This window comes from Coregonus lavaretus (genome assembly GCF_964263955.1).
Source record: "Coregonus lavaretus genome assembly, chromosome: 3".
In the NCBI taxonomy this organism is placed as follows: domain Eukaryota; kingdom Metazoa; phylum Chordata; class Actinopteri; order Salmoniformes; family Salmonidae; genus Coregonus; species Coregonus lavaretus.
In genome coordinates, this window is record NC_139990.1 from 50,816,377 (window position 1) to 50,883,236 (window position 66,860).

General features: G+C 43.2%; 5 protein-coding genes across 9 annotated transcripts in view; all 5 read left to right on the top strand.

Annotated features, from left to right (window-relative positions):
* Nucleotides 1–2,937: 2,937 nt before the first annotated feature.
* Nucleotides 2,938–9,130, top strand: LOC311108968 (ubiquitin-conjugating enzyme E2 S-like). The gene is made up of 4 exons (XM_084151749.1): nucleotides 2,938–3,385; nucleotides 4,794–4,941; nucleotides 6,979–7,169; nucleotides 7,351–9,130. The coding sequence occupies exons 1-4, from the start codon at nucleotides 3,383–3,385 to the stop codon at nucleotides 7,693–7,695; spliced, it is 687 nt and encodes a 228-aa protein (XP_084007875.1). The 5' UTR covers nucleotides 2,938–3,382; the 3' UTR covers nucleotides 7,696–9,130.
* Nucleotides 9,131–18,108: 8,978 nt separating this feature from the next.
* Nucleotides 18,109–24,644, top strand: LOC311119574 (uncharacterized protein). Its single transcript, XM_084157759.1, has 5 exons — nucleotides 18,109–20,743; nucleotides 21,057–21,214; nucleotides 22,202–22,264; nucleotides 22,475–22,660; nucleotides 22,761–24,644. The coding sequence occupies exons 1-5, from the start codon at nucleotides 19,974–19,976 to the stop codon at nucleotides 23,858–23,860; spliced, it is 2,277 nt and encodes a 758-aa protein (XP_084013885.1). The 5' UTR covers nucleotides 18,109–19,973; the 3' UTR covers nucleotides 23,861–24,644.
* Nucleotides 24,645–27,953: 3,309 nt separating this feature from the next.
* LOC311112021 (uncharacterized protein) lies at nucleotides 27,954–41,340 on the top strand. Of its 4 annotated transcripts, XM_084154982.1 has the most exons (4): nucleotides 28,238–28,526; nucleotides 28,848–28,969; nucleotides 34,717–37,400; nucleotides 37,695–41,340. In XM_084154982.1, the coding sequence occupies exons 3-4, from the start codon at nucleotides 35,114–35,116 to the stop codon at nucleotides 40,076–40,078; spliced, it is 4,671 nt and encodes a 1,556-aa protein (XP_084011108.1). In that variant the 5' UTR covers nucleotides 28,238–28,526; nucleotides 28,848–28,969; nucleotides 34,717–35,113; the 3' UTR covers nucleotides 40,079–41,340. The 4 variants fall into 4 exon arrangements, with proteins under 4 accessions (XP_084011106.1, XP_084011108.1, XP_084011105.1 ...); XM_084154980.1 differs by having other exon boundaries at nucleotides 27,954–28,522; nucleotides 34,717–41,340; XM_084154979.1 differs by having other exon boundaries at nucleotides 34,717–41,340.
* A 5,685-nt stretch (nucleotides 41,341–47,025) lies between these two features.
* LOC311120725 (hepatic leukemia factor-like) lies at nucleotides 47,026–56,088 on the top strand. 2 transcript variants are annotated; one of them, XM_084157884.1, is made up of 5 exons: nucleotides 47,026–47,588; nucleotides 47,862–48,129; nucleotides 50,248–50,718; nucleotides 52,985–53,250; nucleotides 53,383–56,088. In XM_084157884.1, the coding sequence occupies exons 2-5, from the start codon at nucleotides 47,937–47,939 to the stop codon at nucleotides 53,596–53,598; spliced, it is 1,146 nt and encodes a 381-aa protein (XP_084014010.1). In that variant the 5' UTR covers nucleotides 47,026–47,588; nucleotides 47,862–47,936; the 3' UTR covers nucleotides 53,599–56,088. The 2 variants fall into 2 exon arrangements, with proteins under 2 accessions (XP_084014010.1, XP_084014009.1); XM_084157883.1 differs by having other exon boundaries at nucleotides 47,499–47,588; nucleotides 52,985–53,265.
* Nucleotides 56,089–61,747: 5,659 nt separating this feature from the next.
* LOC311115223 (beta-2-glycoprotein 1-like) overlaps nucleotides 61,748–66,860 on the top strand; it is a 13,024-nt gene continuing 7,911 nt past the window's right edge. The window contains exons 1-3 of the mRNA XM_084157282.1: nucleotides 61,748–61,852; nucleotides 65,725–65,871; nucleotides 66,145–66,336. Of these exons, the coding sequence (XP_084013408.1) occupies nucleotides 61,786–61,852; nucleotides 65,725–65,871; nucleotides 66,145–66,336 (406 nt within the window). The 5' untranslated portion in view covers nucleotides 61,748–61,785. The remainder of the gene's footprint in view (nucleotides 61,853–65,724; nucleotides 65,872–66,144; nucleotides 66,337–66,860) is intronic.

The window sequence follows — 66,860 nt, forward strand, 5'->3', positions numbered from 1 at the left end:
GTCTTCTCTATGTGGCAATGTATGGAAATTGTCTTTCTGGTCCTGGCTTCAGTTAAACTGCAGTACCGAAGCAAAACTGTAGGAGCAGTCGAAACCATGCTTCTAGTCCGGAACCATGGCCTCTTGGTTCATACTGCCACCTGGAGTGCGTTGTTTGAACAGGTATAAAGCTTGGCGATTTACTGCCACCTGCAGTTATGGAATGTTTGCTCACAAGTATAATGAATTGGCTGATCCCTCCTGGTGACCTGGTTGGAATTATGTGATCCTTCCTTAACCCATAGGAAGTCCCACCCAGTACCTACTTAAAAATGGTGAAAGTGCTCAATGGCGCTGCCCATTCTTAAAATATACTTTTAGGCACTAGAGTCCTCTATCTATCTCTATGGGAAAAAACACAAACATCTTGTCCAGATGAGCATTACAAGTTAGTGCCTTAGTATAAACTGTTGAACTGTTTGTGAATAAAAATTATTTAATTACTTTATTGTATTTCATTGTATTTGTACAACATCGTAATTAGCAGCCATAAAAATCACATTTGACAAAAATTATTAATCGAAAATCATTTTTTGATTGCTCCCTGTATCAGGGAAAATCTCTGTACAGTTTTCCTACAAATAATTCGAAGAGAACATCCAGAACCAGAATCTGAAAATAAGAACATGCAGACAATGTAGTGATGAGGCGCACTCTAGTGGTCAATAGAAATGCTGCAGGAAAAAGTATCAGTGGGGGTTGGGGGCCAAAACTTTCCCTTCCAAAATGATGGATACAAGGAATAATTTTAATGTAATCTTATTTGGAATGTACCTTTTCAAATCTCAGGGTGTATCAAGGTATCTTGAGGATGGCATTAATAATCACTCATCAACATTAATTTACTTTTAAACAACAGGCAGTTTTCTGTCTCTGGCACATGGTAGGAACTTTCCCGCTCTGGCCTTTTTGGCCATAGTTCTCCGGATGGTTGGTCAGGGCCAGGGGCTTTCAAATTCAGTCTGAGCTCATGTCCCCACAGTCACACACGGATGTCAGTAGACTGGGGTTGGCAGGCTGTGTTGTTTGCTGTTGTTTGTTTGTACGGGAGCAACAGTTACATTAGTTTTGCTGTGAGCTGTAAAAGTTTCCTCCCTGCAAGTAATACATGTGATAAGAGTCTTACAGGTACAGATATTTAACCCCTTATTATAATGCTGGATGCCAGTGCTTGATGGTTTGGTACCTAAACCATGAGCAAATAAATGTTTTACCTCATGCAAAAAGGGGTTACGCACCCAGATTTTAGTGTGCTGCTCACCAAAGTCATGAAGAGTGAAATGGTGATTTGTGGAAGAACATAAAAAAATAATGTGGACAGGTTTGAGAAATAGCTACATTTGTTGTAAATGCTTTGGAATGGATGGTGTTATGTGTGAACATTAGAATTAAGACCATATTGTTACACAAAGTTTATATTCTGGCAATTCCCAAGCATATCTAACATTTTGACTAATAGTTAATGCTTCTGATAGCACTGAAGGCTCTAAATTCTCTCTGATTTGTTGCATTCTAGCCTGGTTTCCATCTCTGTGTCTCTGTTCAGCTATTACATTCCAATCCTTGCCAAAGCAAATGACAGGAGTGGCAAGGAGTTGAATGTTAGCTAAAAAGACTGGTACCCAGACTAGTTGTATTCTATTAAAATCAAATCAAATTTGATTCGTCACATGCTTCGTAGACAACAGGTGTAGACTAACAGTGAAATGCTTGCTTACGGGTTCTTTTCCAACAATACAGAGTTAAAGATCAAATAAAAAAATTAATAGAAATAGTGACACGAGGAATACATATGCAGTGAATAACGAGGGAGTACCAGTACCAAGTCGATGTGCAGGTGTATGAGGTAATTGAGGTAGCTATGTATTGTACATATAGGTGGGCGTAAAGTGAATAGGCAACAGGATAGATAATAGACAGAAGCAGCAGCGTATGTGGTGAGTATGAAAGTGCGTGTGTGGCATCAGTATGCATGTGTGTGTGTATGTGTGTGTGTGGGCGTATGTAGTGTGTGTGTGTGTATGCACACTCTATGTGAGTGTGCATAGAGTCAGTGCAAGAGAGTTAGTGCAAAAAAGGGTCAATGCAGGTAGTCTGGGTTGCCATTTGATTAGCTATTTAGCAGTCTTGTTTAGAAGTCTTATATTTTACATTTTAGTCATTTAGCAGACGCTCTTATCCAGAGCGACTTACAGGAGCAATTAGGGTTAAGTGCCTTGCTTAAGGGCACATCGACAGATTTTTCACCTAGTCGGCTCGGGGATTAGAACCAGCGACCTTTCGGTTACTGGCACAACGCTCTTACCCACTAAGCTACCTACCTCTTATGGTTCGGGGTAGAAGCTGTTCAGGGTCTTGTTGGTTCCAGACTTGGTGCATAGATTTGATTTGATTGGTACAATTTTTTGGGCCTTCCTCTGAAACCGCCGTCTATAGAGATATAATAATAATATGCCATTTAGCAGACGCTTTTATTTTATATGTGTGCATACATTTTTACGTATGGGTGGTCCCGGGGATCAAACCCACTACCCTGGCGTTACAAGCGCCATGCTCTACCAATTGAGCTACAGAGGACCATTGTATGGCCGGATTAGGTTAACTGGGGTTAGGTTAAATTGAAGTTTAAAAAAAGTTTATATCGTGTGCGGCTGTCTGTCAAGATGAAGGCCTACCCTCTGGGTGGGTATGAGTTTTTCAAACGCACCTATGGCTTGGAAGCATTTTTGACATTCTCGGCTTTGGATGGCTGGTGGAAATGCCAAGTATGATGACGACAGAGCACCTACGATATGTGATTGGTCATGTCGGTTACGTTGTTTGTACACGTGTTGTATGGCTAAAATGCCGATTGGTTAAGACAACACAATTTCATTTGGGAGATCGTAGTTTTGTTCCGTGTCAACGAAAATAGTAGCTAGCTAGCTGCTCTAGCACTTGGCCACCGCATAACTTTAGTTAAAAACACTTTATTCCAGTAGCTCGCTTCCCTTCACCGCATACGTTATTTACCCCCAACAAGCAGGCTGTTTTTAGCAGAATAACGAACTGGAGTTTACTTGCTATAAGTGTATCGGAACTTTTGAGGAGAAGCATTTCAGCTAGCAAGCTGCAGCTGGATAACCCGTTAGCATAACTTGATCGCTTGCTTGGCCAGTCGAGATCTAAATAGTCGGTAATAACTGCATTTATTCACTAATTTGAGGTGTCGTGGACCACTTTCTCGTCAATCAAACATAAGCTGCAAACATTTATTAGTTGCTAACTACCGTTGCTATTTCGACGAGGATTACTGAGAGCTAGCTAGCCCCAGTCACCTGAATACTATTATTTTTCTGAAGACATGGTAAGTCATATTTGTTTACAAACACTTTCATAAATGGATACAATCATTGGTTATTTAGCTAGCTAACCTAGCAAGTCAATTGTTTGCCAGCTGTTTAGCTAACGTTAACTAACTAGTTAGCTAGCTAACTACAGTAACGTTACTTAGCCGAGACCTAACTTAGCTAGCTGGTGAAGTTGGGTAACTAACGTTAGTTGGTTGTTTGCTTGCTAACGTTAACTAGCTAGAGTTAGCTGATATAACGTTAGCTACGTTTTTTTTGCTGGGTAGTTCAGACAGTTGACACTTCTCCCGAACACATTTGAAATGGCAAACTGACCAACATAACTAACGGATTAACTTCTTCACGATTGTCAGCAAAGTAACTAACTATCATAACGTTAGCATACCCCACAGTTGGCGTATGTAGCTAGCTATGCAAGTTAGCTAGCTAACGTTAGTTAGCCAACCGATGATGATTTGGTTTGCTAGCTACCTAACGTTACGTTAGCTAGTTATATATCATACTTCCGTTCTTATATTTTTTAGCTAAATTGATGAGTTGTAATAAGAACTACATTAATCTGTCACACGATTGGGAGATTTAATGGTACAGTAGGTATTTGACTTGACAATGATGTGAGTTAGTAATTTTAGCCAGCAATGCTACCGTTAGCTAGCTTTCGGTTATGTTAATTAGCTAGGTAGCTACAACCTAGCCATTCTTTCTTTGTCAAATAAAGCTAACTTGATGTCCGTTTTGTATGGCTAGAAAATGCTAATAAAATATCCTAATTTTGACAGGTTTGTACATTTCTCAATGAAGTAAACGGCCAGACGTTGGTTGAAATCGCAGTTGTCAGTTGTGTGACAGATAGCTTATCCACTGCACTGCATGATGATATTATCGTGAATCACTACCTGGCCTGTAGCCGACTCAACTCCACGATTTACGATAGAGTTGAGCAGCGACTGGTGTGGGCACACTGGAGCTCCTTGGTCACATACAATTACGTTTTTTAAAATAAAAAACTACTTCTTTCAGCATCCAAAGAATAGCCCGCAATTACGTAGAAAAATGTCGTGTGTAATTGTGGGCTATTCTTTGGGTGCTGAAATCAGTAGTTTTTTATTAAAATTGATTTGATGTGACTAAGGAGCTGCACTCTGCCCACACTAGTCGCAGCTCGGCTACCCGGCCTAAGGCTTATCAGACAGTAGCTAGCTACATTGATTCTGAGCCATCCTTTTTGGTGACAGCTTTACTGAAATATTCCCTATACCGAGATGTTCCTGTTATTAATGTGTTTGGGATCATGGGATGTGTAGGTGCCATTTCCACAGTATTTACCATATTTGCACCCTTCTGTTGGTAGTAGGACAGAATAGTAATATCTGTTTCTCTCTCACCCCCCCCCCACACTTCTAGAACTCCAATGTAGAGAACTTGCCGCCCCAGGTTCTGCGTCTGGTGTACAAAGAGGTGTCTGCACTAGCTGCAGATCCCCCTGAGGGCATCAAGATCTACCCCAGCGAAGAAGACATCACAGAACTCCATACAGCCATCGAGGGACCAGGTAACTCATACCTCTGTGTCATGGGAAATATTTTGTCTGTATGGAGTACAGGTAATGTTTTACTTGCCCAATGGTCATGGTCACTTGCCCAAAAAACAAAAAAGGTCTGTTACACGCACAAATTGTTACAATTTCAAGTACCTTTCATTTTAACATTGTTTGAACCAACCGAGTGTGCTCACATACTCCCTTAAGACCTTCGCTTGAAAAACGAGTAAAAAGCGGAAATAGAACTGTTAGTCAATTTTGAGACGCAGTAGCCATTCCTCAAAATAGTCAGAATTAATCTAAGATAACTCTGTCATTAATTTTGACCTTTTTGCCAAGGAGATCTTAGTCACCCAATTTTACATCTAACTTAAGATGTTTGGTGCAGTATTTCTCAATGAAAATATTAAAATGAAAATGAGTCGTCTCTCTCGTTGAATGACAACAGAATTTACTGAAGAATCCCTACTGTTGGCCAATCACTAACAAAAAAAGTCACAAAATATTGTCTTAATATATGTACAAACTCTTCCGAACTGTTTCGGCTGGGAAGCATGCAGACGCCTTTACTCTGACAGACTTCTGATGAAAAGGATTAAAGTGTGTGTTAAAGTTAAGTATGAAGTAATGATCACAGATGTAAAATACTCCATAGAGGCATGAAATTTAAGAGGGTCTCCGGTACTTTTGTGTACTTTTTAGCCAGTAGTTCTGAAAGTATCGCTCAGCAGCCAAAAGTGGTACTTCGAAATTGCATACTATGTCACGTGCAGATATGTGCACCATGTCATATCGCTCTCTCGCTCTGCTGTGTGTATCTTGTTGCTAGCTGTCACACAAATGGCAAGGAGCTGAAGCTCATTGGCTGAAACTAATTGCTAGGGGCTGGCCCACGTGGGGTAAAATGTTGGGTAAATGGTGCAGCACAGCTTCCAGAAAAGTAGCTTTCAAACTAGAGATTTCGTGGCTAATTCAGGTTAGCACAAAACTAGAGACAATTGGCACAATTAACAACTAAATCAAATGTTTAGGCCTATCTTCACTGTCTAAACTGGAAAACACTTAGGCCTACTTGAGTTGCAAGGTAATTTGTTAAATGAAGGACTGCAAGCGCCATTTGAGCCCTGACTTTTGCTACCGAAACAGGTGCGTCTTTCTCATCAATATCACTGCACGTTTAGACTACTCCTGTTTTAACAGGGTGTAATTTGCTTATTATTGGGAGTTGAGACTTTCAGTTGACACTATTCGAAAGCTATTTTCTTCCCTTTATAACTATTTGATACCTGCATTTTTTATTATTTTTTATTTTGCCCTGTCCTTGATTTGTGAGTGTAAACTTGGCGGTCAGGCTTCTGTTAAACATGGCGGTCAGGCTTTTGGTAAACATGGCGGTCAGGCTTCTGTTAAACATGAAACAAAGTAGACTAATGAATATGCTGTTTGCGTTCATCAAAACAATGTTTTTGTTGCATATTTCCATCTGTAACCTATTCTAAATGACACACTAGCAGTTCGCAAAATAGACTAGATGCATTTATTTTTTCCAAAACTGCAGCTCGTAGTTGGAACAGATATTTCCCTACTTTAATCAACCAGTCCATTTTGAATTTGTGATAAATCTGTCGTGCTTTGGCGAGGAATGTAGCTTGTCTACGGTTTTGTTTGTGTATGCTATCAGTTAGATCCATTTTTATAGGCAGTAAGTTCTATAGTCCTAATGGGAGCTTGGGTGCCCAACGCGTTTGTGTGGCGGGAGCGGTCGGATCTAAATTGAGTTAGACACATAATGGAGGTAAAAGAGAATGTAGGGAGAACTGTGTGATCACTTGGCTTGATTTCTTTTTTGTTGCGAGTCGCTTATGCACATGAACAAATGGAACACTAGAGTTGACTTGAATGAACACTACTCTTCAGGACAAAATGTCACATGTCCGTTCGGCCAGCCACAAAGCAGATTCCACCTTCCCCACTGTTCAGTTTACCTGCCCTGGGCAACTGTTAATGTCAACCCCTGCTTGACGTGGTTTATTTATTGTGCTTCTATAGAAGGAACCCCGTTTGCCGGGGGTGTTTTCCGAATGCGCCTGGTCTTGGGGAAGGACTTCCCTGCTGCACCTCCGAAGGGCTACTTCCTAACCAAGATCTTCCACCCAAATGTGGGCCACAAGGGAGAGATCTGTGTTAACGTCCTGAAGAGGGACTGGAGGGCAGAGCTGGGACTCAGACATGTATTACTGGTAAGAGACATTTAAACATCTCTATTGGTGGTTCTTAATAATCCAAAATAGCAATGGGTGAAAGAAAATATTGTATCTAGTGCATTTTATAGTAACATTTTGTATAGTCATCTCTGCTTGGTTCAAGGAAAACCTTGAAATATACCCTGATGACTCACTGGTGTTCTCTCTCTCCCTTCAGACTATCAAGTGCCTTATGATCCATCCCAACCCAGAGTCGGCTCTCAACGAGGAGGCGGGGCGTCTGCTCCTAGAGGACTATACAGAGTATGCGTCCCGTGCTCGCCTCCTCACTGAGATCCATGCCATGGGGGGGCACGGGGGGACGTCGGGAGTGCCTCAGGACCCCGCCGATGGCCCCCAGCCCAAAAAACACGCAGGGGACCCTACCAAGAGGGCGATGGGGCCAGGGGTTGCCCCTTCTGCAGCTCTGGGTAACGGAGCCAATGGAAGCAGTAGTAGCAGCAATAGTAATGTTGTAGGGAAGAAGAAAACGGATAAAAAGCGAGCGTTGAGGCGACTCTAATGCTGCTAGGAGACTTCTCAGTGTGTGTGTGTGTGTGTGTGTAAATATTGAAGTGATCAGACTGCTTTTTTGTTCCACTCTCCCTGACTCTTTCTATCCCCCTGACTCAGTACTGTCCCTTTTGTACTCATTGCATCTTGTATCCCTGTTCATTCCTTATTGCCATATATTCTCCTCCCAATCTCCTGTGGATAAATCCATTTGCATTCAATCACTTTTTGACAGCACCCCATTTTGATTTTAATGAAACCTTCCATACATATTTGCCCATTGTAGAAGTGCTCAGAAAGTGACTTTTTGGACCTGAATGCCAAAACATGCAAGAGATACGTGTTCATATTTGACCCCTTTTGCATACCCGCACCATACAATGACATCCATGTCTTCATCACTGGAAAAGATAAACGGTTGAGATTTGATATAATTTAAAAGCTTACAAACAGGGTTGTCAGACTACTTAATAATTTATTGGGGGAACAAATGTTTTGTAATAAGTATTTTATTCAAAAAATGTGACATGGATGTCTTGTGGTAGGGTGGGGTATGCAAAATGTTTTGGCATTCAGGTCCAAAAAGTCACTTTCTGACCACTTCTTCCATGGGCCATCATGTATGGAAAGTTTTGTTTAAAACAAACGGGATGTTGTCAAAAGGGGATTGATTCAAATGGATTTACCGCTGTTTGTTAGTAAGGAACCATGGAGAGAACTATCATGATCTAAGAGAGGTTTTATTGTGTATCACACACAGCACTAGTGATTGTGTGTGTATGTCATGCAGTAGCAAACAGTAGCAACCCTGCTCAAGATTGTTTTGGCTTCAGTCTGACTCATCTCCCCTATCTGAAATCAGGCTTCTTTCTGTTCAGTGTTCACTAAACAAAATGTCTTAGATATTTTGCAGGAACAGAAAATGCCTCTTTCTATCCCCCAATTGCCCCCCCCCCCCCTTCTTGACCTGGCTCCTGTTGCTGAAATGGTACTGTGTACTGCCCAGCTAGCCTCGTGTTAGGAAACTGTGCTAAGATGTTTTGTCATGTCTGAGTAGAGTTACCTTATACGAAATCAGGTTGTCGTGCTTGAATAGCAGGAAGGGAGTAAGGGTGGAGGACCTATTAGAAGATGATTCTACTTTTTTGGTTCATAGTGTAACAAAACATGATGATGGTCATTCATTGGATGGTCAAATGAGGAAGCAACAATGAGCAGTTTTCCTAGAAAATGTTTGTCTAGTAGTGATTGAAATGAGAGGGACACGAAGGGAGCAACATTTGGTCTGATTATTACTTTAAAAAATGTATTTCACCCCTTTTTTTTGTACACGTTTCTCCCCCTGTATGACTTCTGTTTCTACGTTTTTACATAACTGTCATTGTTTTGTTTGTTCTTTCATTGTCCAGTATTTGCAAGAGTGGTTTTAAAGTGACATGCCTATATTCAGATGTCTTGGTGCGTGTATGGAGAAGTAGATTATTGGCCATACAGGAGTAGGTTAGGGTGCAGGATTGTGCATATCATGGATTATTCATTATATCCCATATATAATGATGGATCTTTTTTTTTTATGGTCATAGATGCACATCTGGTCTTTAGTACTAATTTGCCAAATCTTTTGATTTGTATGGATCAAATACCTGCTCCGGTCGTATGCACTATCCAGCTCCTATCATGTTCCCATATGGGCCATATTTGGAAAAACAATGTATTTCTCAACAGGGAAACCTCAACAGATTTGATAAAAAGGAACTCCCCACTCGATGCGCTCATCTGGCTGCGTTTCCTGGGCATGTTTTCTCCCTCAGTTCTAAATGCATGTTGGCGCCTACATTTCCCAGGGAAACACTCAACCGTTGTCTTTTACTTAGGTGGGAAAAGGTGCCTGGGAAACAGTCATTGTGCGAAACTTAACGGGTGGGTATTTTTGTGTCCATTTTAAGTTATTTAAATTAATAAATGAGAATTATTTGGGGAAAAAAAGTGAAAAATGAATCATTTAGTTCGTTCTTCAGTGTGTTGGTAAGATATGGAATATATTATGGTGGGAATAGCATTGCTGTGTGTTACAGTAGTATAATGACAGGGAAGTGAGAAATTAGATTTTTAGAGTGCCCCAAATGTAGGCTGTCTATCTGGGGCATATTAATAGTATAAACAGGATTTATTTCCCCTTCATCTGCAAAGGTCTGAGAACACAGGATGGGTGAAAAAGCAACAAGGGAGACGAGTCGAGGGAGGGAGACACTTTACACTGTTGAGCTCCACCGATGTTGTCATGAATTCCATGCACACCTGTGTAGTCTAGTGGAAAGTGCCCCCAGCCAGCAGGCTGTCATTTGACATACATAATGAAGGGCTCCTTCCTCTGGCCTGACTGCAGTAAGCAGCATGCAAAGCAACCAGCCACCCACCTGGGTGGAAATAGCTGCCTGACATCCTGGTAATTACCATCAGGCCCTCAGACACCTGGGGTTTGGGCTTGATGTGACACTATGAAACCCCCCGTTTAGAAATGTTTTTCACCTTCTAGGACCCCGCTCGGTGTAGAGGTTGATTCAACCGTCTATCGGAGTACCTTAGCACCTTGACGATTATGGGGATAGAAAATACGGAGTGGCTGCGGATCCAACTTTTCTGGCACCGTCTTCCCAACAGCTAAAGGTCCCGAAGCTTCTGCGCATTTTGCGGAATTATCTACACAAAGTCTCGGCTCTACTCATAAAGGACAGGCTACTCTGGCGAATGGTGCTCGTTTAGATAAAGTTAGATCAAAGCTGAAACAATGTCTGCAAATACATAATTATAGTATCCTACATAATCAAATATAATAGCATAATATAATGTTACTGTAAGACAAACACCACCTAATTTATTATGAGATTATGGTTGCATTTTTCTCCAACTCAACAGCGCGCCACTAGGTAAAATATGTGCTTTGATTTTTAACTAAGCACAGCTAGGCTATGCTACAGTTTTAACACAAATTCGCTCACTGTACATAAAACACTGTAGGCTACTTCGAAACAACACTAACTCAAGAAGATCTAAAAATGCATATCCCCATGAAACTGGTAAAATGGTAGGTATGCAGGTACTGCATAAACGTTTCACTGGTAATACTTGAATTATAAATCCCGATTGACAGTAGAAATGTGAAGGGAGGTTCTCTACGAGTAGATCAGAGACTGTAAACTACAGAACCTTGCACAGGTGCAGAAGCTTTGGGGCCTTTAACTGTCGGGAAGAGGGGTTCAGAAAAGTCTTATCCACAGCCTCTGCCTAGAAAATGGGTGTGTTCGGGTGGTAAGCCTAACGAAGCCGACTGTAGACGAAAGTCGTCGGGTGAAGTCTGGGGAGGTGCGACTGCCGAAAGTCGGACACTAGTGGTTTTCCAACAGCAAGGCTCAGATCAACATGGCAGTGTCAACATAGCTGCTGTTGTTTACAAAAGTTTTTCTGAATAAATGTCGAAATAAACTTTTCTATATCACACACTCACAAACTGAAAACATAACGTGTGTAAATGTAATTGCTTTGAAAGTCTCAAATATCACTTTCATTTGTAACCCCTGTAGCTTTAGAATCGTGGCAAGTTGGTCATGTCTTTGGCCACGTTCGCGTGGGTCATACAAAAACACCCTAATAGTGACTCCCACAATGCAGGTGATGGCTGCATGGTGCAGTTGGTGAGAAGCAACTGCAGCGACTTGAAGGCGACTCCATCAAAAACTGCATGACCTGCATCACATGATTTTTGTATGGTTCATGCAGTCAACATGTAGGCGCAAGGCAGACCATTTTTATAACCATAATACAACACACTTTAAAAGGCAGTGTCCAACGATGGTCACGATTTGACAAAAGTGATCGACTTGAACGTGCCCAACTTTTCAAAAATCATGTGATCAAAGGTCATGAAGTTTTGACTGCAGTCGACAGTAAATTTCTGCAGATGCTCTTCACCAATTTCATCCTGCAGCCATCACCTGCATTGTGGCAGGCTCTATTGTCAACCAATCACTAGGGTGTTTTTATATGACCCACAGGAACGTGACCAAAGACATGACTGAAACAGGAACCAACTTTGCCGCAATTCATGTATACAGTGGATATGTACAAATTAATGTGATAGTTGAGGCTCTCTTACCAATTGATTGTATAATCTACACACATATATTTTCAGTTTGTGAGTGTGTGATATGGGGGTTGGAGATGTGTTTATTTCGACATTATAAATAACAACTTTTCTAAACAATGGGAACACTGCCATGTTACACTGAGCCTTGCTGTAGGTAGGAAAACCACATCAGGGTACACTTTTGGCTGTCGCAGATGCACCTCCCCAACTTCACTCCTCAACCTTCGTCTACAGTCTGTTGCTTTCGCCTTACAACTCAAACGACCCAAATATCTGACCCTGCTGTATCAGTGGTTGGGGACAATATCTGTCTTCTCTCCCCCTTGCTGTCGTCTGCCACCCCCTTTTACCCACAACCTAATGCTGTTCTCTCTTTCGGCGATTTTCACAGCATGGGCTTATTCATTTGGGGAAACGTTTCAGGCCATTCATAGAGGTATAGAATAGACATATGTCATACAAGGCTATTATTGTTTTCTCTTATTATCTGCGAGGTTTAACAATCAGCCCCATGCTTTACTGTTTGCTGAGAGGCTACAAGAGAAAGTACTGTAATCTGGGAGTATGGTGTGCTTTGTCAAAAATAAATTAACATAGTCATTATTATATGAAATCTAATGAAACACTCACAACAAAAGACCTTCGTTATGTGTTATGCTCACTACATCGAATTAGGGATGTCAAACTTCTCTCACTTCTCTGAAGACATCAGCGTCTTATCACATTTAGAAATTCTAGGCCTATTGGTCATGGATTCACTCACGCGCATCAGTGTTCTTCTGGTTTTGGATTGCGCCAGTCCTCTCCCCCACCCCGTTTTCATCCCTTTCATAATTGCCACCAACATAATCACACAGTTGCTGTGGCAACCGTTGGTGCACCTCTCTCTCTCTTTCTCTTTCTCTCTCTCTTGCTCTCTCTCTCGCTCTCTTTTAATACCCAAACATACACAAATGATAGTGAGAGAATGTATTAAGGCAGAAAAAGATCGAAGGCCCCCATTTTGATGTATTTTTGCACATTTATAATCTGATGACCAGTAGCACTATGAGGACTGATGGCTGTCAGTTTTTATCTTCATTTTATTCTTCTAACACCTGTGACACTGCATAGCAGCAATTATACACATTTTGCCATGGGGCAGAGAGAAACATGTGCTGTTTATAGTTTATCTCATGCTATTCTTCACATTTGACCATGAGGCTGAGAGAAATATTTCCACTTTTAAAGCTAATTTCCTGCTATTCTACACATTTTGGCATGATGCTGAGAGAAAACTTTGCAGTTTTAAAGCTAATTTCCTGCTAATCTAAACACTTTGCCATTGCTTATGAGGTGTTCATATGCTATCTTGGGAGCCCCCTGGAAGTCGGGGGCCCCGAGGCACGTGTGCCGGTCCATAATGGTCCATAACCCCGCTCTGTATAGCAGTTGCAGCGCATCATTGACATGGATAGCTCATGTCTTCTGTATACAGTCTTGCTGGTATTGGAACCAATCGTATTGGAACCATAATCACTTCCTTAAACCAATTACAGACCATCATGGATGGGTTGGAATTCAACATCCGAAAGCGCTGGATAGAACTCTCACCAGTTCGAGCGACCAATGAGAGCGCGTTTGAGCTTTGCGGACCTCAGTGAGACCAGTCGCACAATCCCATAGGCATTGTATGATCGGGTTCGGTCGGAATTTCTGAAGGAACTCTTATATCGGCGTGGAATAACGGGAACGTAAATTTGCAAAGGAAAAATGTGTAGTTTAATTCACGAAACAATTGTATCTGGCGACCTTCCTTTTGACGGTGTGATAGGCCTATTGTGCTGCACTTGCTCGCTATAGTGAGTTTTGTAGGATAGCTAGAGTTGCGTTTTCTTCTAGGGATTTTTTTTTTTACCAGACAATTATATGTGCAACACATGGAATTTATGCACATCGTTAAGTTACGAACATTTATTTTACCAGGAAAAGTTAGACAATATTTCCATAAACTCGTCATTGCACAGCTTGTAGGCTATTCTAATAATAGGTTATTCCATCGATAGAGTAAACTAAAATAATTGTAGTCTAGGCTAGTAAAAATAAATAGTGCAGATATGTCATATTGTCGACGGATATGCTGGAACACAACATTGGGCAGCAGTCTTCCTTCAACAGCCTAACCACAGCGTATTTATCGCAGCAATCCAGTGCGCACGGTCTCCCCAGCTGTTATCCGGCAGAACGCCCAGGTAAGACATGACAATATATTAACCTTTTTTGATACAGGAACATCATGAAACAAATGCTCAGTAATAGTTTAAATTGTCTTCATGTTTCTCATTACCTCTGGTTCCTCATATGGCACAAAGTGATTTGCTATCAATATGGATAAATATAGGATACAGCAACAAAACAGATTGATTTGAAAGCTGCGCCACAGAAATCAACTTATCACATAAACACGCTTATAAGACGCAGCTGATACACATTGACACAGTTTTTATACATTGATACTTCATATGTGATTAGACTACACACACGCAGCCAGTCAGTGTATACACACTCGGGTTCTGATACACCCACGCACTCTTAATGATACATGCAAGGCATTCCTCCGTAACCTACATGCAATACTGTATAAGTGCAGTGGCTGAGCTACAAGTTGTTCACCTGTAAAACAGATAGATGTGCCGATGTCCATTCATACACAGACCGGTTACAGCCAGATATGGGTACACAAGCAGCAGCAGGTTCATTGCGCAGTTAAACTCACTATGGGCATTTCAGAATTCAGTCTGCTTGCACTAGGCTACTTCTTCTCTGCTGGCCTTTTATCAGAACTATAGCCATTTTATTTTGTGCAGTGTGCACAAGGAATGTTGTTCAAATGTGAGCATTTAACATTTTGCTCTCCACAGGGTGTGGAGATATTTGCCTCTCCACACCCTGATTGCGATCAAACCCTTATGGGTTGTTCTACATTAACCCCCTGCTTGGATTGATTAGTATTCAGTGCAATGAGTCATGATGGACAAGTTTTGTTGCATCTTCTTCACACTATAGTATCATAAATCAATAAGAAAGATGCTGTTGCTGTGATACAATGGCATGCAGTATTAATCCTGTGTGTTTGTTCTGAATAAGTTTAGTGTCATGTCATGATGTCCTTCCTTCAGTGGACATGGAACTCATGGACGCATCATTATGATCTGCACAACACTTGAGTGTTTTGTCCTTCACTTTTCATTCCCATTTATTATCTCCCTCCCTCCTTTCCTCCCTCCCTTCCTTTAGCGTACAACAATGTATGTGAGATGGCCTGCCCCCTGCCCCCACTCATTATACAACTGCAATGCTTCTAGTCAGGAAGAGACATAACAATAGAGATATGACTATAGAGACACATCTATAGAGAGACATCTAACTTACGATGTTACAGTATACACTCAGTGGCCAGTTTAAGGTACACCCATCTAGTACCGTGTCGGAACTCCCTTTGCCTCCAGAACAGCCTGAATTCTTCGGGGCATGGAAATGTTGCTTGATTGGTATTAAGGGACCTAACGTGTGTCAGGAAAACATTCCCCACACCATTACACCACCGCCACCAGCCTGTCCAGGCAGGATGGGGCCATGGACTCATGCTGCTTATGCCAAATCCTGACTCTGCCATCAGCATGACGCAACAGGAACTGGGATTCGTCGGACCAGGCAATGTTTTTCCACTCCTCAGTTGTCCAATGTTGGTGATCGCATGCCCACTGGAGCCAATTCTTCTTGGTTTTAGCTGATAGGAGTGGAACCTGGTGTGGTTGTCTGCTGCAATAGCCCATCCGTGACAAGGACCAACGAGTTGTGCGTTCCGAGATGCCATTTGCCTGTTTGTGATCCGCCTGTTGCACGATTCTTGGCATTCTCCTTCGACCTCTCATCAACAAGCTGTTTTCGCCCACAGGATTGCCACTGACTGGATGCTTTTTGTTTGTCGCACCATTCTCGGTAAACCCTAGACTGTCATGCGTGAAAAGCCTAGGAGGCCGGCCGTTTCTGAGATACTTGAACCGGCGCGCCTGGCACCGACGATTATACCATGCTCAAAGTCTCTTAGGTCGCTCGTTTCGCCCATTCTAACGTTCAATCGAACAGTAACTGAATGCCTCGATGCCTGCTTTATATAGTAAGCCACAGCCATTTGACTCAGTCTGTAGTGGCAAATCATTTTCGTGAACGGGGTGGTGTACCTTATAAACTGGGCAGTGTATAGTAGTAACTATACAGATATAACTATAGATACATCTAACTTACAATGTTACAGTATACAGTAGTAGCTATAGAGATATCTAACTTAAGATGTTACAGTATATAGTGGTAACTATAGAGATATAACTATAGAGATATCTAACTTACGATGTTACAGTATATAATGGTAACTATAGAGATATAACTATAGAGACATATAACTTACGATGTTACAGTATATAGTGGTAAATATAGAGATATAACTATAGAGACATCTAACTTATGATGCCACTGCATATGGCATTTTTACATTTTTACTGTTAGGTGTGTTAGGATACTGGAGATACATTACAGAAATTATAACTGCCTGATGTTTCACTCTAATTTGCGTCTTTAGTCATGACAAGTCTTTTGGATTAGTATATCCTGCTGAAAAATGCAGGTCGGGATGCCTTTTCATGAGAGTAGATGTTGTTAGTTGAAGTGATAAGGAATGTGGTGATGGAGATAGGATAATGTATGGATAGAGGATGAAATGGAAGAGATCATGGTATCATGGAGAACAAGTGATGATGGAGGTAGAAGTTTGAGAATTGTCTGATAGGTGTAGATTGGACTCAACCTCATTTTCTCTCCCCATCTATCTCTCTCTCTCTCTTATACACAGACAGATCTGCAGTGCTATTCTAAGAGAGTTAGCTGCCTCAACCCACGCACCAAATCTGAGAAAGAGAGAGAAAGGGAGAACGAGGGAGATGGGAGAGAGAAGGAGAGAGCGAGAGGAATGAAAGGAGAGAGGGAGAGACTACAGAAAGGTTCAGAATGCCTGTAGAGTGTACTGCAGACACACACACACACACACACACACACAATCTATCTCTCTGACTGACATACATGCTGCCACTTCAACAACAGCTTTAACATTGTGCATTGTGCAGATCAGATCTTGCAGATGCAAGTGAAAGGACATCCAAACCACTGTCTTCCATCTTATTTAATGCTGGCTGTGTCACCCTATCTTGTTATGTTGTCTGGGTTGTGCATTTGTGGGTCTGTCTAACTGTGGTGTGCTGTGGTGTGCGGTGTTATATTGGTAAGTGCTGGGAGAAATGTACTTGATTCTGTGCCACCCACACACCGCCCTCCCACTCACGACCGTCTCTGCGTCTATACCTCTGGCTCTTCCCGCTCCCCACCAACTCTCTCTGCACATTTAAATCCCGACCCTACATTTATCCCCCTGCTCTCTCTCTCTGTTTCTCTCTTTCTTTCTCTCCCTCGCTCATCTGCTTTTCAGGAGCTGATGCTCCTGCAAAAGGCAGAGACACACTAACACACACACACGCGTAGCATACCTACACGCACACACTGTGAAGGAGTATTCTTGTATTTATTGTGTATTTATTTATATAGGATCCTAAACTGTCAATTAATTATCACATCCTTCCAGTTAATTGATCTTTATTCATCAGCTCAACCTTTACCTGTTAGTTTGTATGTAAGAATGAGTGACATGCCCCTTTAATCGTGTGAGCTGACTGCGTTCAAGCCTTGTTAATTAGCTGATTGCACTTGCACACACCTGTGGCCTGCAGCCTGAGGCACTTCAGTTTGTTTAAATGGAGGATGGTGTTCTGTGTGTGTGTGGGACTGCTGGGATGTCTGCAAGTTTTTAATAAAAAATAAGCTGTTTATTCCGATATCACTATCTTTGTCTCATCAATGTGAGGGCATCGGCCAGCTATGTCACACACGCATAACACCACACAAGCTTGAAGTCCACTCTCCTAATCGATTCTTTCTGTGTTCCATACAGGATCCACAAATCTGTGAAGACATTCCAGGCCTGACCCCCTTCATCCAAATGTGAAGACAATCCATGAAATCAAGCAGAACTTTCAGGGAACAGAAGAGTTCTTTATAAAAAAGTGATTTGGAACACCAGTGAGAACTGCTGGTTGTATTCTCCAACAGTGAGACCTGCTGGTTGTATTCTCCAACAGTGAGACCTGCTGGTTGTATTCTCCAACAGTGAGACCTGCTGGTTGTATTCTCCAACAGTGAGAACTGCTGGTTGTATTCTCCAACAGTGAGACCTGCTGGTTGTATTCTCCAACAGTGAGACCTGCTGGTTGTATTCTCCAACAGTGAGACCTGCTGGTTGTATTCTCCATTGTTTTTATTCACATGTATTGAAACAAGTAGAGCCATCAGTGATTTCAGCAGCCCCCCCGCCTCCCCTATCCATGCCTACATGCTCAGCGACAGATAGGGACTGTTTTGATAATTGTATGTAATTAGAATTTGTGTGGGAGACGGAGCTGTCTCTGTCTATTATCACCTGTAACCTCAGACACAATAACTTCCCACATTTACATATTTCTCTCAAACAAAATGCTTTTCTTTCAGTTTTAGGACCAAATCAGGAATAATCAGAGTTATTGAAGGAATGGCTCATGTGAACAATGTGCTATTCAGTCCTCAACCATCATAATGAGACACAACTGAATTCAATCTGTAGATTTACATCTACATCTCAAGCTCTTTTCGTTGTATATTCTATACTAGACCATACATACTAAGTTTGTACATCTAAAAACAGAGGTACCCACCAAGCCACTAGCTAAAATGAAAACTGCTTTTTCAGCTGTCTATTTGATATAATACGATTTGTCGTACCGTTGTATATTTTCTCCTCATTTGCGGTATTCGCTGTCCTCTGTCCTTAATGTCGGGCGCTTGCTCTGTAGCCTTCAGCCCAATCAGAGGAACAGTAAGTGCCTATGCATTTTAGATAAGACCATAAAACATTTAAGTAAATAAGTGGCCAATGCATATCTGTAGTTAGTGACCTGTGATGTTTAAAAGCCTGGAAGGGCAATGTCCTGCTTTACAGTCACACAGTAATGTTTACACTACGCCACAGCCATTCAGTGCCCTGACCCGTTAAGAACCACAACCTCTCCAACTGCCATTCAAAGGGTCTGCAACATCTAAAAGCACAGGAACACTAATTATTTAGATTTATTACAAATCATTTATTTAGCACAAGATTGAAACATTTATATGTAGAGATTTTGCTACTTTTTCAGAGAATATTAGTTTACAGGTTGATTCTAAGTGCAGACTTGGAATGTATCCAGTGCCAAAAGGACATAATTGAATCATTAACAGAAAATTAACTGTTTACATTTTAGGAACAATGTTTACAGAGGACTGTTGCCCTTAAAAACATAGGCTATGTGTCATTTTGTGACATATTATTGCCATAACCGAAAGGAAATGTATAAAATTGCCATAACTCATTGAGGAAGCTTACTTGTTGTCTTCAGCAAAACAAAGCACAACGTGTTCAGGAAAACGTCATGGTGAAGGTCAAAACCTTCTGTTTGATCTTTGATCCAAGGAGATTCCATCTATCTTTGTATTTTTGCTTCATAGCTATGTTTTGTATGGTAGATAGATTCTAGATCTAGGAGAAGAAATAGACGATCCGGGTTTGATCAAGATCATCATGTTCAATTTACCCTTGTTTACTCTGTGAGGCTTATACAGATCTGATTTTATTGTAATGGACTGCAAAATATTATCACAGGAAATGTTAAAGATAATAGTAACAGAATGAAAGCCATGTAAATACCTCTGTCACCAATGGTTGACACTTACAACTTTATATTAGTGGAGTTCTTTTCTCTTTTATCGTGACTTCCATCTCTTAAAGCGTATCTATAATTAATTCACAAAGTTCATCAGACATATTTATTATTAAATTAAGATATTTTGAAACTATGAGTACCAAACAACTCATACCTGCTACCTAAATGTTTCAAATAGTGTTTTAGTGGGTTAATTCTGAAAAAAGGATACAGCATTGTAACAGCGTTGAGTCGACAACAGAAAATAGAGCTCTTAGTCATGTAAAGATGACGCCCACCACCAATCTCCAAGTCTTCGCCGTCTCCCTCCTCTCTCTCCTTGCTGCCCCACTTAACACAGCTGAGGACAGCTCCCCCTCTCCCCCTCCCTCTCCCCTACGTACCGACCCCCGGCCTCGCCAGGGGGGCTCCACCGACCCCCCTCAGTCCACCCCCAGCCCCCCTCTCCTCCTCCTGGCCATCCATGCCAACCTCCGCCCAGCTGCCCTCCGGGGCAGGCCCAAAGCTCCAGAGAAACTTCCAGAATCCCTTGGGGTTCTGGAGACCCCTCCCCGACCCCTGGCCCAGATCATGTTCCCCAAGAACGTGACGTCTGCGGCGGCGGGAGCCCTGGCTCCTCCGTTGGGCGCGGCCCAGGTGGCTCCTCCTCCCCGCAGACTGGTGGATGTGGACGTGTGCCATGGTTACTATGATGTTATGGGCCAGTTGGACAACACCTTCAACTGCTCCAAGGACAGCTTCATCTACTGCTGTGGCAGCTGCCACTACCGCTTCTGCTGCCCTGACCCCACCCGCCGTCTGGAGCAGAGCAGCTGTACCAACTACGACTCCCCGGATTGGGCCAAGACCCAGCCGCCAAACGCCATACCCCTGGACGATGATGTGCCGGAACTGGACCCTCTGCAGCCATTGAGCCACAACACAGGCTTTGTGATTGGAGGCGTTATTGTGTTTATGGTAGCGGTTGCCGTGGGGATTAAGATAATGTTCAACAAGGTGTCGCAGCAGGCCAACAACGGAGAGATCAACATGCCCAGGTGAGGGGAGGGGTCAATCAGTCACAGACCAGACAGATGAACAGGCAGAGCGTAAGACAGACAGACAGTCACACAGACATATAGCCAGATGGACAGTCAGACAGAAAGACAAACACAGATTCTTTAGTAATTTCATAATGTTGTTATAACATGTTTATAGCATGTTTCATTCATAATATCAGACAATATATAATATTGTTGATGCCAGGGGGGGAACTGTTATTACTCCAGGCAATAAAACACATTTTACACCAGCTAATTACTTATACATTTACATTTTTTACATTCTCTTTTTGGTTTCTCCTTCTCTCAGAGCGCTGGTGGACATGTTGCGTCACCAGTCCAGTCCAGTGCAGCAGGATGAGAGGAACAACAGCGTGGCTCTGTGTGGTTCAGGGGAGGGACAGGGTACGCTGGGCAGACCTCCCAAAAACCTCTACGCCCCTGGCCTGCCCAGCAAGGACAACAGACGTGAGTGGCCAGGGGAGCATTCAGTTGGAACAAACAGGAAACATGTTTTTGAAATGAAAAAGGGAAATGAGGACAAGCTCATATAGTACACTTCTGTTTCAAAGTCGTTTCTCCTGTTTTGTGCTGTTGTTGGGCTTTAGGCTTATTTCAAACTGTCTTGTAAGAAAGGGGAAGGTATAAAAGGGATTAGATTAGATGAGGTTATTAGTCACATGCACAGGGTTGCAGATGTAATCGCAGGGTACAGTGAAATACTTATGCTCCGAGCTCCAACAGTGCAGGTCAAAAAAAGAGAAGCGAGTGATGGAAGCGGGGAGAACAGGCCATGATGGCTCGGGTGGCTGAGGTCCTTGATGATCTTCTTGGCCTTCCTGCGACACCTGGTGTTGTAGGTGTCTTGGAGGGAAGGCAGTGAGCACCTAATGGTGCGTTTGGCTGAGCGTACCACCGTCTGTAGTGCCTTGCGGTCAGTGGCGATGGAGTTGCCGTACCAGGATGTGATGCAGCCTGACAGTAGTCTCTCGATGGTGCTCCTGTGAAACACTGTGAGGGCCCTCGGAGACAGGCCAAATGTATTCAGCCTCCTGAGGTTGAAGAGTCGCTGCCGTGCCTTCTTCACCATGGTGTCTGTGTGGTTTGACCATTTCAGCTCATCGGAGATGTGTACGCCATGGAACTCAAAGTTTTCATAGAGGGACAGTTATGTATATTTGAAACACAGTGCAATACCTTGGTTGATTCCCACAGGCTCAATAAATGATAAGTGAGTGAGCATGTAAAGGTGAATTGGCCCAGGTAATGTAAAAGAGGATGGATGCCTTGATCTTAATGTGGTTAATACACCATGAAGCTGGAAATCGCCTGATAACATCCACAATTTAACACATCATACAGTATAACCCTCTGATGTCTCACTCACATACACACACACATTATGTACACACTGTTGCTCCACAGCTGATGACTGTTTATTTGTTTGTTTTGCAGTGGGGAATATTCAACACAATTTTATCCACTCAGGAACCAGTCCAAATCACACTGCTACCATCGGTAAGACAACTGGTGGTGTAAATGGTTGGTTCCAGTGACATACTGTAATGTATGCATCTGGTGCCCTTCCGTGTTTTACAGTTATTAAACTCACAATAATGTCTTGGATGTCAATGATACCAACCTGGTTAGATAAAGGTTATCTAAAAAACAACAACATCGCATTAAGAAACAAACACACTCTAACATAGCTGTCTTTTGACCCCTCAGAACGCGCCCCCCGTATGAACAATGCCCAGCTGGCGGCTGGAGGCACTCTTCTGTCCAGCAAACACAACAACACTAAAGGGCAGCCCTCCTTCCACCACTCCCTCCATAACCTGGCACAGCTCCCCCCATCCTACGAGAACGCCACCAAGCCAGAGCTCAACAGATACTCCTCGCTCAAACGCCTGGGTGAGTAGTGTACCATGCTGCAACGTAGAGATAGACCCCGTCACACAGTAAACAGTAGCTCTACAACTTATGTGTTTCACTATTCCTCTTTTGATTGCAGAAAAGAGTGGTCTTGATGAATATTCATCGGGCTACTGCACCACCAAGAGGCGTCCCCACACGGCCCAGCCCGCTCTCCAGTCCTCCAGTCACCACATCCCCTGTGGCGGAGACTACAACACCATGGGTGGGAGGGGCACCCTCCCCCGCCACGCCCCCCGACCCTGGATCCAACCCACCGGCCTACCCCCCGTCTCCCCCACGGTCAACCCCTACCCCCTGGACCCAACTGAGCAGCACTACAACCCCAACTACGACACCCTGTCCAAGCCTGCCAGGAAGGTAATGTCGCAGGACCAGCTGCTCAACATGGGGGACGTCCCTGGGAACACTGGGACCCTCTCCAGGATGTCCAAGAACCAGCAGCACCAGTACTACAAAGCCATGGCTGCTGCTACTAAGAACTCCAACACCCAGACCCTGACACGGAAGCCCAAGGATCGACCCCAGGAGCGGCCTCAGTCCAACAACCAGACCCTGACGAGGAAGCCCAAGGATTGGCCCCAGGAGCGGCCTCAGGAGCGTCCTCAGGATCGTCTACTCATGTCCCCAGATCACCTGGAGGAGAGCATGGGTAGAGGGGTCGGTGGGATGGGGGTCGGAGGGATGGGAGTGGGTGTGCCGGATCCATATGCCCATGGAGGCGGGGGAGGCATGGTCCCCACTCTCCCCCGGGGTGGTCTCACTCCTCAGCAGAAAGCCCAGTCCCAGCAGAATGTATGTGCCACACCCTCCCTGGACCGCCACCACATGATCAAGATGAACTCTCACCCCACCTCCGGGCGGGAGCAGGAGAGAAGCCAGGGCATGACAGGGCATATGAGCGGAGGCATGGGGGGAGGCATGGGGGGCTGGGGTGGTAGCGAGATGCCCGGGGCGGGGGTTGTCATGGGAACAGGGACGCTAGGGGGCCACAGCGCTAAGAGGATGGCTTTCGCTGCCAAGAGGCAGAACACTATAGAGCAGTTACACTTTATACCAGGAGGGGGCGACGGAGGAGCGGGAGGAGGAGGAGGAGGAGGAGGAAGTAGAGGAGGAGGAAGTGGAGGAGGAGGCAGTCAGGGCATCAGGACAGGCAGTAAGAATGAGGTGACGGTGTGAGGGGCTCCAGGTAGAAATTGCCATCAACTGCAGATCTAGGATCAGATTATCTCACCCCTAAACCCACCCTTAACCATTAGGGGGATGAAAAAATATCTGGCTCTGTATCAGTGGTTAGGGCAACTTCTACCTACTGTGTGTGTGGTCTTCATGAAGAGAGTAGACATATGAGAATGGGAAAGGTAGAGAAGGAAATGTGGTGAATCAATCTGTACATAAAGGGAGATGAAGGACTTGCTTAGAGATCAACTTGGTTAAAATGGTAGAGGAATGGAATTATCCTGCCATTTTCATATATGTGATACATCAGCCATATTTCATATCTAAATGTGCCATATTGCCATACACTGGTGCCATGAATAACTGAAAAATAACAAACGTGGGAGAAATTACATAGCTAGGACTTAGTTAAGAAACTGGTTTGTTCATGCATAACCTTGTGTTTTATATTAAATGTTTTATAGAATAAATACACTTTTGAGCCATATTAGAAAGGATGGACCAAGATAATACATCTAAGTATGATAGAGAGGGAAGGGTGGTGTACGGCCAGACTGTGTACTTCAGTGTTACATAGAAAAACAGGATAAACTTGTATCAAAGGATGCTATTTTCCTCATGGAGCATTGAACTGATGATCTTCATGACCTATGATGTAGAATGTCGGATGATGTGGGGTTTTGAATCCGGGGAGCGGTGTGCGAGTGAGCCCACCTCATTCTGACGCAGGAAAACAGAGATGTCGATAGTTGCTTCTTGTGTGAATGAATGAGTGACCTTGGCGAGATTGGGCGGGGGGGGGGGTTTGCAGCTTGCAGTCTGAAGACAGAGCCACCACTGCCTGACACCATCGGCAGGACAGTGCATCAGCTTCCACACATTCTCTAGTTGGCCCCTGTAACTGATCTAAGGTCAGTTTTGCATCCCACCACCGCCTAATAGTTATACTCAGCATTTGGGGAGGTTACGCTGATCCTAAATCTGTGCCTAAGAGCAACTTCTACCTGGAGCTCCCCTGTGACCCAACTGTCTTCATCAGGACAACCAAATGTGATTGAGCCATGAGTCACTTTGTTTGACGAGGAACTTCTGAGTTGGTCAGCCTTCCAATAGGATGACTAGCTACTGCAACTACAGGGTATTTTCTTTCAAAGAGCACAAAAAGTACAGTATGATGCAGGTGTTGCACTTCATAATACAACTGACCTTCAAAGCCATGCATTGGGATACAAATAGAATAGCACAGAGAAAGCACGTCTGACAATCACCATTTTATTATTCTCACCAGAGGAGAACTGACACAAGCCAACATTTCTACAGGACAATACAAATTATTGGCTTCAGAGCAAGCCAAAGTGTGTGTGTCTAGGGAATTGACTGTAACAAGGCAGTGGACTATAGTGCATAGGATGACTCCAATGATCAAGCCGTCAGATAGGAGGTTGAGACTCAGAAGAGACTTGGGTGGTTAGGATGCCCTTCATTAGAAGAGGACCTTGCTTTTTCATAGTAACACACTCCAACCGTTCTCTATTAGGTAGAAATGTCATAATATCAATAATAACGCTTAATATTAAGGGCTATCCTATCCTACATGTGTGGCTTTGGACCATATAATACAGCATATTAACGCTTTCACTTAATTTTTGGTGTTGATATTGTCACTGACGTGTGAGTACTAATGTTCTGTAGATACCTGGAGTTAAACTTGTACAAAACCATGAGCAGTTTTTTTCCCAGCACAGCTCAAAGAGGGAAACACTAAGACAAAAACGTTTTTGCACAATCCCCTGAAATTTGCACCAGATACAGACAGGCATACTTTGTATCACGTCTTCGCGGTTTACATTCAGCAAAAAAGGACACTCACTGTCACTGGTGATGCGCGAGGCTGTATGTGTGATAAACTTAAGGGACTTAAGAAAATTAAGAGACTTGTATTAGACTAAGAGAGAAGTATAACTGTATATATCATCTACAGTATACAACTTGTCTCATATTGCTTACAAATGGACAGAAGAAACAAATCTGACATAATTCAGGAGATGAAATGACTGACATGTTGATACAGATTTTCTTTTGACAATCTTCCTATACACAATGGTAACTTCCCAGTGAGCAAAATTACATATTTTAGACATCCAAGGACGTCGGCGTCAAACGGTGCTCACTGGGTAGTCCGTGTCGGTTATTGTCATGATTACGACAAGTGTTATTATTAATGATTATTATAATTGTTGTTATAATTAATAGTTATCTTATAGTTATGATGTTGGTGTTATTTTTCTTAGTGAGATTTTAAGTGTTTACTTGTTTTTAGATACTTATCTTTCTCATGACATTTTGTTTGTTTTTGTTACATCTGAACACAAAATGGGGATTAAAACTAACACTGTCTAATCTTGATGCATGTCAACTCCATGGCTTGGCAATGCATTGACAATATTCTTGAATACATGGTTTTATTACAGTAGGTTTTGAGACAATGGCCCAATTACAAACCTATCCCTAGTTCCTTTCCCTAGATGGAGCCTTCTATCTAGACTATTTGAAAAGATTGCATAGGTATTAACAAAAGTTGTGTTCGTTCCACATGTTGGGGTGGAATCATTACACTCACAGTTCACAAGGTCATACAATATTGATAGGGACTAGGGAGGGATAGGTTCTGGGTCTGGGACCAAATTGAAACACTTGCTAATACCACAGCCTAACCCAATAAAACCCAAAGGGTTAACAACACATGATGTCACAATGTATGTGTTTACATGAATGTCTCAAACACAGGTAGGTAAAAAGGGTATAACAGTAACTACCTGAATGTTCAGTAACAGTGTATTTTTTTCAGGGAATTAGGACAGCTAACCTAGTTTTAGATTTGTATTAAAGTCACAGAAAGTCTGTAGCAATGTCTGTACTATTTCCACAAGCCATAACCATCGAAACAGTCATTACATACACTTCTTCCATTATTTTGTACATGGTAAACCTTTTTTGTGTAAGTATATTGTATTTTGTATAGCTAGTACAATCAGAATATTCTAATGGATTGTGGCTCTCTTCTATAACACATTAATTTGAGGCTTCAACAAATTATATGTGAGTATTTAGTGGAATGTACAGTGACCACCCAAATGCTTAACATTTAACATATTTCTATATAGCCTATTATGTGGCAACAGGGATATTTTTGAAGAGTAATGACAAATAACACATGTAATAGATGGTGAATAAAATAAGACACAGAGATGAATGAATAGGTGTATGTTTCGACACCATCATGAATTCATTTAAACCTATGTAGAACGAGGAAGGATAAATCTAAATCTAGATTTGTATGAGATTATATAGATTTGTATGGGATGATATTTACATGTGAACTTCATGAATGTTTTCATGACTATTATTAATTTTCATATATAAAAGCCTACTTTTAATTTCTCCAATGCATTTTGATCCCCTTGGATACAGCAGTGATCGAACACTACATTTATAAAATAAAGTTGGTGGAAAAGGTTGTCAGACTTGTTTCTTTCATCAGGGTCTTACTCAAGTACTGAAGAAATTGTATAATATTGGGAGTGATAAACTAGCCATCCTACTCAACTATTCTCATATGAAGTGACTTTCCTGACAGGTAAGATTGAATAAATGTTAAGACGTTCTGTGGGAAGTTGTTCCTACATTTACAGTAGGCTACAACTAAATTACTAACTAATAGGGCAACCGCCCCTCTGGAGAGATACCGTCCTGCAAGCCTTCATTTCAACGAAATTTGAACTGTTCCCCAGGACCATTATTAACTGAATCAGGTCTGCTACCACGGGTTTGGAGTAGAAGCCTGCACCTGTAGCCTTCAGGAGTTACCGTTGATCCAGGGAAACGTTACCATTTCAACGAAACAACATATTTGCATGACAAAGCCTGTCACCCCGCACGTGCAAGAATGACAAGCATACAACTGTGTGTCCAAACATCTAGGCATTTTAAAAATGTTTTATATGAATGCCAATTAAATGCAACAGTTAGCAAATACACGGCAGCCATTTTAACAAGTCTGGTTGGTGAATGCTATGCCCAGCTGCAGCATGAAGCCATTTAAAATGGCTTCAACCTCACGCAGAGTCGGAATCTATTTCTGACAGATTTTTATCACATTATTTGTCATTCGGATACCTACACGGGTGACGACTTGACAATAATATATCATTTAAAATATTTACCAAATGGAAATAAGAATAATTCAATGCAAAATATAACTTAGATATAGATAGTATGCTTGCTATCCAAAACAACTACTGAACGACAGGTTATGCTACCCGGAAATATTACACGGGCCGGAAAGGACCAATGTTAAGTGAGCACACGTCATTCCCTTTTACCCCCCAAAATTATAACCGACCGTCCAAAACATTTAAGCCGACAAAAACATCACCAACTCATCATTACTAATGGGAATTGATGCTGTCAAATGGCGTGGAAAAGGTTGCAGCCTCAAATACTGAGTATTTTGAGCGAAAGGGAGCCGAGCATTCACCTAGCTCAGCATCAGTGAACATGGCTATGGCTAACGAGTCGAAAACAGTACGCAGAAATGGAGAGCTAAGCGAATGGTAGCTAGATGGTAGGAAGGCGTGACAGGCCGCATCCTGTACTTGATGTGTAGGTAAAGAAGCATTTTTCTATTTCATTCTGCCGAGAGGCATTCATTGTCTTTTGAATGCATATTCTTTTGATGCTATAGATAGCAAGCAGTGTGTGTTGTGTATTTGTATGGGTTGCATGCGAAATCTGCTAGCTAAATAGCAGAATATTATACCAAAAGCTGTCAGTTAGGCATGTAAGCTCGTTTTTGCAAAACCCCTAATGTTTGTCAAAGCAATGTGCAACCTGAAGTTAGTAGTTCCCGTAGCTAGTATTGAGCCATAATGCAATTTTTGCAGTGGCTGAATAACAGTTGCTGATTCTGAATTTCGGTCCTCCACAGGATTGGTTATCTACATAATGTGAAAGGCAATCAAAAAGATGCGATTGTGAAATAAAATATATCTCCCTCCGCTGTTGGGAGAACACATATTTTGACTCATTGACATCTGTCAAACTTCAAAGGTAAGATTTTCCATAACGTGATCAATATATCTCCGACGTCTTATAAACATGCAATAATAATTCATATATTTTATTTACAGTTAGGGGGACTTAAAAAATGTGACACAGTGCTCAAGTCATAGGAAACTTTATGCAGTAGTAATACCCTAGTAATAAACAATAAATACATTATAATAACAATAGTAATAAAATAGTAATTCGGCATACTATACTTATATTTGGAAAACTATACATTTTAGTGAGACTGACATTTGAAAAAATATATCATTACTAAGTTTTATTTTATTTTATTTCACCTTTATTTTAACAGGGAAGATATATTGAGACCTAGGTCTCTTTTTCAAATACGCCCTGGATATTACAACATAAATATACACATTGTTAACAAAACCTTGTGTAATTTGTTTTGTGGCATCTATGAATGTGATGTTCAAGGTTCATGATTGCATTTCCATCACCTACTTTATCCCTTTTCAATAATATAAAAAAATAATGAAAATAATATATATATATATATATATATATATATATATATATATATATATATATATACACACACTACCGGTCAAACATTTTAGAACACCTACTCATTCAAGGGTTTTTCTTTATTTTTACTATTTTCTACATTGTAGAATAATAGTGAAGACAGCAAAACTATAAAATAACACATATGGAATCATGTAGTAACCAAAAAAGTGTTAACAAATAAAAATATATTTTATATTTGAGATTCTTCAAATAGCCACCCTTTACCTTGATGACAGCTTTGCACACTCTTGGCATTCTCTCAACCAGCTTCACCTGGAATGCTTTTCCAACAGTCTTGAAGGAGGTCCCACATATGCTGAGCACTTGTTGGCTGCTTTTCCTTCACTCTGTGGTCCGACTCATCCCAAACCATCTCAATTTGGTGGAGGTCAGGGGATTGGGGAGGCCAGGTCATCTGATGCAGCACTCCATCACTCTCCTTCTTGGTAAAATAGCCCTTACACAGCCTGGAGGTGTGTTGGGTCATTGTCCTGTTGAAAAACAAATGATAGTCCCACTAAGCCCAAACTAGATGGGAGAGCGTATCGCTGCAGAATGCTGTGGTAGCCATGCTGGTTAAGTGTGCCTTGAATTCTAAATATATCACAGACAGTGTCACCAGCAATGCACCCCCACACCATAACACCTCCTCCTCCATGCTTTACGGTGGGAAATACACATGCAGAGATCATCCGTTCACCCACATCGCGTCTCACAAAGACACGGCTGTTGGAACCAAAAATCTCCAATTTGGATTCCAGACCAAAGGACAAATTTCCACCGGTCGAATGTCCATTGCTCGTGTTTCTTGGCCCAAGCAAGTCTCTTCTTCTTATTGGTGTCCTTTAGTTGTGGTTTCTTTGCAGCAATTCGACCATGAAGGCCTGATTCACACAGTCTCCTCTGAACAGTTGATGTTGAGATGTGTCTGTTACTTGAACTCTGTGAAGCATTTATTTGGGCTGCAATTTCTGAGGCTGGTAACTCTAATGAACTTATCCTCTGCAGCAGAGGTAATTCTGGGTCTTCCATTCCTGTTGCGGTCCTCATGAAAGCCAGTTTCATCATAGCGCTTGATGGTTTTTGCGACTGCACTTGAAGAAACGTTCAAATATCTTGAAATGTTCCGTATTGACTGACCTTCATGTCGTAAAGTAATGATGGACTGTTGTTTCTCTTTGCTTATTTGAGCTGTTCTTGCCATAATATGGACTTGGTCTTTTACCAAATAGGGCTATCTTCTGTATACCACACCTACCTTGTCACAACACAACTGTTGTCTCAAACGCATTAAGAAGGAAATAAATTCCACAAATTAACTTTTAACAAGGCACACCTGTTAATTGAAATGCATTCCAGGTGACTACCTCATGAAGCTGGTTGAGAGAATGCCAAGAGTGTGCAACGCTGTCATCAAGGCAAAGGGTGGCTTTTTGAAGAATCTCAAATATAAAATATATGTTTAATTGTTTAACACTTTTTTAGTTACTACATGATTCCATATGTGTTATTTCATAGTTTTGATGTCTTCACTATTATTCTACAATGTAGAAAATAGTAAAAATTAATAAAAACACTACCGTTCAAAAGTTTGGGGTCACTTAGAAATGTCCTTGTTTTCCATGAAAACATACATGAACTGAGTTTGAATAGGAAATATAGCAAAATGAATAGGAAATGTTGTCATTGACAAGGTTAGAAATAATGATTTTTAATTGAAATAATAATTGTGTCCTTCAAACTTTGCTTTCGTCAAAGAATCCTCCATTTGCAGCAATTACAGCCTTGCAGACCTTTGGCATTCTAGTTGTCAATTTGTTGAGGTAATCTGAAGAGATTTCACCCCATGCTTCCTGAAGCACCTCCCACAAATTGGATTGGCTTGATGGGCACTTCTTACGTACCATACGGTCAAGCTGCTCCCACAACAGCTCAATAGGGTTGTGATCCGGTGTCTGTGCTGGCCAATCCATTATAGACAGAATACCAGCTGACTGCTTCTTCCCTAAATAGTTATTGCATAGTTTGGAGCTGTGCTTTGGGTCATTGTCCTGTTGTAGGAGGAAATTGGCTCCAATCAAGCGCCATCCACAGGGTATGGCATGGCGTTGCAAAATGGAGTGATAGCCTTCCTTCTTCAAGATCCCTTTTACCCTGTACAAATCTCCCACTTTACCACCACCAAAGCACACCCAGACCATCACATTGCCTCCACCATGCTTGACAAATGGCATCAAGCACTCCTCCAGCATCTTTTCTTTTGGTCTGCATCTCACAAATGTTCTTCTTTGTGATCCGTACACCTCAAACTTCGATTAGTCTGTCCATAACACTTTTTTCCAATCTTCCTCTGTCCAGTGTCTGTGTTCTTTTGCCCATCTTAATCTTTTATTTTTATTGGCCAGTCTGAGATATGGCTTTTGCTTTGCAACTCTGCGTAGAAGGTCAGCATCCCGGAGTCGCCTCTTCACTGTTGACGTTGAGACTGGTGTTTTGCGGGTACTATTTAATGGAGCTGCCAGTTGAGGACCTGTGAGGCGTCTGTTTCTCAAACTAGACACTCTAATGTATTTGTCCTCTTGCTCAGTTGTGCACCGGGGCCTCCCACTCCTCTTTCTATTCTGGTTAGAGCCAGTTTGCACTGTTCTGTGAAGGGAGTAGGACACAGCGTTGTACGAGATCTTCAGTTTCTTGGCAATTTCTCGCATGGAATAGCCTACATTTCTCAGAACAAGAATAGACTGACGAGTTTCAGAAGAAAGTTATTTGTTTCTGGCCATTTTGAGCCTGTAATCGAACCCACAATTGCTGATGCTCCAGATACTCAACTAGTCTCAAGAAGGCCAGTTTTATTGCTTCTTTAATCAGCATAACAATTTTCAGCTGTGCTAACATAATTGCAAAAGGGTTTTCTAATGATCAATTAGCCTTTTAAAATGATAAACTTGGATTAGCAAACACAACGTGCCATTGGAACACAGGACTGATGGTTGCTGATAATGGGCCACTGTATATACAGTTGATGTCGGAAGTTTACATACACCTTAGCCAAATACATTTAAACTCAGTTTTTCACGATTCCTGACATTTAATCCTAGTAAAAGTTCCCTGTCTTAGGTCAGTTAGGATCACCACTTTAACCCTCCCGTTGTCCTAGGGTCAAAATGACCCGCCACTGTGTTAAACCAACTTTATTTTTTGATCATTTGTGAAAAGGAGGCAGTGATACTTTCTTTAAAGTCTCACTGCCTCCATCTCACAAATGATCCCAAAAATATAAAAATTTAATAAAGTTGGTTCAACACAGTGGCGGGTCATTTTGACCCTAGGACAACGGGAGGGTTAATTTAAGAATGTGAAATGTCAGAATAATAGTAGAGAGAATGATTTATTTCAGCTTTTATTTATTTCATCACATTCCCAGTGGGTCAGAAGTTTACATACACTCAATTAGTATTTGGTAGCACTGCCTTTAAAATGTTTAACTTGGGTCAAACGTTTCGGGTAGCCTTCCACAAGCTTCTCACAATAAGTTGGGTGAATTTTGGCCCATTCCTCCTGACAGAGCTGGTGTAACTGAGTCAGGTTTGTAGGCCTCCTTGCTCGCACACGCTTTTTCAGTTCTGCCCACACATTTTCTATAGGATTGAGGTCAGGGCTTTGTGATGGCCACTCCAATACCTTGATTTTGTTGTCCTTAATCCATTTTGCCACAACTTTGGAAGTATACTTGCATTGTCCATTTGGAAGACCCATTTGCGACCAAGCTTTAACTTCCTGACTGATGTCTTGAGATGTTGCTTCAATATATCCACATCATTTCCTTCCTCATGATGCCATCTATTTTGTGAAGTGCACCAATCCCTCCTGCAGCAAAGCACCCCCACAGCATGATGCTGCCACCCCCGTGCTTCACGGTTGGGATGGTGTTCTTCGGCTTGCAAGCCCCCCCTTTTTCCTCCAAACATAACGATGGTCATTATGGCCAAACAGTTCTATTTTTGTTTCATCAAACCAGAGGACATTTCTCCAAAAAGTACGATCTTTGTCCCCATGTGCAGTTGCAAACCGTAGTCTGGCTTTTTTATGGCGGTTTTGGAACAGTTGCTTCTTCATTGCTGAGTGGTCTTTCAGGTTATGTCGATATAGGACTCGTTTTACTGTGGATATAGATACCTTTGTACCTGTTTCCTCCAGCATCTTCACAAGGTCCTTTGCTGTTGTTCTGGGATTGATTTGCACTTTTCGCACCAAAGTACGTTCATCTATAGGAGACAGAACGCGTCTCCTTCCTGAGCGGTATGATGGCTGCGTGGTCCCATGGTGTTTATACTTGCGTACTATTGTTTGTACAGATGAACGTGGTACCTTCAGGCGTTTGGAAATTGCTCCCAAGGATGAACCAGACTTGTGGAGATCTACAAAACATTTTCTGAGGTCTTGGCTGATTTATTTTTATTTTCCCATGATGTCAAGCAAAGAGGCACTGAGTTTGAAGGTAGGCCTTGAAATACATCCACAGGTACACCTCCAATTGACTCAAATTATGTCAATTAGCCTATCAGAAGCTTCTAAAGCCATGACATCATTTTCTGGAATGTTCTAAGCTGTTTAAAGGCACAGTCAACTTAGTGTATGTAAACTTCTGACACACTGGAATTGTGATACAGTGAATTATAAGTGAAATAATCTGACTGTAAACAATTGTTGGAAAAATTACTTGTGTCATGCACAAAGTAGATGTCAGCTTCACCTGGAATGCTTTTCCAACAGTCTTGAAGGAGTTCCCATATATGCTGAGCACTTGTTGGCTGCTTTGAGAGAATGCCAAGAGTGTGCAAAGCTGTCATCAAGGCAAAGGGTGGCTATTTGAAGAATCTCAAATATAAAATATATTTTGATTTGTTTAACACTTTTTTGGTTACTACATGATTGCATATGTATTATTTCATAGTTTTGATGTCTTCACTATTATTCTACAATATAGAAAATATAAAAAATAAAGAAAAACCCTTGAATGAGTAGGTGTGTCCAAACTTTTGACTGGTACTGTATATAGTGATTTCTTTTAAGCTAAAGAAAATGTAATTTGATCGTGCATACTTTGGTGTATCATCATGGTACAAATGTTGGTGTATTTACAAATGTCAGCCGTTCAATTGAGCAGTTTTTATCAATCAGAAATGTGTATTTTGACTAATGTAGTCTCTGTTTTTCAGTGAGGAGAAGGAAACATCATCTCTTCCCAGAGAATGAGTGGATGAGGGAAACGATGATATGGATGAAAACATTGTAACTGAAACAGCCAACCAACAGCTGTTGACTGAGCTGCTCTCTAATAAAGATTGTTCTGTGCCATAAAACACAGAGACCAACAACCAACAACAGACCAACAACAATTGCACACCAAAACAAGGCCTTTTCTCCCCATGAAACTGTACATTTCAAAGTGTTTAAGCCTAAATAAAATGGCACCAACCCATCAAGATAAAAAGAGAATACGGTATCCACGTTGAAAAGAACTGTAAGAACTGTTTGCGTTTGAGAAAAAAGACCCCCCCCCAACTTTACACTATATAACCCCATTCCCCACACACTTGCTCCCTCTCCTCTTGGATGGAGAGTGGGGGCAGTGGGCGATCTGGTGGAAGTAGCAGCAGCCGAAGTGCGCGAACAGGGGGGACCGGCAGTGTTATCGGGCGGAGTTCGGGATCGAGCCGAGGCGACTCAGGCAATTCCAGGTCAAACAGTGGCACTGCAGGATCCCTCGGCCGAAGCTCATCTGTTGGCGGCAGTGGTGGGATCATTGTCGCTGCTCCTGGTGCTGGAGGTGTGGCTCCTGCACCCCCATGTGCCAGTGAGTGGGAGATGTTCCAATTTGGAAAATACAATCTGGACATAATAGAGATGTTAAGCGGACACCAGGCCCATCAGTTCAAAGGCCTTGGGTTAGAACGACAGCTACAGCATCAGCAGCAAGTGCAGCTTCACCAGCACCAGCTCCAGCAGCAGCAACAACAACAGGCCGAGACCTCAGGAGCTCTCCTGTCTGGGCTAGGCCTTGGGTCCCTCCAAGGGGCCAGAAGCAACGCCTTTTCCGATTCTGCCTCTATTTTCGCCAAAATGAGCGCCCCTCCTCCTCCCCCTCTACAACAACAACCTTCTTCGTCCTCACAAAGCTCAAGATCCAAGTCAAGCAAGATGAGTAGCAGCAGCAGCTCAAGCCATGTGTCGGGCTACCCACAGTTCCTGCGTTCCTTCCACCCGACAGAGGCAGCTCTGGCACAGGAGCAACTGCATTCTGGGGTCGGCCGCTTCGAGCACTTTGCTGGGGGTAGCAGTGGTGGGGGTGCCGGGGGGTTGGGAGTTGCCCCCCCTCCACCACCCCCTCTGCATCCAGGCCTCTCTGTCCCCCAAGCATCACCTGGCCCTTCATCCTCTTCCCCCTCCCCCTCTAGTTCAGTGGTATCTAACAATCCCCCCAGTAGCAGTGCAGTCACCTCTCTGGGACACCAGCTGGTTGGGGCCCAATCTGATGCACGGAGCCTTCACCAGCAGTTCAGTTGCATGCTAGCTGCTAATCAGTACTTTCTCTCTGGGGTGCCTGCTAATGCTAGCTTAGAGCAGTTTCTGGTTCAGCAGGGAACCCACAACCACCTGGGGATAGGTTTAGGTCAGAGTGAGGGATCCAGCTCAGGCCTTGCTCCACCTCCAGCTCTGCATTCCTCTCATTCACATGGCCTCTCTACCGCTCAGCCACAGCAGCAGCAGCCTCCACAGCAGCAGCAGCTGCCTCCCCATACCCTGTCCCACCCCCACTCTCACTCCCACCCTCACCACCCCCTCCACCCAGGATCCCAGCCGTCCTCCCTGGGTGGTTTTGACTTCCAGGGCATCCCAGTGCTCTCCTCCAATCAGCTGGCCTCTCTGATGCAGCAGGAAGCAGGCCTGCCGCTCCCCCTGCCGCTTCATCTGTCCCTCTCCAAGGATGATGGCAAGGGGGACAGCAGTGGGGGCGGAAGCAGCAGCAGTAGGAGGAAGAAAGCGATGGCTGGCTACCTGCCACAGAGGAAGTCAGATGGCGGCAGTAACAGCAGCAGCGGCCACGGCAGTGGGAACCCCAATGCTAGCAGCAGTACAGGGGGTCTGGGCCACGACCCCTCCCCAGGGCTGGTTGTCGGTGGGGGCGGAGGGGTTGGCATGTCAGGTTTGGGAGGAGATCCATCCCTCCTTGCCTCTTCATCATCCTCATCATCATCAGTTGTCTCATCATCCTCTTCCTCTGGCCCCTCCACTGCAGCATCAGTCCTGGTTACTAATGGTTCTCACCTATCCAAAGCTGATAACATGGGCTCCATGCCATCTGCATCTACACAGGATGACACTGAGCCCCTCTATAACTGTGGTGAGTGTGGCAAAACCTTCACTCACCTCTCCAGCCTTCGCAGGCACCTGCGCATGCATGAGTCTACGGCAGCAGGTACTAGCAATAATGCCAGCATTAACCCAAACCCGACTCATATCCAACCACCAACTGACCCCAGTCTCCCACACTCCACCCAGGATCTGAACTCTCAATCTAGCTCGCTGTCCTCCCAACAATCATCCAACTCAGTCCAGGCCTCATCCTCCTGCCCCAGCCCTGACAAGACCTTCAATTGCTCAGATTGTGGCAAGCACTTCAAGAAGAAGGGGCACCTCCTCCAACATGGCGTCATCCACTCAGAGGCTCGCCCGTATGGCTGCAGCATCTGCTCTCGGGCTTTCAACCGCCGTGAGTCGCTGACGCGACACGAGAAGATTCACCAGGACAAGCCCTTCCGCTGCCCAGCCTGCGGTCGATGCTTCCGTGAGAGCACCTCTCTACTCAACCATGCTGCCTCTGGCACATGCGGCAAGCCAGGTAGGACATCAAAACCACAGGGCAGCAGCAAGGAAGGAGCTGTAGGTGAGGGCAGAATAGGAGGAGGGGGCGGAGGAGAAGGTGGAGTGGGGGATTACCAGGGTGGTAGAGGGGTAATTTATGGGAAAACTGAGGAAGAGGAAGAGGGTGTGATCATGGGAGGTGAGGGGGTTCAGAAGTCAAGGCTAGGGTGTGATGGTGGTCTGTTTCAGTCAGAGAGGGGAGGGAATGCTAACAGCAGGGACAGGCCAGATGGTAAATACCCCACTGATTACTCTCGGAATCGTTACACAGGCTACCATGACGACCACCGTTCTCAAGGTAACCCGTCTCCGTGTTACTCTGGAGCCTCCCCCTGTGGCAGCGGGATGGCAGGCCCGGCGCTGAGGAAGGCGCCCTTGGCCCCGACGCTGCACCCCCACCCTCAGAGTCAAACCCAACATCACCACCAGCAGCAGCAGCCTCACCTCCCCCTGTCCTCTCTCCTGGATGACTCTGAAGACGACGTCACCAGCTCTGTCAACAACGCAATCTCAGCCATCGCCGCTGCAGCTGCCGCCAACTGTGATATGAACAGTGGGAACAGAGGCGACGATAGAAGGGATATCATCGGAGGGCTGTTGGGGGGGCTGGACTTAGGCCCCTTGGGTTCCCCTTCATCAACATCTGGAATGGATAAGACCTATAGAGGAGCAGGGAACCAGGATGGTATGAGTGGTAATATGAACCACAACCAACAGCAGGGGAGTGATCCACAGAACCCTGCTGCCAAACCAAAACGTCCCCGGAAACCCAGAAAGCCCAAAGACCCCAACGCTCCTCCTAAACGCAGGCAGTACACCCCCAGAGCTCCCAGAGAGTCGAGCAATATCCCGCGGCCATATCTGTGCAGTGTTTGCGGCAGGGGGTTTGCACGCCGCGAGACCCTCCGTAGGCACGACCGCGTCCATACTGGGGAGAAGCCCCACCGCTGCAGTACATGTGGGAAGTACTTCAGAGAGGCCTTCCACCTCACCAAGCACCACACAGTTCACTCTGGGGAGAAGAACTACAAGTGCAGCCTGTGTGGGAAAGAGTTTGGCTACTCCCAGAGCCTCAAGAGGCACGGGAAGCTCCATCAGAAAGGGGAGCTGGAAGAGGTGCCCACAACACCAGGAGGGGAGAACCTCAACAACTTCAACACAAACCCCTCATGTGTTATGGGCCAAGACAGGGAACAGAACCAAGGAAACACCTCCTCCTCCTATTACTCATACCCCCAAGATGTCAAGCCTCAAGGCTCCAACAGCCAGCCCCCACCCAGGCTCTACACCTGTGCGATATGCTGGAAGTCTTTCCGCCATCACTTCCACCTGACGGCTCATCACCAGACGGTCCATGAGAACGGAGGTGAGAAGCTGTTCAGCTGCGAGGTGTGTGGGAAGGCCTTTGCCTACTCCAACAGCCTCACGCGACACAGGCTGTCACAGCACGGCCTGGCGCGCACCGGCCCTGACAACACACAAGGGGACGCCAGTGGGTCAGTGGGAAACAGTGCAGCTGGTGGTGGAGTGAGTGGGACTGCGTCAGAGAGCGAGGCAGCCACCAACGCCCTCCTTCAGATGGCACCTTCCACTGAGGGCCACGGTGGGCAGCAGAGTCACAGTGTTGTCACCCACAGTCATCAACAACAGCCACCTCAGCCCCCAGCTGGCTACTCCCCCCTTTTCTATGATGCTGGTACGGCCCACTCCTCAGCCTCCAGCGTCCCTCCCTACTCTCAGCCCCTGCCACCCAACTCCACAATCATGCCCCCTCAGCACCAGCATTCCCCAGCAAGGGTTAAAGGGGAGCACATTTACCCAGCTGGGTCCAGTAGTCACACCCTTCACACCACGGCTCCATTCCAGCCCCTCACGGAGCTGCCGTCCGACCATCATCACCACCACCACCACCACCACCATTCTTCACATCACCACCACCGTTCAGAGCCCCAGTCCCAGCAACAACACCACAGGAACATCCAATCACACGATGATATGAGGAGGCACAAGAAGAAGAAGAAAAAGTCAGACAGGAGGGAGGGGAGCGAGGGGAGGGGGGACATGTGGGGGGAGTCCTCAGGCTTCCTCAGAGACGAGGGGAGGAAAGACAAGAGGAAGAGGAGGTCTGTTTTCCAAAAACAGTTGAGGAAGAAAAAGCTGCTGTTGAAAATTAGACGAGGGGGGGAAGCGGGAGGGGGAGGATATGAGTTGGTCACAACAAGAGGGATGAAGTTACAAATCCTGTCATCTCTCAAAGTCCCAGTGAAACGTTTTTCCTGCTCCATCTGTCCCCACGCCATGTTCGCTCGCCAGGCTGGCCTGCTAGCCCACAGGGCAGCTAAACACACCCAGAGAGTCCTGTCCCCCCAGGAGCGTCTCTGCTGCGGTGTGTGTGGGAAGCAGTCTCATAGGCTCCTGGAATCCTTCATCCACCGTGCGACTCATCGGGGGTCCTTCTCCTGCAGGCGCTGCTCCGCTCGCTTCTGGAACGCCCCCCTCCTCCGCAGGCACAAGGTGACCTGCCGACATAGGGCCAAGGGACTGCCACGAGGTGGCGCTATCAGCCTGAAGTCATCCAAGAGGGTGGGGGAGAGGAAGAGCGGAGAGGAGCGGAGGGAGATGTCGCACTCCCTGCTTACAGAGTACAGATACTGAGCTTGCTGACTTCTAAAGTAGTGGCGTTTAAATTTTCACTGATAGGAAAGGGAGAGGTTATCAGTTTTGGACTATACATAGAAGAAGATGGACTTTAAAAAGCCTTTGGGGTGGGGGGGGGGGGGGGGGCATTGAATTGGTCTGGTGTCTGTCTTGACCTCCTCAACTCACTGACTGTTAGAACAAGTGTTTTAACAACATGAACTACTGTAGATCAACCAAGGATCACCCGGAATTCTTCCATCCAAACTGTATGGGAGGATGTTGAAAGACATTGCTGTTTTCACATGATCATTAACCCTTAAGTGCATTGACACTATGCTTGGCTGACACTGTGCAGTTATTAGACACGTTTAGGTGATTTGACCTGCTAATTTAACTCTACCCCCTCCGCCTTACTAGCATCCCTGCTATACCCCTAGCTGTATGATAACTCTGTCTCTGCTGTGTACTATGTCTTGTTGATGTTCACCTAGAGCCCTTTTGGGGATTTTTTTAATGTAAAAAGTGCATTTAGTAGGATGAGGGAGAGAGGGGGACACAGACTTCTGGTTGGTAGAGAGGCAGTCTGTCTGTCGGTGCATGTGTGTTTTTTGGTCAGTTTGTTGCAGAGGTTGTGAATTCAGAATGTGATGGTTAATTCAGTACATCCAAAAAGGACGTGTTTTTAGCGTAAGTTAACAAAGTCGTGAAAAATTTCCCCAGTGATTTAATCACATTTAAAAAATAGATTTGAGAATCTTAATAGATTGAAGTGAATACCACTTCCAGACAAAAAAGTGTATCTTACAAAAAGCCTTGCTAATCATGATCACTTTATTTAATTTCATGCCTGTGGAAACAACTGTAGCTTTTATACTAAGAGATTGAGATCAAGACAGGATGAAAAAAGCTTACTGTAACGTATATTGTGTTAATATCTTATCACTGCTTTGTTTTTCTTTTCACAAAGTACTTTATTTCGCTTTTACTGTTCCTTCTTTATAATGGGTTAAAGGCTAGGAGCTGTCATAGTAGCAAAAACGGTTATGATTACATGTATTAATGTGTGTAACTCCATCTGTCTACCTGCCAAACACGTATTTGATCCTTTCCTCTGCTCTTATTTTTTGCTGAGTTGCAATCATGTTCATACCCCTGTCAAGCCTTGTTTTATCTACTAAAGAAAAATAATAGTTCTAAGTACATTTCTATCACTTTATTTACTTAAAACAAAGATAGTTGTTGATTATACTTCAGCATTGAATAAAACATAAGTGTTCTCCGCTGTGCTTTTTCTCCATGTATCATGTAATTCTAATGATGACGAACTGGATACTTACTGATAATTAATCATGTGGGTATTGACTCTATAATGAGTAAAATGTTACAAATACCAAAATCAGTATACTAGTTTTGAAGATATATAGTTGAATAGCTGTGTGGCCCTGATGGATTAGAGGATGTCATCATGGATATACAAATACATTTCAACTTAGCACAACTATGGTTATCCACTTATTGCCAGGTCATTCCAATGAATGTTGTATATTTGACTAGAAATGCATTTTTTTTTGCTTTGCTTTCCATGACCCCAATTTGAAATGGCCACAACTCACAACCACCCAAAATAAATAATGAATGGACTTCTGCAGCCTACAGTACTGTGTTAAATCCACTAGATGGCATTAGGCACCTCATTTCTGCCCACTGTACTCTGGCCCTTGTGTGGTAGAGTGTGGGAGTCACATGGATTTTACACCGATAGGGGGTGGATTCAAGAGGCAGAACGTGCAGTGTCCATGTCTGAGCCTTGTGTGAATGTGACTGAGTGACCGAGTGTGTACAAATGTGTGTGTGTGTGCAGACTCATGCTTGCATGCGAGTGTGAGATAAATCTATTTGTGTACTACATTTACGTCATTTATCAGACACTCTTATCCAGAGTGACTTACAGTTAGTGAGTGCATACATTTTCATACTGGCCCCCCGTGGGAAACGAACCCACAACCCTGGCGTTGCAAGCGCCATGCTCTACCAACTGAGCTACAGGGGACTACAGCTACTACACAAATAGAACATCAACATAAATGCATGCATACAAACATACATAGTCTACATCCAGAATTGCTAGGCAGTTATGGCTGTCCTACTGACCTAGTTATGTTAGTTTGTGTGAATATAGGCTATTGTAATGTAAACTACAGTATTAGAGTTCACCTTAATGAATATGACAGCTATGGTCTGTTGTTCTGGTGTGACTTGAGTATGTTTTATGTGGCAGCAGCACTGTCACACTAACTGCTATAGAGGGATATGCACATTTCCCTTCATTATGCTTATTCCAGCTGTATCAACACCAAATGCTACTAAACAACAATAATTAATGTCTAAATACAAAAAGAAACATGAAATTCTAACACTACCATTTTCATTTCTAGAAACCATGGTCTGTTCATGTGCTAGTGCGTTCTCCACGTCATGTAGGCCTATAGCCGAAGAAGCATATTATAGGCTACAGTGGGGGAAAAAAGTATTTAGTCAGCCACCAATTGTGCAAGTTCTCCCACTTAAAAAGATGAGAGAGGCCTGACAAATTGAGAATTTTTTTTCCAGAAAATCACATTGTAGGATTTTAAATGAATTTATTTGCAAATTATGGTGGAAAATAAGTATTTGGTCACCTACAAACAAGCAAGATTTCTGGCTCTCACAGACCTGTAACTTCTTCTTTAAGAGGCTCCTCTGTCCTCCACTCGTTACCTGTATTAATGGCACCTGTTTGAACTTGTTATCAGTATAAAAGACACCTGTCCACAACCTCAAACAGTCACACTCCAAACTCCACTATGGCCAAGACCAAAGAGCTGTCAAAAGACACCAGAAACAAAATTGTAGACCTGCACCAGGCTGGGAAGACTGAATCTGCAATAGGTAAGCAGCTTGGTTTGAAGAAATCAACTGTGGGAGCAATTATTAGGAAATGGAAAACATACAAGACCACTGATAATCTCCCTCGACCTGGGGCTCCACGCAAGATCTCACCCCGTGGGGTCAAAATGATCACAAGAATGGTGAGCAAAAATCCCAGAACCACACGGGGGGACCTAGTGAATGACCTGCAGAGAGCTGGGACCAAAGTAACAAAGCCTACCATCAGTAACACACTACGCCGCCAGGGACTCAAATCCTGCAGTGCCAGACGTGTCCCCCTGCTTAAGCCAGTACATGTCCAGGCCCGTCTGAAGTTTGCTAGAGTGCATTTGGATGATCCAGAAGAGGATTGGGAGAATGTCATATGGTCAGATGAAACCAAAATATAACTTTTTGGTAAAAACTCAACTCGTCGTGTTTGGAGGACAAAGAATGCTGAGTTGCATCCAAAGAACACCATACCTACTGTGAAGCATGGGGGTGGAAACATCATGCTTTGGGGCTGTTTTTCTGCAAAGGGACCAGGACGACTGATCCGTGTAAAGGAAAGAATGAATGGGGCCATGTATCGTGAGATTTTGAGTGAAAACCTCCTTCCATCAGCAAGGGCATTGAAGATGAAACGTGGCTGGGTCTTTCAGCATGACAATGATCCCAAACACACCGCCCGGGCAACAAAGGAGTGGCTTCGTAAGAAGCATTTCAAGGTCCTGGAGTGGCCTAGCCAGTCTCCAGATCTCAACCCCATAGAAAATCTTTGGAGGGAGTTGAAAGTCCGTGTTGCCCAGCGACAGCCCCAAAACATCACTGCTCTAGAGGAGATCTGCATGGAGGAATGGGCCAAAATACCAGCAACAGTGTGTGAAAACCTTGTGAAGACTTACAGAAAACGTTTGACCTGTGTCATTGCCAACAAAGGGTATATAACAAAGTATTGAGAAACTTTTGTTATTGACTAAATACTTATTTTCCACCAAAATTTGCAAATAAATTCATTAAAAATCCTACAATGTGATTTTCTGGAGAAAAATAATCTCATTTTGTCTGTCATAGTTGACGTGTACCTATGATGAAAATTACAGGCCTCTCATCTTTTTAAGTGGGATAACTTGCACAATTGGTGGCTGACTAAATACTTTTTTTCCCCACTGTACCTATAAAATCAGAGTCACCTTTGTTCGCTAAGGACATTTACATGTAACAGGAATTTGACCTGGTGAGATGGTGCTGCCACAATAAACAGAGTATACAGACAAAAATATATAAAATATATAGCCTACTATAGCTTAAAAAAACATTTATTATGATTTAAAATAGAAAACAATTTGTAGAAAATGTGAATGTAATTTAAGGTCATTGTCAATCTCTTCTATAGTCTAACTACCTGTTCTGTAGGCCTGTTCTATGCTCTCTCAAACCTTCTAAAATTGTACTAACCGATTCATTATCATGAATAGGTCAGGCATAAAGGCCTGCAAGGTTGGTTTTGCAGTATACTTCTGCAGTAAACACAAATGTGTGATAGTTTATCATCAATCAATGTATGCTGTTGGCATACAGTGGGGGAAAAAAAGTATTTAGTCAGCCACCAATTGTGCAAGTTCTCCCACTTAAAAAGATGAGAGAGGCCTGTAATTTTCATCATAGATACACGTCAACTATGACAGACAAATTGAGAAAAAGATTTCCAGAAAATCACATTGTAGGATTTTTTATGAATTTATTTGCAAATTATGGTGGAAAATAAGTATTTGGTCACCTACAAACAAGCAAGATTTCTGGCTCTCACAGACCTGTAACTTCTTCTTTAAGAGGCTCCTCTGTCCTCCACTCGTTACCTGTATTAATGGCACCTGTTTGAACTTGTTATCAGTATAAAAGACACCTGTCCACAACCTCAAACAGTCACACTCCAAACTCCACTATGGCCAAGACCAAAGAGCTGTCAAAGGACACCAGAAACAAAATTGTAGACCTGCACCAGGCTGGGAAGACTGAATCTGCAATAGGTAAGCAGCTTGGTTTGAAGAAATCAACTGTGGGAGCAATTATTAGGAAATGGAAGACATACAAGACCACTGATAATCTCCATCGATCTGGGGCTCCACGCAAGATCTCACCCCGTGGGGTCAAAATGATCACAAGAACGGTGAGCAAAAATCCCAGAACCACACGGGGGGACCTAGTGAATAACCTGCAGAGAGCTGGGACCAAAGTAACAAAGCCTACCATCAGTAACACACTACGCCGCCAGGGACTCAAATCCTGCAGTCCAAGACGTGTCCCCCTGCTTAAGCCAGTACATGTCCAGGCCCGTCTGAAGTTTGCTAGAGTGCATTTGGATGATCCAGAAGAGGATTGGGAGAATGTCATATGGTCAGATGAAACCAAAATATAACTTTTTGGTAAAAACTCAACTCGTCGTGTTTGGAGGACAAAGAATGCTGAGTTGCATCCAAAGAACACCATACCTACTGTGAAGCATGGGGGTGGAAACATCATGCTTTGGGGCTGTTTTTCTGCAAATGGACCAGGACGACTGATCCGTGTAAAGGAAAGAATGAATGGGGCCATGTATCGTGAGATTTTGAGGGAAAACCTCCTTCCATCAGCAAGGGCATTGAAGATGAAACGTGGCTGGGTCTTTCAGCATGACAATGATCCCAAACACACCGCCCGGGCAACGAAGGAGTGGCTTCGTAAGAAGCATTTCAAGGTCCTGGAGTGGCCTAGCCAGTCTCCAGATCTCAACCCCATAGAAAATCTTTGGAGGGAGTTGAAAGTCCGTGTTGCCCAGCGACAGCCCCAAAACATCACTGCTCTAGAGGAGATCTGCATGGAGGAATGGGCCAAAATACCAGCAACAGTGTGTGAAAACCTTGTGAAGACTTACAGAAAACGTTTAACCTGTGTCATTGCCAACAAAGGGTATATAACAAAGTATTGAGAAACTTTTGTTATTGACCAAATACTTATTTTCCACCATAATTTGCAAATAAATTCATTAAAAATCCTACAATGTGATTTTCTGGATTTTTTTTTCTCATTTTGTCTGTCATAGTTGACGTGTACCTATGATGAAAATTACAGGCCTCTCTCATCTTTTTAAGTGGGAGAACTTGCACAATTGGTGGCTGACTAAATACTTTTTTTCCCCACTGTATGTCTATTTGTAAAGAAAACAAGTGAGTGGTACACACAGTAATAACCTCATAAGGATGTATATTGTTCCTGGGATCTGTCTAAATATTGCTTTTCCTATGTCCGACTAGAAGAAAAAAAAAAAAAAAAAAAAATCCTGTGGCTCTTTGGCTGTGGGTTGAAATACTGTACTGCAGACACCTCGCGCTGTTCTGCTTTGAATCGGTCTCACGCGGCCGTAGCATGGGGGGAATCCGTAGGGCGGGGCGGGTGGCCTAGTTCTTTCCAATAAACGCTCACTAGGGGAGGAGACAGTATTTTCTCCAACCAATCGCAGCTAGAGCAACCTGCATAAGGGTTGCACCTCCGCGTGACTGGGCCATGTGCGCTATAACAGCTATTCTGCTTTTAGGAAGCAACGTGCTGCTGTGTTCCTTTCGCCTGAAAACCCGGCAGCCACTCACGTTTTCTCTGGATTACAAGCGGACTGAGAAAACTATAGCCTACACTCAGTTGCTTGTACTTAGAATGGTGCTAGGCCCATTGCCATTATAATGTTATGATCATATTGGCACTCTATTTGGGCAATAATCTTTATGCCTAGATGAACTTTCTATAGAGGCTATGTCTCAAGGCCCCCTCAGTTGCTTGTGTCATTTAAAGACGTTAATTCAAAGGCATGATGATAACGGTGGCGGGTGATTGATAACTGTCCATTTGTTTTGGTCCTTCTGTGCATGAACACACAAACAACAAGTGCGTGGCGTGCCCCCTCGAGGTGTGGCACGAGGGGGGTTGTGTGTTGTGTCATGCATATAGAACAAATAAGCCAATCATGCCTTCTCTCGCGCCTTGCCCTATGAGTTGTGACGTCACGTAAACTGCCCGTGTTCATTCCAGCTGAGAAGACAGCCGTCGCGCAGCTCAAATCCAAGCCCGTGCCTCAGTACATTGGCTACAAAAAGTACGCGGGGGGAAAGAGGAGCCCCCCCCCCCTTCTCGCGAAAGAACGATAGGGAGACAGGAAAGCCGAAAGAAAAAAGTAATACAGCTTGTCACCCGACCAATAGCGCGCGTACTCAGCCTTCTCCGCTTCTTGCTCTTCATTATTTGTTCATTTGGCATTTTGGAGCAGGACATTCTTTTTCCTTGCTTCGAGTTTCATTTTGATCGTATCGTCATTTTTTTGGTGTTGATCATCTCAGGATATTTTTTCGACAACAACTTATTGATCTCCAGCTCGGATTTTATTTTGTCCACCTTTGAATTGACCATGGGCACCAGTCATACTCAATTAGTTTGACGTTTACTACTGGTCTCTATTGGAGAATAACATCTTGATCTGAACCGAGGAATTAAAATAATATAGTGCTGCAACATATCGACTGGAATACTGTCTATGAGAATGATACAACAGTGGATCTAAGAACACTTCAAAGCCTAAATAGAGGGAAAGGTAAGAAAATGTTTATTGACATTCAATAACGACATGTTTTGCAAATATTGCATGTTATTATTAGGCTACAGTCTGGTATGCTGAGCCTGGGAATCATATATATATATTTTTTTATGTTTTCATATCTTGTCGAGGTATGCACTCACATATGCATTTTATATTATTTCAACAAGTTTTAATGTTATATCAAATCATATACTGTTCATTGCACCTGGTTTGTACCCAATTCTAACTATAATATATGTTAATTCAATATTATCGTTCATTGAATAGCGGTGATCAATCTGCCAGTCATCTCGACTCCGCCTGCGCCCAAGGATCCTAATCAATAACCAGGTCCGGCCAACAATGTCCAGGCAGCTCACCCAGCTCCTGACCCCGGACCTCCCAGCCGGCGCTAGCCCGCAGTTCGGGAACTGCAACCAGTCAGGTGGCTCTATCAGCGGTGGACACCTCAACTCCATGACTAGTTTGAAATCCCTCCTGCAGCATCCGATGAAGGGAGACCGTGCAAGTGTCAAAGACTGCTGCGACGTTAAAGGTGAGAAGATAACTTTGATTTCATTTTAATGTTACATTGTTATTATGCTGTTACAACTGACAGCTCTACAGTGCAACAATGTTGCTGATGGAGTTTGCTGCACTTATGCTAACAGACACTGCATGCCTATGTCGTTTTTTGTTATTTTGCATATTTTGTAACTGACAGTCATTGAAATCATATCTACCAGTCTCCATTGCCAGTGACATTCATTGAAATCATATCTACCAGTCTCCATTGCCTGTGACATTCATTGAAATCATATCTACCAGTCTCCATTGCCTGCCTGTCTCCATTGAGTACAGTATGGTGAAGACAGCTGTGCTCACCTGCATAACTTAATATCTGGCCCTGCCATTGTCACACGCACATGACATGACACATGCACCACTGTCTGACTTGTTGTTTGGAAACAAAACAGAGAAGGTATACTGGTGTGATGCTTCAATACAGAACTAACTAAGCTCTGAATAATGATTAATGATTGACATTCTGCAACCAACACACACCATAGGATATACATGATGGTGGAAGTTGACCTTTAGAACTGATTCAGGGTCAGTTTTGTATTTTTACTTCTGATAATACTGGTCAGAACCACAATAGGGAAACTTTGTCTCAGAGCAGAACTTACACTCTTAGAAAAAAGGGTGCTATTTAGAACCTAAAAGGGTACTTCGGCTGTCCCTATAGGAGAACCCTTTGAATAACTATTTTTGGTTCCAGGTAGAACCCTTTTGCGTTCAATGTAGAATCCTTTTTTACAGAGGGTTCTACCTGGAACCCAAAAGGGTTCTACCTGGAACCAAAACAGGTTCTCTTATGGGGACAGCCGAAGAACCATTTTTGAACCCTTGTTTCTAAGAGGTTAGGATCAAATGCTCTTTGGAAAATGTTAATTGAATCCAACCACTCCTATAGTATAGAGCAGTAAACCAGAAAGGAAATGATGGGATAGTAATCATGTTCAAATCAGCTATAAGTGACTCTGTTGAGCTTCACAATCAACTTCAGATACTTTTGGATGATTTGGACATGCTAATATCGGTCCCATGACTTGAATAGGAATTGTGCCACAAATGCTAAAACATTAGCATGTGGAAACAGTGCCAGGGAAACTAAACCAATGCATGAACTGCTGTCATACCTTATCCATAGACAGTTTACAGGGTATGGAAACCAATATGCCATTATCCCTGTAACACATTATTACGTGGTCATTAGACGTAACAAACACTTATATCCAATCACAAAGGTCACTCACTGTCCAATTATGACCCTCAAATGTCCAATAGAATGATGGTGCCATCCCACGTTGCACTCTGCTGTGAGCTGAGCATGATGTTCTCATATGGATTATAATCTCCGCCCCTCCAATCCCCTGGCATAGTTTTAGATTAGCATGCAGATTAAGATGAAGTCTTTTGGTATAATATCTGACATGCTAAACAGTACCAGCCAGGCCTGTGGTATGGATGCCTATATTCACAAATTAATCTGTCTCACCAAATATAGACATAGACATACATAGATGTAGTAAAAATCATATTGCTTTTCATCCAGCATTCTCATTTTGATTATTGTGCAGTTTAGTGTATGACCATCTGTTACGGTCTGACTGAAGCATTCATTGGTGTTTGTGCGCATAGCAGTGCAGCTGATGCATACAACTGTCACACCATTCCACAGATATCCATCTATCTCTCAGTCTCTGTTGAGTTGACGCATCTATAGTGGAATTGTGCCTCTGGACCTCAACAGCCATGAGGCTTGGGCCATAGCGGCCTCTTGTCTCATTGACTTAAATGAAATAGGTTTACAAGAACGCCTACAGCTTTGGACTTAAGATAATTATATCCTGTCATATGACCCTAAAAAAGTCCCCCCAAATAACTAAAAAGCAAAGTGTAGACAGAAGAAACCCTGTGAGGAACCAGACTTGGGGAGTGGATCTAGTGGGATACCATAACACTAACATGTCAATAATCCCAAAACCACCTCTGACAGCACCCAGGGTCAAACATTTGATGCGACAACAACAACTCCCGAGATGTCCCAACCCCTGTCCATCTGTTACTAACCAACATCCTCCATTTTGTCTCCCTCCCACCATCACAGACAAAGACAGAACCATCACAGACATGGATGAGGACTCCATGGGTGGCGGGAACGGCGGCTGCAACATGCGTACCGGCAGCAGCGGGGTGAGCAGCAGTAACAGTAACGGCTGTGGCAGTGGAGGAGGAGGTGGAGGATCAGGTGGAGGATTTAACCAGTCTGCGTTCCTGGGACCCCTCCTGTGGGAGAGGACCCTGCCGGTGGAAGGAGGCCTCTTCCAGCTGCAGTACATGGACCTGGAGGAGTTCCTCACAGAGAACGGCATGGGCGGTGTCCACGGACAAAACAGTTCCAGTACAGCCCAGATCCCGTCCCAGAGTTCCCAGTCGGCGGTGCCCAATCAGAGTTCCCAGTGCCCCCCCTCATCGCCCCCACCCTGCTCTTCAGCCTCCTCCTCGTCATCCTCATCTTCCCCATCGCTCATCGGCCTGGAGGTGGCCCAATCCAACATGCAGGGAGGAATTGACTATGGTGAGTTACCTGAACCGGGTGTAGGTGGAGGGGAGGGCAACATGCAGGGATTTCTGTGGTGATTTTATCCCATGGAATATGATACGGAACAGTGTACATCTGTTTTATTGTACACATCTTCAATAGGACAATGTGGAGAGGGGTGGAGGTTGAGACGGTTTATGGTGATTCTATGGAAAGGGATTGTGGGGGTGGTGGGTGGTTGGTGAATGTATCACAGTGTATCGTTGTTTACATGGTATCAACAATGTATTCAGTGGTCCAGTTTGGCCAAATGTAGCAAGGATTATGGTGCCATGTTGTTTTGGCCTTGTGGAGCGGCAACTAGATGAAGGATTAAAATGGAGGATCAGTGATATGTCAGATACCATGGTGACCCTGTATCAATACAGGACGTCCATGTCCTTAGAGAGAAGGCTGTAGAGTCTGCACATAGTTATCATGTGATTCAGCTCTTTAAGTTGTCCTCAGTCCTCATATTGAACTCCTCCTATGGTGACCAAGCATCATTTTCTTTGGAGCCAAATGGAATCCCTTAACGCTGAGTTAACTTGACAGAGAGTGAACAACAAGGAGGGGTTGAGAAAGCAACGAGAGGAATTTCCTGTAGGCTACAAACTACCCTTTACACTGAGCTGGTTTAACATTTAGGCTGCCTGAGAGAAAGAGAGGAGTGACATTTGACAAATTAATCTCACAGCACTGACAAAGGGGTTTGGTTTGGTCGATTTTATGTTCAATTCAGGTCCAACCAGCCATTTACTGAACACTAAGTTCTAACTGTACACAGGGAGATCGAGCAAGAGATAAGGAGGGGAGGGAGAGGAAGGAGGTGTGTGTAGTGAGTGTTTGTGATCGCGTGTCTTTAAATCTCTCCCCAACTCACACACTACAGCAATGTGCACGTGCAGCGTCCCTTCACGTGCCGAGGCTGTGAGCACTGGAGCAAGAGAATGAGAGAGGCAGGGCCAAGCGGAGGACTGGGAGGAGCGGAGAGGCACACCAGGGTGGGAGGGAGAGCGAGAGAGAGAGAGGGAGGGAGGGAGGGAGGGAGGGAGGGAGGGAGGGAGGAAGGAAGAGGTTCCCATTGCCTGCTGATACTGAAGTTCAAATGGAATGTTTGAATGCAGAAGAGAGCGATTGAGTACAGAGAGAGTCATGATTAAGATATGGTGCCATACAGTAGATAGGGAATGTCAGTAGCCATTGTATTTAACTCTTCATACACTGGTTGTTTCTTCGCTGCATTTCAGTTGTATTCCAATGTCACATCTCACAATAATGCACGTTAGCCAGATTAGACATGAGTTAAATACAACGCACTCACATTTATCAATACAAATCAGATAGTTATGTAAAAGAAGCATTGATGAAGCCAAAATTGATATTGCGGGTTGGATGATGTGTTTGTGACATAGTCGTTACAGTGTAACACAGATTATGAAGCAAGACAGGAGAACGTATCTGTAATGATCTGATTTGAGTTTTCATTCAGACACCTGACCATTGACTTAACCCGAGGTGGGTGTAGTGTAGGCTGTGTTCTGATTGTGTTCTCTTAAAGGAGGAAGAGGAAGAGGAAAAGGCTGTTTGGAGTCTTTATGATAGGAAAGTCAATGTGTTATGTGCATTAGGCCCTAAAGGGGGTGAGTGAGCTCTATAGAACTCAGGGAACTGACTTCAAGGGGTGGGGTGACGGTTGTATAACAGTTTTAGAAACATTTCAAGAAAACAGTCTAAACCAGCCTTATAGGAGTCTGGGAATGTTGATAATAATATTAAACCATAATTGAAATATATACTCTGACTAAAAGGGTGATATTGAATGTTTATACACAAGATAAATTGAGAAAAGTGTTCTTGCATATGTAAAGTTCCCATTTGAGTTCAATTTGTCCATGATAATTGATTCATATTAAAGTGAAACGCCCGCTCACACAGAAATCCAGCACCTGAAACAGATAGTTGGAAAGACATTGGGCTATAGATTTCACACTTGAAAGCAGGGAGAAAAACGTTTGTGTTTATTCGTTTCTCAGAGCAGAAAGTGGGCTCCCTTCCACCACCTGGTGGACAGAGTCTGTAACTGCAGCCTAACAGCTCTACAGCTCTTTTACTTGACTTATTTTGACTTGTAGATAAATGCTGTGTGTTATAGCTTTCTGGTGGATCTGAGAGGTCAGTGAGTCATAATGTATCTACATGGAATCACCTGGTTCATATAAAGGTTTAATAAGAAAATAACAACCGATTCTCTCTCTTTCAGGAGGCAGTCAGTCGAGCATGAACGACGACTGCGGCTCGCCCGGCTCCTCTGTCTCCTCTTCGTCCTGCACTCCTCTCATGACGCCCACATCCAATGGGCCAGACGTGATGGGTGGCTTTGAACCCGACGCGGCCGACGTGGCTCTGTCCAGCGTGCCCGGCCAGGACGCCTTCGACCCCCGCAGACACCGCTTCAGTGAGGACGAACTCAAACCACAGCCCATGATCAAGAAGGCCCGCAAGATGCTGGTGCCAGCAGACCTCAAGGTTGGTAGTCAGAGAGTAGGTAGAAGCATTAAGAGTTGGTAGAAGTTGTCCCTGACCTCTGGTCCAGGGTCAGATCATTTTCTACAAGGTAATGTCAGTAGCACTATATCTAACAGTGTCTCCCTCTTTCAGGATGATAAGTACTGGTCCCGGCGGTGTAAGAACAACGAAGCAGCCAAGCGTTCTCGTGACGCACGGCGCTTGAAGGAAAACCAGATCTCGGTCCGCGCCGCCTTCCTGGAGAGAGAGAACCAGGCACTCAGACAGGAAGTGGCTGACATGAGGAAGGAGCTCGGTCGCTGCCGCAACATTCTCAACAAATATGAGAATCGCCATGGAGACCAGTGAAGAAGAGGAGGAGAAAGAGAAGGAACTGATGGGTGGAATGGGGCGACATGATGATGATGACAATGATGATGATGATGAATGTATGAGACGATGAGAAGGGTGATATAAAGAAGCTCAGGTGTCACATTTTGATGATGTCAGAGTGGGCAGGGTTAAAGGTTAGGGACAGGGATGATTGTTGCCCCTTTAGACGAAAGAAGAAAAGACGTGACTTTGAGGATTTTGATATCGGAGAATTGTATATTTTTATATTACTGAAATAAGGCTAGAGGGGGAGCAAATTTTGGAAATAATTTTTGTATATTTTCTATATGAATGGGAAAGATGTAAGATATGGAGGGCTATGACAAAATATCTTTTTAAAGTAGATTGATATAGGAGATGCTATTTTAGAGGTGGTCAGGTGTTAGACAGGATTCAGAGTCAGGGACTGGGAGGCGAGGCGGCCATTTTAAACTGTAAAATAGAGAGCAAAATGATTTTAAAATTGTACAGTTCAACATTTCTTTGTGGATTTTACTCAAGCACTTAATTTGTTTTCTTTGTTGTGTTTCTAAATGATGGGGTTTGGGCTGAAATGGCAAGAAAGTGAAAGAGGGAGAGAGAGAGAGAGAAATTAACCCAGCACAATCTTCAGCACTTGTCCTGTGTTTGTGCTTGTAAATAACAAGTCATTGATATTGTCACAACTTTTGCAACCTTTACTAACAGTTTGGACTGTTTAGTAGTTGTCTAGATGTCTGGGCTTTGGTGCAACAGCTCTCACATTTGATTATAGCTGCACTATCTTCTCTGTCATATAGAGAATTGTATTATGTGACCCTAAGACAAGCAGGGCATTCAATGACACTACAGCTAATGGAAGGGGCGACTGTTCGTTTTTATTATGTATACTATGAACTCATATTGCTGAGCCCTTGGCCATCTCTCCCGCTCGCTCTCTTTCTGTCACTTTTTGTCCTTTTGGATTGCTGTCAGTTCTAACTGCTGGGTTGGTAGGATTTTTTAGTTGTTCTGTTGCCCCAGGTTACAGTGGACCGTTTTGATCTTCTCTGCGTTGTGATGTTTTCTTCCTTCCTATGTTTTTTTTATCGAATTGATCCAATTCCAACACGGTTAATGTCACTTACAACCAATCCCGAAAAGGCTACTTTTACCTTTAACCAATCCCAACAACCGGTCTCTGTGGTTGTAGATTGTATACATAATACCACAATGTCTTCACACCCTCCTAAATAGTCCACAAACTACCCAGGAAAAAGCACACTTGTGTTACTGTACTATATTAATGATTTTAGTTAGCATTCTTATATTATTGGTAGAAGATAAATATTGTCTATATTGAATATACCAGTTTGTGTATTTTACATAGGTATATGCTAAGTGTGAATGTTGCAGAGATTAGATGCGTGTATGACTGCGTATATGCAAATGTATTCCAGGAGATGGGGTTTGTGGTAGGGTGTCATGTCAAATTATACCCTATTCCCCCCCTATACCTAGGGAATAGGTTATAATTTCAGATTATGCTATTATTACTCTCTCCGTCGATCGGAATGGTGTTAAATTCTCAGATTTCTGGGACTAATAAAAAAGCCAAAATTTAAAATGTTGATTTATTAAGGTTGTTGATACTTTCTGTCAGTTTTCCAGCATTTCTGTGTTGTTGAGCATCATCTTAGTATCCACATAGTGTCATGGTTCACTACCGACTCACTAAACCCAGGGGAGAAAAAGGTCCCAGTCAACCCAGTGATAGTGTTCTTCTTTTCCTCAACGACCATGTTATAAATAACTACCATTACTATTATTATTGTTATTATTATGATGATTGTTACCCCCTTTTAATGTTGCTGTTATATATAATTGAATGATTTTATTTCTTTGGATGAACATGATCTGTTGCGTTTTGAAGCATCTTTGATCTCAAGCTACCCTCACAGAGAGACTATTCAGAAATGTATCCTTGTTTTTATGTCACTTCCTGCCCTGCACCATGTACATCCTGTTTTGGCCCCTCGAGGTCCGCTGGTTTATTCATAACCCCTACGGACAGTTTCTATCCGGACTTCTCTGAAACACAGTTCCCAGAGGATGGCGGCCATCTTGGTTTCTCTGTTGATCATGGATTCCACAATCTCGCTGGCTCATCTCATACCTGGAGAATGACAGTGGTAGAATCCCATTCACTTCTGACTGTACAGGTCTGTTCAGTTCTCTAGCTGTGTATAGACTATGCACACTAGCCACAGTTTTCCTCCTGGTTTTCTGCAGCCTATTTTCACCTCAGTGACTGTACGTATGCTCTCCCAACTGGATGTTGTTCCTAATCTCCCTGACGTGGATGATGATAATTCTTATAGTGACTTTTATTGAACTACAACTACCCATCTGCACCAGTGGTGTCCACTGTTCCAGCCCACTCAGTGCTGGTAATGGGGATGTAGTCAAACTTTCCCGAAAACACAAATAAAAGATTGTTCTTACTTACTGCTTGTCTGTTTTCTTTATATTTACTCACATTTTACATTGACATTTTAGTTATTTAGCAGACACTCTTATTCAGAGGGACTTACATTAGTGCATTCATCTTAAGATACACTATATAGACAAAAATATGTGGACACCCCTTCAAATTAGTGGATTTGGCTATTTCAGCCACACCCGTTGCTGACAGGGGTATAAAAATGAGCACACAACCATGCGATCTCCATAGACATACATTGGCAGTAGAATGGCCTTACTGAAGAGCTCAGTGACTTTCAACGTGGCACCGTCATAGGATGCCACCTTTCCAACAAGTCAGTTCGTCAAATTTCTCCCCTGCTAGAGCTGCCCCGGTCAACTGTAAGTGCTGTTATTGTGAAGTGGAAACGTCTAGGAGCAACAATAGCTCAGCCGCAAAGTGGTAGGCCACGCAAGCTCACAGAATGGGTCTGCTGAGTGCTGAAGCGTGTAGCGCGTAAAAATCGTCTGTCCTCGGTTGCAACACTCACTACCGAGTTCCAAACTGCCTCTGGAAGCAATGTCAGCACAATAACTGTTCGTCGGGAGCTTCATGAAATGGGTTTCCATGGCCGAGCAGCCGCACACAAGCCTAAGATCACCATTCGCAATGCCAAGCATCGGCTGGAGTGTTGTAAAGCTGGAGCAGTAGAAACGCGTTCTCTGGAGTGAGGAATCATCTTCACCATCTGGCAGTCCGACAGACAAACCTGGGTTTGGTGGATGCCAGGAGAACGCTACCTGCCCCAATGCATAGTGCCAATTGTAAAGTTTGGTGGAGGTGGAATAATGGTCTGGGGCTGTTTGGGTGGCAAGGGTGGGTGGTTGTGTATTTAGGTGGCTTAAGGTGAACTAGATGTTTGTGGCTTAAAGGAAAGCAAGTATTTTATCAGTGTTAATAGCATTGTTTGTAATCATAAAGTGCTTTGAAAGGCTGGTCATGGCACACATCAACTCCATCATCCCAGTCACCCTAGAGACCCACTTCAATTTGCATACTGCCTCAACAGATCTACAGATGATGCCATTTCAGCTGTACACACTGCCCTGTCCCACATGGGTGTTCATCGACTACAGCTAAGTGTTCAACACCATAGTGCCGTCATCACCAAGCTCGGGACCCTGGGACTGAACACCTCCCTCTGCAACTGGATCCCGGAATTCCTGATGGGCCACCCCCATGTGGTGAGAGTAGGTAACAACACCTCCACCACGCTGACCCTCAGGACACGCTGCCAGGACAACAACCTCTCCCTCAACATCAGCAAGACCAAGGAGTTGATCGTGGACTACAGGAAACAGGGGTGCCACCCACATCAACAGGGCTGTAGTGGACAGGGTCAAGAGCTTCAAGTTCCTCTTTGTCCACATCACTGAGGACTTAACATGGTCCCCTCACACCAGCACAGTTGTGAAGAAGGCACTGCAGTGCCTCTTCTCCCACAGAAGGCTGAAACGATTTGGCATGGCCCCTCAGATCACAAGGAACTTTTACAACTGGTTGTAGAACCGTCTGGTATGGCAACTGCACCGCCCTCGACCGGAAGGCCCTACAGAGGGTGGTGCAGATGGCCCAGTGTATCACTGGGGGCGACGTACACTATCTGTCTGAGAAAAGCCCAAAAAATGGTCAAAGACTCCAGCCAACCGAGACATGGGGTGTTCTCCATGCTCACGTCCGGCAGACGGTACCGGTGCATCAAGGCCCAGACCAACAGACTCCTAAACAGCTTCTACCCCCTGGCCATAAGACTGTTAAATGGCTAACAACTACACACCTACACTGCTGCTAAAATCATTATTGATTAGATTTATTACTACCTGCTGCTGTTAATTGATTATTGATTGCCATTACCATTAGTATTTATCTATTTATCCTGTTACCTGTCACTATTACTCCTGTTTACATGTTCATATTACCATTAGTATATTACCATAAGTATTTGTATATTCCTGCTACCAGTCACTTTTCAGCCCTGTTTACATGTATATCCTACTACTAGTCACTTTCCAGCCCTGTTTACATGTATATCCTACTACTAGTCACTTTTCAGCCCTGTTTACATGTATATCCTACTACTAGTCACTTTTCAGCCCTGTTTACATGTATATCCTACTACCAGTCACTTTTCAGCCCTGTTTACATGTATATCCTACTACTAGTCACTTTTCAGCCCTGTTTACATGTATATCCTACTACCAGTCCCCTTTCAGCCCTGTTTACATGTATACCCTACTACCAGTCACTTTTCAGCCCTGTTTACATGTATATCCTACTACCAGTCACTTTTCAGCCCTGTTTACATGTATATCCTACTACCAGTCACTTTTCAGCCCTGTTTACATGTATATCCTACTACCAGTCACTTTTCAGCCCTGTTTACATGTATATCCTACTACCAGTCACTTTTCAGCCCTGTTTACATATATAACCTGTTACCAGTCACTTTCCAGCCCTGTTTACATGTATATTCTACTACCAGTTACTTTTCAGCCCTGTTTACATGTATATCCTGTTACCAGTCACTTTTCAGCCCTGTTTACATGTATATCCTACTACTAGTCACCTTTCAGCCCTGTTTACATGTATATCCTACTACTAGTCACTTTTCAGCCCTGTTTACATGTATATCCTACTACAAGTCACTTTTCAGCCCTGTTTACATGTATATCCTGTTACCAGTCACGTTTCAGCCCTGTTTACATGTATATCCTACTACTAGTCAATTTTCAGCCCTGTTTACATGTATATCCTACTACCAGTCACTTTTCAGCCCTGTTTACATGTATATCCTACTACCAGTCACTTTTTAGCCCTGTTTACATGTATATCCTACTACCAGTCACTTTTCAGCCCTGTTTACATGTATATCCTACTACCAGTCACCTTTCAGCCCTGTTTACATGTATATCCTACTACTAGTCACTTTTTATGTTTAAACCACCTCAACCCCTCCACTACCGCTACACACTGAATAAGGTGCTGGCACTGACCTGTATATACAGTGGGGAAAAAAAGTATTTAGTCAGCCACCAATTGTGCAAGTTCTCCCACTTAAAAAGATGAGAGAGGCCTGTAATTTTCATCATAGGTACACGTCAACTATGACAGACAAAATGATATGTTTTTTTTTCCAGGAAATCACATTGTAGGATGTTTTATGAATTTATTTGCAAATTATGGTGGAAAATAAGTATTTGGTCAATAACAAAAGTTTCTCAATACTTTGTTATATACCCTTTGTTGGCAATGACACAGGTCAAACGTTTTCTGTAAGTCTTCACAAGGTTTTCACATACTGTTGCTGGTATTTTGGCCCATTCCTCCATGCAGATCTCCTCTAGAGCAGTGATGTTTTGGGGCTGTCGCTGGGCAACACGGACTTTCAACTCCCTCCAAAGATTTTCTATGGGGTTGAGATCTGGAGACTGACTAGGCCACTCCAGGACCTTGAAATGCTTCTTACAAAGCCACTCCTTCGTTGCCCGGGCGGTGTGTTTGGGATCATTGTCATGCTGAAAGACCCAGCCACGTTTCATCTTCAATGCCCTTGCTGATGGAAGGAGGTTTTCACTCAAAATCTCACGATACATGGCCCCATTCATTCTTTCCTTTACACAGATCAGTCGTCCTGGTCCCTTTGCAAAAAAAACAGCCCCAAAGCATGATGTTTCCACCCCCATGCTTCACAGTAGGTATGGTGTTCTTTGGATGCAACTCAGCATTCTTTGTCCTCCAAACACGACGAGTTGAGTTTTTACCAAAAAGTTATATTTTGGTTTCATCTGACCATATGACATTCTCCCAATCCTCTTCTGGATCATCCAAATGCACTCTAGCAAACTTCAGACGGGCCTGGACATGTACTGGCTTAAGCAGGGGGACACGTCTTGCACTGCAGGATTTGAGTCCCTGGCAGCGTAGTGTGTTACTGATGGTAGGCTTTGTTACTTTGGTCCCAGCTCTCTGCAGGTCATTCAATAGGTCCCCCCGTGTGGTTCTGGGATTTTTGCTCACCGTTCTTGTGATCATTTTGACCCCACAGGGTGAGATCTTGCGTGGAGCCCCAGATCGAGGGAGATTATCAGTGGTCTTGTATGTCTTCCATTTCCTAATAATTGCTCCCAAGGTTGATTTCTTCAAACCAAGCTGCTTACCTATTGCAGATTCAGTCTTCCCAGCCTGGTGCAGGTCTACAATTTTGTTTCTGGTGTCCTTTGACAGCTCTTTGGTCTTGGCCATAGTGGAGTTTGGAGTGTGACTGTTTGAGGTTGTGGACAGGTGTCTTTTATACTGATAACAAGTTCAAACAGGTGGCATTAATACAGGTAATGAGTGGAGGACAGAGGAGCCTCTTAAAGAAGAAGTTACAGGTCTGTGAGAGCCAGAAATCTTGCTTGTTTGTAGGAGACCAAATACTTATTTCCCACCATAATTTGCAAATAAATTCATTAAAAATCCTACAATGTGATTTTCTGGATTTTTTTTTCTCAATTTGTCTGTCATAGTTGACGTGTACCTATGATGAAAATTACAGGCCTCTCTCATCTTTTTAAGTGGGAGAACTTGCACAATTGGTGGCTGACTAAATACTTTTTTCCCCCACTGTATATATTTGCATTCTTGTGTTTCTTCAACTTATATCCTACTTCTTGTGTGTTTTTTAATTATATTATTATTATTATTATTATTATTATTATTACTGCGTTGTTGGGAAATCATTTCACTGTACTGTTTTACACCTGCTGTATCCTGTGCATGTGGCGAATCAACTGTGAAACTTGAAACTTCTAACTTGTGTACTCTTGATGGGATGTCCTGTCGCCACTTGATAGATTGAACTAAAACTCAACAATGTAATGTGGTGAAACAGCAGTCCCCATGAGACTTCATTTAGTTTCACATAGCTAACATTCTCTAATCAAGCCAGATAGTCCAAACATGCATGGTTCAGTGCTGGGGCGTTGTGGTTTTGGCCAAATATAAAAACAAGACAATTCCTTAATGTATCACATCTCCCCCTTACACACACATTGTTTTGGATGGATGTGCTTTGTGGTCACTTGTTATAATAATAACAATAATAATATGAATAATAATAATCATATAATAATAAAAATAATATGATATTAATTATTATCAAAATATGTATTTTCTTTAAATGTAAAAACATGATACAGACAGAAGACTATAGTAGTAACTGTAAAATTGTATAGTTTTTCTTTGATTGTAACGCTGTTGAAGTGACTCAATAAAAACAACTGTCCAACAGAGATGACATCAGAAGATGTCCATGGACCTTTATCATTGTGGGTGTGTGTGTTATCTGGCTCAGGTAATAATAATAGAACCTGTAACTGTTTGATCAGTAGACCCTGTTGATTACAGGTGTGTGTGTGTCTTTGCATGTGTGTGAGTGGGACACTGTAATGTCAGCTGCTCTGTTTGACCCCTTGACCCCCTTCTCTCAGCTCTATCAACATAAATGGGTGAAAGGTCTCTTACAATGGAATTTTGCACCGCGTTCTAAACACTCAACGCAAACCAGATGTGTGTTCCCGGGCTGTACCTTATCCCTCCCTCTCGCCCCCCTTTTCCCCTTTGTTCCCATCTCCCCAAAATGTTCTGTTTCCTGTTGTGCCTCCTTCATAACGGCTGAGACCAGGGTCAGGGCTGGAAGGATGGACTCTGTGCTGTTGCTGCTGTCGCTGTGGGCTGTGGCTGGCTCTGTTTCTCTGCAGACTGCAGGTAAGTTCAGCTCAGACCTCCTCTATCTCTCTCTCACACACATTGTCTATGACACTATGTAACTGTATGTGATGCCTAGACAGAGCTTGTCACACCTAGGCTGAGCTGGGCTTTGATTTGGCCCTTGGATAAATTAGTAAATCTGTTGATTATTTCAGATCATTTAAAAATCTAGAGCTTGCATTTGATTTTCAATGAGTGTACTGTATATTTCATATTTTTTCCTGTCTTTGTTTTATTGACATAGGTTGTTTTTTGGTTGTGTGTTATGGTTGGGGCATGCTGATACACTCCTGACTCTACAAACTTATTGGATGCATTTGCAGTTTGTTTTGGTTGTGTTTTGCACAAAGATCATGCCTACAAAACATACTAACCTCTCAGAGGTTAGCATTCTTTGGGGGGTATGATATTTACTGTAACTTTCTCGCTCATCCTAATTCATGATTTTTCACAATCATGGTAGCATCCACATTAATGTAAAAGTGTTCAGAAACAAATACTATTCTTATTTACAATAAAAGTTACTCCAAAATGACACAATACATTATTTGGCATTCATTTATGTTGGACGTAACATAATCCAAAACACAACCAAAACAAACTGCAAATGCATTCAACAAGTTTGTAGAGTCACAAGCTTGATGTAGTCATTGCGTGCTAGGAATATGGGACGTAATACTGAACTAAATGTAATACACTTTAAGTGAATACCTTTTTTTTCTCTGCTCTGCTGATGACTATTTTCCCCCGCTCATACAGAAGTAATACTTTTATTATTATTTATTAATTAAAATGTTCACCCTCAGCACTTCTACTTCCCACAGCTATGGTAGGGGAGTGTACTGCAGGTGTATGAGAGCCAATGTGTGTGTATGTGTGTGTTTGCACAGTTGTGTGTGTGTGTGTCCCTGTGTCCGCCTGTGTGTACAGTATATGAATGTATGCCGTTGATTGGTCACACATGTGCAGCTGTCAGCATGAGAGAACACGAGTTGGGGGACCCCTCTATTCCTCTCCCTCTCCCCCTCTCTCTCTGTTCCAGATGTGATGTACATTAAGGGCGTGTCTTTCTCTCTCTCTCTCTCTCTCTCTCTCTGTGTGTGTGTGTGTGTGCTGGGCTACAGTCCATGATGTGTTGAGAATATGAATTAATGATGTGTTTTATGTTAAACACATGGAAGGAAAATACAGTGGATTCCTAGGAAGAGATGGAATCATAGAACTAGATGTCCAAATTGGAATCAGATTTAGGCCCCTATTCAATCAAACTATAACCAGGTTTACATTCTGCACATCACTGTAACCTTTGCTCACCTGAGTACATGAATCCCTACAAATGTGCCAGAAGAAAATTGTCCTCTTTGAAAACCTGGGTACCAGGTTTGATAGAAAAAAAAGTCCCTATCTGATTCACATTTCAGTTTCCATTTCCATTCTGATTTCATGTTCCCACCTCTCCATTTCTCTCTCCTGGCCAATGTACTCAATTCCAGGTCTGATTTGGTTAATCTATCTACAGTGCCTTCAGAAAGTATTCATACCTCTTGACTTATTCCAGGTTTCTAGAAATGTTAGCAAATTTATTGAAAATTAAATACAGAAATGTCTCATTTACATAGGTATTCACACCTCTGAGTCAATACGTTAGAGTTAGAATCACCTTACAGCTGTGAGTCTTTCTGGGTAAGTCTCTAAGAGCTTTGCACACCTGGATTGTACAATATTTGCACATTATTATAACAAGTTGGTTGTTGATCATTGCTAAACTGTCATTTTCAAGTCTTGCCATAGATTTTCAAGCCGATTTAAGTCAAAACTTTAACTAGGCCACTCAGAAATATTCAATGTCGTCTTGGTAAGCAACTCCAGTGTATATTTGTCTTTGTGTTTTAGGTTATTGTCTTGGTGAAAGGTGAATTTGTCTCCCAGTGTCTGTTGGAAAGCAGACTGAAACAGGTTTTCCTCTAGGATTTTGCCTGTGCTTAGCTCTATTCTGTTTATTTTTAATTCAAATAAACTCCCTAGTCCTTGATGATGACAAGCATACGCATAACATGATGCAGCAACCACCATGCTTGAAAATATGAAGAGGGGTACTCTGTGATGTGTTGTGTTGGATTTGCCCCAAACATAATGCTTTGTATTCAGGACAAAAAGTTAATTTCATAAAGTTATTTTCTTTGCCAAATTCTTTGCAGTTTTACTTTAGTGCCTTATTGCAAACAGGATGTATGTTTGGAATATTTGTATTCTGTACAGGCTTCCTTCTTTTCACTCTGTCATATAGGTTAGTATTGTGGAGTAACTACAATGTTGTTGATCCATCCACAGTTTTCTCCTATCACAGCCATTCAACTCTGTAACTGTTTTAAAGTCACCATTGGCCTCATGGTGAAATCCCTGAGCGGTTTCCTTCCTCTCTGGCAACTGAGTTAGGAAGGACGCCTGTATCTTTGTAGTGACTGGGTGTATTGATACACCACCCAAAGTGTAATTAATAACTTCACCATGCTCAAAGGGATATGCAATGTCTACTTTTTTTTTAAACCCATCTACCAATAGGTGCCCTTCTTTGTGAGGCATTGGAAAACCTCCCTGGTCTTTGTGGTTGAATCTGTGTTTGAAATTCACTGCTCAACTAAGGGACCTTACAGATAATTGTATGTGTGGGGTACAGAGATGGGGTAGTCATTCAAAAATCATGCTAATAAACACCATTATCGCACACAGAGTGAGTCCATGCAACTTATTATGTGACTTGTTAAGCAAATGTTTACTCCCGAAGTTATTTAGGCTTGCCGTTACCAAGGGGTTGAATACTTGACTCAAGACATTTCAGCTTTTCATTTTTAATTAATTTGTAAAAATGTCTAAAAACATAATTCCACTTTGACATTATGGGGTATTGTGTGTAGGCCAGTGACACAAATTGAATCAATTTTAAATTCAGGCTGTAACTCAACAAAATGTGGAAAAAGTAAAGGGGTTCTGAAGGCCCTATACATAATATAGGAGTATTCAACTGGCGGTCCGCGGAGGTAATGCATGCGGTCTGCAAAAAATATATGATTAATAATAATAATAATATATATATTCTCTCAATGTTTTTATGAATATTGCTAGCAACAACAGAATAAACACATTTTGAATTACATATCAACAGTAGAAAAGTGGAGAATATCTTCTTTCTAATGATGTCAACTTTATTTCTCAACTCCTAATATTGAGGGAAATATATATGATTGGAGCCAATTACGCTGGAGTATCTGACATAGGCTTTGAAAAAGCACCCGTGAATAGGCTACTGGTGTGGCAAGTGCCGCTGGCTGCTGGTAAGCTTACTTGACTTAGACATCCATTTTTGCCAACACATGGCTAACCTTTGTTTAACCAGCTAAACAGCTGCTCTTAGCGAAAATGTGTTTGGAGTTACCTTTCTAGCTTATGGGCTATGTTAGAGTTTACACTTCCTCTTCCAATTATAATGTGGGGAGGTCAAAATAATGAAAAACGATCTACCAAATCTATTCATTTTAAAATGTTGATTACTTCTCCTTGCCATTATCATTCACCTGATGATAAGACAAGACGTGATTTTTTGGGGGGGCTAACGTATGATGGGGGTCCCTGGGTTGCCAGTTTGCCTGGGAGGGGGTACCTGGGCAAGAAAAGGTTGAAGACCCCTGACATAATATAGTAATATATGCCATTTAGTTTTATCCAAAGTGACTTAAAGTAATGCGGACATAAAAAAAGCTTTCTCATTTGGGTGGTCCTGGGAATCAAACCCACCACTCTTACATTGCAATCACCATGCTCTACCAACTGAGCTAGATGAACACATCACTCCACTTCTGTCTCTCTCCTAGTCGAGGCATCTGAGGCGTGTCCAGAGAGGCTTCTGGGTAACGAGCGGAGAAGGACGTGTCCAAAACCCTGTACACAGGACAAGGACTGTGGCAACAAGCGCCAGTGCCTGTGTGACGGCCAGTGTGGCCTCAGCTGTGTGGCTCCAGGTACGTGTGTGTGTGTTCTGGTTTGTCAGTTGGATCTCAGCTGCGAGGGACTATTTTTAAAATCATTGCACATGTTCATGTGTGTTCCAAATGAGGAAATGAGGCACTCAACATGGCTTTACATCATCACCAGTGATGCCCCATCTATAAGTGCCTCCTTTTCAGTTTAGCTGTCCAAAAACCTACTAAGCCCATTCTAAATTGTTCTTGATTATCTTATCTCTCCTCTTCAACCTCTCCACTCCTCCATCTCTTCCTCTCTTTCTTCCCCAGGTCGTACTTGTCCCTGGCCCCTGCCCTCCGGGAACAACTTTGTTGCTTCCCTCCTCTCTCCCACTCCCTCCTTCTCTGCCCTCCTCGAGGTGCGTTGTGACCCAGGCTACATGTTGCCCAACGGCTTGGATGCAGCCATCCGCCGTTGCCAAGGCGACCGACAATGGAGCAGTGATGATCCCAACTGCACAGGTGGGTACAAGAACAGTGCAGAGAGGCAGAATGTTCTGGATGCAATTTAGATAATATTACCTCTGCTCATGGGAAGGACCCTGGAAATAGGAAAGGGAAAGGGGGATACCTAGTCAGTTGTACAACTGAATGCATTCAACCCAACTGTGTCTTCTGCATTTAACCCAACCCCTTTGAATCACAGAGGTGCGGGGGGCTGCCTTAATCAACGTCCATGTCATCGGCGCTCGGGGAGCAGGTGTTGGGGGGTTAACTGCCTTGCTCAATGGAGTTTACTGGCCCAACGCTCTTAACCGCAACGCTACCTGCCGCCCCCAAAGAATGGAATGGAATGCACATACTGTAGATTGCACAGTGAATGGAATAGAACATAATTCACTCCTTCTGTTCTATTCAGTCTGTTTCTATCTGTTACATCATGTTCTATTCTATTGATATTTTTTCCCAGAAGTAGCTTTTCACTCTTAGAAAAAAGGGTTCAAAAGGGTTCTTCAGCTGCCCCCATAGGAGAACCCTTTTTGGTT

Bases quoted from the DNA above. Each gene is read 5' to 3' on its own strand.
- LOC311119574 (XM_084157759.1), top strand. From the start codon at position 19,974: ATGACGCCCACCACCAATCTCCAAGTCTTCGCCGTCTCCCTCCTCTCT. The intron at 20,744-21,056 runs GTGAGGGGAGGG...TCCTTCTCTCAG, and splicing joins GGAGAGATCAACATGCCCAG to AGCGCTGGTGGACATGTTGC. The intron at 22,265-22,474 runs GTAAGACAACTG...TTGACCCCTCAG, and splicing joins AAATCACACTGCTACCATCG to AACGCGCCCCCCGTATGAAC.
- LOC311108968 (XM_084151749.1), top strand. The intron at 4,942-6,978 runs GTAACTCATACC...GTGCTTCTATAG, and splicing joins TACAGCCATCGAGGGACCAG to AAGGAACCCCGTTTGCCGGG. The intron at 7,170-7,350 runs GTAAGAGACATT...CTCTCCCTTCAG, and splicing joins GACTCAGACATGTATTACTG to ACTATCAAGTGCCTTATGAT.
- LOC311120725 (XM_084157883.1), top strand. From the start codon at position 47,937: ATGTCCAGGCAGCTCACCCAGCTCCTGACCCCGGACCTCCCAGCCGGC. The intron at 48,130-50,247 runs GTGAGAAGATAA...CCACCATCACAG, and splicing joins AGACTGCTGCGACGTTAAAG to ACAAAGACAGAACCATCACA. The intron at 50,719-52,984 runs GTGAGTTACCTG...TCTCTCTTTCAG, and splicing joins GCAGGGAGGAATTGACTATG to GAGGCAGTCAGTCGAGCATG.
- LOC311112021 (XM_084154980.1), top strand. From the start codon at position 35,114: ATGGAGAGTGGGGGCAGTGGGCGATCTGGTGGAAGTAGCAGCAGCCGA.